Source organism: Ambystoma mexicanum, chromosome 4q, assembly GCF_040938575.1.
Source record: "Ambystoma mexicanum isolate Mex_15411 chromosome 4q, UKY_AmexF1_1, whole genome shotgun sequence".
In the NCBI taxonomy this organism is placed as follows: Eukaryota; Metazoa; Chordata; class Amphibia; order Caudata; family Ambystomatidae; genus Ambystoma; species Ambystoma mexicanum.
Genome location: NC_090928.1, coordinates 372,890,288 through 372,962,376, shown reverse-complemented (window position 1 = coordinate 372,962,376; position 72,089 = coordinate 372,890,288).

The following is a 72,089-nucleotide window of genomic DNA, read 5'->3' as shown; positions in this document are numbered from 1 at the left end:
CACCTCCATCTTCCACTGGTCTCGGTTCTTCCTGCACACCTAACTTTGGACTGTAACCTTTGATACAACAACTAAACAAGGGGGCCTATAATACTGCCCTATCTATAACATATGTAACCGCAACAGTAATACATTTGTTGCTCTTTCTGTTTTGCTATATGTAAGTATCTAATATGTATCAAACCAAACTGAAACAATACATGCACCTTTTGCTGTGGAAACCTCGGTCTGTTCCCACGATAGTTTGCGCTAATAGTTTTTTCTCAACCTGAACCTTTTTGCCTGGCTGGGTTGCTGTACGTGCATTCCAAATAACCTCCTTTAGTCAATACTCTATTAACTAACCCTGCTGCCTCTGACCTTCTACAACCATCATCTTTGGATACCCGTGACACACATGACATAACCCTCCCCCTCGTTGGCCATACTCTTCAGGGGTTCCCGTTATAAAGCAACACCCTCCATCTCCTGCTAAATCAACCGAGCACTCCTAATAGTTCTCTGGGTCTGGTGGGGGTGTGGTCAAAGTCCCCAGGGGTTCTAGAGCCCGTTCTAATTTCACCATCCTTGGACATAAAACCCTGTCCCATCTACTAGTCTGGGTGTATTTGTGTTTTGTGATGGGAGGAGCTCTACCTGCTGCTATTGACACCATCATCACATCGCTTTTTGTTAGCATGTTTGTGCAGCACCTCAGGATCATCTGACACAAACAAAAAAGAATTAACAGAAAAACCACAGTGGGAACCAGCATTTTTACAGATATTTCTACAACAACAGATTCTATGAGAAAATTGAATCAAACCAAAGGTCAGCATTCAAACCCACTTCTTTCTCCATTGCAATCCTCAAATTGTTCAAGGCCCCTATTGCATGGGACAAGGACCCATTATCCACATCATCTGGGGGGATATATATACGTGCAGCAAGACATACCAATCGTCTTGCACATACCCCTTTCCATAGCTGTGAGAAAATCCATTTGTTCTGGGGGGGTCATAAGCCTGATTGCCCGTAACTCAGTATTTATCGAATTAAGACCCTGCTCTGTCTGGTTTTCCATCTGAAGCATCTCCCACCTAGTGATCTGCAGCCACTTAGTGTTTGCTGCAGTCTGGATACCTGACACCAGAAGGGAGGTAAAAATAAGTCTCCATTTTGGTAAAAAATCATATTGATCCGGGATCACCCTTAGTTTATTGGATCAGTCTTTGGACAGGTAATTTGATCACTTCTGCTGACAAAGTTTTAGTGAGCAACGGGCATGCTTGTTGGAAGAGGTCTTAGTTGGTTTTGGGGGTGGCACATTTATAACTGACAGATGGGAGTTAGGAATTACCAAAACTGTAGAGTTCATAGTGGTCAGTGAGCATACTCCCCTCCGTGATTGTGGGAAGTATAGATATGGGTATTGCCCACACACCCAGTACACATCCGTCAATGCTACCGTACCTTTGGTCAGGTCTGGGATGAAAAGTGTTTTATTACGATGACTGTTTGTTCCTACTGGCATAGTGCCATTTCCTCAAAGGCAAAAGGAATACTCTGCTGGCCTCTGTACTTTTGCTGGTGTTTCACTTAACTCGATCCGTGTCAATTTTGGCACATAATGTACCCATGCCCTTTCACAGTGCTGTTTCATATGTGCTACTAGATCTTCTGAAAACTCCAGTGAGCTCCCTGCTGCAAAGCTCACTACTCCGGCCACCCATGTTGTGTTGGAAAACAACACACCTTCCATCTTCAGCAATGGTCTGATTTTACAACAGGGATGTTCTTCTTGGCACATTCTTCATCATCTTTGTCCATTATTACCACTTGGACAGTGTGCCCTTGGAAAAGACTTTGTACTCTGGACAGGGCCAAGTGTACCGAACACTGGGCTATAAGAGGCCTGATTTCTTGAGGTGTAAACAATTTGGGTGCACCAGTTGCATGAGGTATCTGAGAGCATACATAGCAGCTCTCATTTGACCTCTCCCTCCCCACTTCGTGCATGTGTTTATATCACGTGTTATCCAATTTGAGATGGTGAACATTGGCCACAGTGTCGAAAATGTTTCCTTTATATTAATTGTACACTCTCTTCCTTAGTTTCCCTCCTGGCTTGTGTTAGCCCCACAGATATATCTATTTCATTCCCATATCCCCCGTCTATATGCCCCAACCATATAAAATAACCACACAAAAACACTGTACCTACTCCAAAAAGAAAACAAGATATACAGCATAACATAGATATATATATATATATATATATATATATTTCAAAAAACAAACAGCTTCTACAGAAACTATTCAGGCGAGCAGCACTCCACGAACAAGAAAGTGTTTCAATGATTAAAATCATCACGGGAATCCAACAGCAACACACTGCATCTTCGGTTGTGTGAAATATAACAGCCTTTATTTTACAAATGCAGCAAATAAAAAGTGTTCTCCCAATGCAATATATGCTTTGCCAGACGGCAGCCTGACGCGTTTCACCACTAACCAGTGGCTTGTTCACAGTCACTCATCACCCATCGAGTGTTTGTTTATATAGCAATCACTCCCCCCACAGTGAAGGACATAAAAAAGGTGACTTAAAGTCTTAAAAATAATGGCAATTAGCCATCTTGGCTTGGGCTGCTGGTTCGCATTACTGAATGGTATAAACACATGTATAGATGTTAAACATAACTTTATAGCCATCATAAAACACATGCAAATACAATTGGTATTTTAAATATGAGTATTCTTAAAAACCAATTTATAGTATATGACATAAACCACAATTATAAGGGCAATGCGGAAACATTAAAACTTCCATGTAAGTAACATGGTGTTATTTTTTCTATTAGATGCATAAAGGCAGAGGTAATAATATAAATCTGCCTTAAGTATTCACAAAGCCGAGAAGTGAATACTTACACATCTTGCCATGTTACGAAGTACCTAGAAGCGAGATACCTATCTTCGCTGAGTATGTAGCATTCAATGAAGATAAAGTGCATAGTGCTTTTGTATCAACAATACATTCCTATGATATAATGAATTCATATGGAATAATATAGAATGTTCTTGTCGTATTTATAAAATGCATGATGCAAACTGTAAGCATCCCTCTAAAATATTCCAATATAATAAAGGAATTTTTTTCTTTTTTGTTGTATAATACGACACAGCAAGAACGACATCTGCTTCTAACGATGACTACTGTTAACTCCTTTGCCAAATGATGGTCCCATGTGTTTTTATCTAAATGATGTAATGTTGTCTGTCACATAAGGTGCATGTAGGCAGGGGTAAAAGAATAAATCTTTCAAAAATATTAGCAGACCCAACAAGTAACTGCTTATGCATATTGCCATTGTTGTAAAATGCCTGAAAGCGAGATTAGTTTCTTCGCTAAGTAGGTAGCATAGGGACAATATAAGGTGCATAGTGCTACTGTGCAAACAATGCATTCCTATGACAAATAGCGTTGGGACGATATAAAGTGCATAGTGCTTTTGTACAAATAATGTATTCCTATGACACAATAAATACATATAGAGGGATATAGAGAACATTAATGCCCTATTATAAAGTGCATAGTGTAAGCTGTAAACATCTCTCTGCAAATACTTTAGTGCAAGCCAGAAGAATAGTTTTTCTTATGTGATGCCTCACAATCAAAACAAATATATTCCAACAGCTACTGAGCAATGATTTCAAATGACTCCCTAGCCAAATAGTGTTACCTTGTTTTTTACTGTATATGCATATCGGGTAATATCAGATAATACATGCACAAATCTACCAAAACCAGGCCTCTCTATGGGCATGCCTGAGCCAAGTGTATTACACAGATGGTTGTGTATCAAAATAAAAGTCACCATAAAAAGTGAAAGAAAAGAAAAGTGATAAGTCAAGAAGGAATAAAAAAATTATGAAACAATGCGCAATCAATCAAGCAAATACAATAATAGAAAAATAACAGAAAAACAACAAAAGTAGCAAACAAGGGGGGGATCCTATAGATATATCGATAATCTGAAATATTATTGTGTATAATATGATCTCTATGTCCCCAAAAATGTATAAAGCTCTTCATCGATGTTATGTCCCAGTGGTGTTTTGCTCTCGAAGTCTAAGATACATTTAGTCTCTTCTTGGCGGAGTATTTTTTCATAGTCACCACCCCTAGGGCCTGGGATAACCCTATGAATGCCGAAGAACACAAGATAAGCTGGATCGGCGTTGTGCATTTCCGAAAAATGTTTAGCCATGGGATAAGAGCAGTCCTTGTTAATAATAGCTCTCACATGTTGCAAAATGCGCACTTTCAGCTTGCATTTTGTGCTTCCGATGTACCATTTTGAGCAAGGACATATCAAGGCATATACCACCAGTTCTGATTCGCATGTGATTCTGCTATTGATGTAAACCAGATGTTTTAATATAGGATGCTCATAGCTTTTGCAGTTTTTTGCATATTTGCAGATCTTACATCTGGTACATTTGAAAAAGCCAGTTCCTGTAAGGGAAAGCCAATTGGTATTGGTGTCATTCTTTTCTGTGGTCATATAGCTTTGCACCAATAAATCTTTAATGGAGGCACTTTTACGAAAGGTAATATCGGGATGGCCATGCAGCATGTCTCCAATGTCTTTATCAGCTTTTAACACTTTCCAATACTTGTTGACTATTCTTCTAATAATACTCGAATGGCTTCCAAATGTCAGAATTAACCTGGTAGTATTTTGCTCCTCCTCTTTTGCTCTGTCCGTTTTAGATGTAGTTAACATAGTATATCTTTTCTTTTCACGGACCTTCAAATACGCCCTTTCGATAATCCTTTTGGGGTATATATATATATATTTATATTAAACAATGCTTGTAGTGTTGAGCCTGCAGAGGGAGAGATAAAACAGACAACCACGCAAGAAATACAAACTCTTCATCATAGTAGGGGATTGATCAAATGCAATATCATAAGGAGCCGTGATGAAAGGTATACGTTAATATCAGTCAGTAAGTTGATAATTTTCGTGAGAAGGTGGAGTTGTGCTGGGTGCTTTCCGAACATCAGAGAAGTGGATGCAATACCACAACTCCTCCCACCGAACAGCAAATGGCTGATGAAACATTTGATTATTGAGGCGGTAGATGAAATTCCTGACATAAACCTGTCACCCTGATACAGCTGTGGCAGTGGTAGGTTCAGTTCATCTGTCGATAATGCTTCAGCTGTGTCTTTTCTTCTATGACTAATCTAGTGAAACAAAACCTTTATACATCTGGTTAACTCCCACAAATACACCTGAAGCTCCTCCCCCAAAACTCCTGCTGCAGTGTGAGAATCTGATGCTGCGCGTGTAGGAGTAGGAGGCATGTGCATTCTTCTCCTCATCACTATCTCATGCAGGGTCAAGTGGTGGTCTTTACTGGGCTGCATTCCCAGGCTAAACAAAGCCACAGGGAGACACTGCACCCAGTTCCTCCCTAAAGTTATGCATATCTTAGACAATTTGTTCTTTAAAAGTCCATTCATTTTCTCCACAACTCCATTTGCCTTTGGGTGATGCATTTAGCACAGTTTGTGCTTTATCCCCAAGGGACAATATTTAATTAAAAAGCTCATTAAAACAATGAGTTTCAATATTAGATTTTAGGACCTTACATACCCCTAACTAGGAAATACCTTTCATGCTGTAAATGTGTCTGCAGATTTTGCATCAGGTTGTGCACAGGGTCCAGCTTCAACCCAATAGGAGAGTGGACATACTACAACAATAATGTAATGGTAATTACTACACCTGTTAATCATGTCCACATAGATATGAAGCTACCAGAATGGCCCCATGGGATGGGGCAATGTGCCATGCAACATCCTGAGCATCTGGCCAGTGTTGTAAAGATGACATGTTGTGCAATTTGCCACAAATGTGTTGTTGAATTCCTGCAGGTTGGGGAAAAACCTGTCCTTTTGAATATCCGCAGGAATGTGCTGTTTGAAATCATGTGCTGGGTAGTGCATCTGTGCAAAAGCAACCATTAGCAATTCCCATGGAATTTACTACTTTACCTGTAACATTTTGTCTCCAGCTCGAATCAGTCGGTGACTGTGTGAACTCTGAAAACCCCTTCTTTTCCATCTGGACAACCCTGAATGTATGATGGTGGTCATGTACACAGCGTCTGAGTAAATGGTCCCCAAACACCCTTGGGATGCCCCCAATGCTTAATTATTTCAATCAGTCTTGCTGCCTGAGCCGAACAGTGTGTTGGTAATCTTTTTTGAACAACAACCTCATATTCCCCATCTACAAAGCGCAGTACTGCTGCACCTATATGTCTCTGGCCAGTCTCATGATCAATTATTGATGACCCATCAATGAAAAAGCACTTTGTCTTGCTCCTTGCTCAAGTGTGTATTCCCTTGCTCATATTAAATTGTCTTCAGGGCCTTCATAAGTGACACAATCATGCACGTTCTCACCTTCCTCTACTGGTACTGTGTGGCATCGAACAATGTGAATGGACAGGCTTGACAAAATCCCTTCATATGCAGAAGGCCCTTAGGTCAAAGTGGATTTAGATCTCTCGAGAATTGTGAAAACGGTGTGCTTTACATATATATTGTTACTGATACCCATTGTAATCGTCGTAGATTTTAAATGGCAAAGGCTGCAGCGGCCAGTGACTGTTCACCAGGGAATTGATGCTGCATTACAGAATCTATTATGCCACTGTAATATGCAAAGGTGATGTGTCCTAGGCATGCTTGCTGGGACAACACAGCAGTCATTACTTTCCCATTGGAGTGTGAGGACAAATAGAATTCCTTTGTGTAATTGTAATCAGGGGTTGCCAGTACTGGTGTTTTGCTCAAGGCATTTTTGAGCTCTTGGAAACATGTTATCATTTTGCTCGTCCATGTAAATAACCCTTTCCCTCTCTGTGCTTCTTTGGGTCCCTGCAGTTGAGGTTTTGTGGAAGTATAATAGTCAAAATCCATGCTCTACAACAGTTGCACAAACCCAAGAACTGCCGCATTTCTTTCACTGCAGTGTGCTGTGGTGTGTTCTGCACTGTGGCTGCTCTTTCTGGTGTAATTATTTTCCCTTCAGATGACATGATTCGTCCCAAGATCTCTACCTCTTGTCTGTCAATAATGCATTTTGTCCTTATCTACTTTGTATCCTTTGTCCGTGAGTAATGTTTTTAGTGAAACTGAATCTGCTCTACATACTTCTTCTGTTGTGCTGTACACTAAAAGGTCATCTACAGACTAAATGTCCATACTATGTACAAGTATATTGCCGAAATCCATGCAAATACTATGTTAAAAATACTGGGGGACTTGGAGTCCCCCTGAGGAAGTCTAGTTTGTAGGAACCTTCGTCCGCATTAGGTAAATGTGGTAAGATAGTAAGAATCAGGGTGAAATGGGATAAAGAAGAACACATTTTTCAAATCAATGACAGTGAAATGTGTGGCTTCAGTTGGTATATTGCAAATAATTGTGGCAGGGTTTTGGTCAACTGGGAACTCAGCTTCAATCATTGTTATTCAATGGGCACAAGTCCTGTATCATCCTCAAACTTTACCCTTTGCTTTTTTGACAGGGTATATTGCTCTGTTACATGGGGACTCTGAGTGCACTATAATTACTTGCTGTTACAATACCACAATTGTCTTATGTATTCCGTCATCTGCCCCCCTTGGCAATGGACACTGTTACACTCAGTAATACTGTGCCTTGCTTCATCTTGATGACTACTGCTCCTATGCTCTTCAAGAGCCCTACATCGTGGGTGTTCTCCATTCGTAAAGTGCTTGGGACCTGCAACAAGTCCTCCTTTAAATGCGCAGGCATACATTTAGCAATTAGTATAGGAAAAAGGACATTCCTATGCTGAATCATTATTTGACATAGGATACAAACCTCCAATATCATCTCACCATCGTTATCAGCATCCTCAAACAACTGCCCATCTGACACTGCACTCAGTGGTTGAGCCGGGCCAATACACAAAATGGTACGCCACTCATCTCCCTCTTTGTCAGTCCGAATCAAAACGACCTTATATTATGCAATCAGAATCACCTCCAAATCTAGCTAATAATGGTACCTGAAGCATTATATTGGGGCACTTATGGCCCAAACAAAAATTCTGAGGGCACTCTCCATGGTTTTTCCCTGATGTCTGGCACCCAACTTAAAACAGAGTCGCTCCATACATAAACAAATGTGGGTGTAAAGGCACATTTCTCTAGTGGCTCCATCACTGTACAATGATTGCGTTATTGCCAGGACCCTAGCATAACAAATTCCTGGTGTAGAGCACACCACCCCTTCTTCCAAGAATGAGATTGTCGTGTTCAGCTTGCTCACCAGGTCCCTGCCTAACAAGTTCACTGGTGTTGAAGTTGAAAACAGTAACAGTGCTAGCACCTCTTGGTTACCTACCTCAATGGGTATGTCCTCTGTAACTTCAACTACATTTATTGCCCCCAGAGAATCCTTACATGTCCATTAACTTCCCTGATAAGGGCAAGCACCCTTCCTTTGTGGATGGTTTTATTGCACCTGATTCAACCATAAAAACAAATGATTTGTTTACTTATCTTCAAACCTACTAGGGGTTCCTCTTCCAGGTCAGAAGTGACTGATAGGACTGGGCATGCCAAGGCTCTCTCTGGGATGGCCTAATCTGGAAGGTGTTCGACACTGGGAAGATGAAGGAATACATGCCTACCACATTTGCCCCTGTATATGGTGTCACTGTATGATATGATGTGTCATTTATAATGCACCTGTACACAAGAGTTTCTGTACCATGCAAAAAAGCATTTATGCTCCATACTTGTGGCGCTGGCAGTCAGGGCTGCTGCTCTGCATACACTGGTGTGCTATTAGTCGCTGGAAGTTGCCTTTGTAGTGGTACTGGAACCTGATATTGATATTGGGGTGTTGACCCTGCTGGCACTTGGGGGCATCAACCCATACTGCTGTGGATATGGCCCCGGGCCACCAGTCCACTGGGCTATGTGGAGGGTTTGTGCACAGATGCTTGCCTACTCCGACATTCTCCCACAAAGTGGCCCATTCTCCCCCATGACCAACGGTCCTGGACCACACAATATCTGTCCCATTCCTCAAAATCCTCCTCTTCCTCCACAGAATCCTCCTCTGCCTCATTGGTACCCTCAGTTATCTGGATAGCATTCATACTCTCTGTGCACTTTGGCACCAATTTTGGTTCCACTGGTGCCATTCGTGGTTTCACCTGCCCTACACGAGGGCCCGTACTCACTACTTCTTCAATGCTCGACTTCGGAAATGTCTTCTGTACTAACTTTGATTAAGCCTTCTGTGCATTGTCCAGAAACCACTTCCTTCTCCTTCTCCTGCCTTCGCCTACGGTGCTGCACTATAATTGCCTGATTTGCTGCCCATCCCTTAGCCTCAGTCCCCACCACCTTATGCAAATCTTTCTGCAATTCCTTTGGGAGACCCATTTTATCATGTGATAACATATTCCTATAGTCTTATCACATGGTTTCCCTGTCTCAGCCCTCCGCATCACTTGAATCTGTAGTATATATTGTGTTGTTTCTTTGTCCTCTTTCATTGTCCACGCCATTATCGAATGTAAGTAAGGTGTATCGGGATATGCTGTTCTTAAGGCAACCTATACTTTACCCCAACAATCGTTAAAATGCACCCCATCATGGGTGTTATCACCCATTTGTATACCTAGATAACCTGCTCTTTTCCAAATATTGTTGGCATAGTCTCCTAATAATGCAGCAAACACACATTTTGTGTCTCCTATCGATAGTGTAATACTAGCAGTCTGTTTTTCAAGTGCATACATCAATTTGCCTGCTCCTTTGCAAGCAACAGCAGTGCCTTCATCAAATGATTATTATCCACGTGTGGACAAGGCACATTCTTTGCTCTGCCGGGACCTTTATCTAACAATGGAAACGGTGTCCTCACCTGCTTAGCCATTGCCGTTTCCCCCCTTATTTCCCCTTCACCACTGCCATGTGACGTGGTTACGCTCTCAATCTTGAACCCCACAAACTCTCTTCTCTTGGCGTCACTCTAGGTGGTAAATCATCTCCCTGCTCATTATCTGTGCCCCATTCCTCAACTGCTGCTGCTCGTACATCAACGTCTGATCTGATTGACTCATAATCTAAGCTACCCGCTTGTGGGAATCCCTCTCCATACCTGTCATCGTTGCATCCCTCATGCTACTTTTCAGCATGCACATTCCTAATCATAGTGCTCGCAATCCTAAATAAAATGTCACCATGCTCCATTCATTGGTTCATATTAGCACTCTTTGACTGTCCTCCCTTTCTTGCTTTACATGTGCAAACACTGCCTCTGTCCTTCGCAACACTGTTTCTAAGTCTCTTCATGCCATGTTATGATATGATAATTTATTCATATCGCGCTTGTACACACGTGTTTCAGAGCGCGACAAGGCAGGGGAGTGGAACAGGAGGGAACAAAACAACCATACTAGGCCCAGTGCCATTAAGAACATGCAAGTGTATGGGAAAGGGAAAGGGGAAAAGTGCATGGAAGGGAGAGAGTGGAAAGTGCGGAGCAGAGAAGAACATATAAATAATAATAAATAAAAATAAATAGATAGTAGAGGCAATAAACAGTGGTAGTGCAGTCAGAAAGTGCTGTCTCTAAGGCAACAGACTGGGTAAGTCTGACAAGTGCAGAAAAAAAGAAGAAAATGGGGGTGTGGGGAACTGTATGCGTACAGATACAGTCCACCAGTGCAAGGGTAGCCAGGAGGCAGTGCAGGAGGGTGGCAGGGTGAGCAGGTACCTGGGCCCAGGGCACAGAGGGTGGCCAGGTGCACGGTGCCAAGAGAGCAGTTCATCAGGGGAGAGGGAGAGCAAAAGCGGAAGCAAAGAGGAAGGTCTTGAGGAGCTTCCGGAAATGGAGATGGTTCTCCTCAAGTTTTAGAGTGGCAGGGAGGCTGTTTCAGAGGAAGGCCCCAGACGAAGACGGAGATCTACCCCCAACTCGTTTCTTTGAAAAACAACGACACTGAGGGAGTTAGAAGTAGATGAGTGAAGAGCTCAAGAGGGGAGGTTTTTGCGGAGGGATAGCTGAAGATATTTTGTACCCAGGCCCCAGAAAGCCTTGTGGACAATGCAGAAGGTTTTGAATTTAATCCTAGCGTCCACCGGGAGCCAGTGGAGAGATTTCAGAGCTGGAGAGATACGATCCCAGAGCTTGAGGCCAAGGACAAGTCTTGCAGTCCTGTTCTGGAATAGTTGCAGAGGGCGGAGAATAGAGGCAAGTAGATTTAGAAAGAGGCTGTTACAATAGTCCAGCCTAGAGACAATCATTTTCTCCTTTTCCATCACTAATGGGATATGGGCTGTGATGAATCCCAAGGTATCGTCGCTGATTCAGATGGGGAACAGCTTCCCATGATTCCAGGCTGGTGAGAACACAACACAGTAGTCTGCCTGGGGGTGGTGCTCAGTGGGAGGATCTCCTGGGGAGGGTTGACCCCTTTGGGATTGGTGAATATCTTGGGAGAATGCCGCATCCCTTTAACAACCCACTTTCCCTCAAGGCCCCTCCAATTCCCCATTACCTTTTACTTCCATGTGCTATGTAGCCTATCCCAAGTGAGAATAACTGGGACGAGACCAAAAGAAATGATGATCACTCGCCAGAACCAACACATATGCTCTAGTCTTCCAGTCACTCCTATTGGCCAGCTGCCATTTAAAGCCAAGGAGGTAAGAGAACAATGGCATCTTCAGCTTCGCTCCAGTGTGGAACGAGAACACAGTGAGATCCGAGCAGACCCAGAGAGCAGAATGGCAGACAGTGTCCTGAATGAAATTGTGCTTGTCGGAGATCTGTGATGCAGAAAGCCGACTGAAGGCGAGGAGAGGTACCCGTCAGTAACCGAACCTGCTGGTGCCTCAGAAACCCTCTGGAAAACTGCAGAGAAAGGACACAGAAGACCGGAGATAGTCCTGTGAATCCAGGAACCGTGGCAAAGCTTCTGTCAGATCTGCGAACAGCCAGAAGGTGATGGTCAAGACCCTACAGGTACCAGGTGGCTAATCACAGGGCTGGGGTGACCCAGAAAAGTACAAGGGGCGAGAAGCGAAGCAGAGAGGCAATATTGAGTGGGGCAGAACAATACAGTGAAAAGTGTCTGGGACCCAATGAGGAAGGCATACCCCAAACAGTCACAAAAGGGGATGCAAACTTTATAAATATCAATGTCTGTCACAGACCTTGGTGGGAGAGTAAACCAAGGCTGTGGAACAAAGGAAGATCAGGCCAAGAGGCCATTGTGCATAATCTAGTGAAGGGGGTCTGGATCCCATACAAGGAAAGTATACCACTACCAGTCACAATGGGGAATACGGACTTTGCAGGTGTGAGTGGCAGACATAGACTTTGGCAAGATAGTAAACCAAGGCTGTGCAACGACAAGAGAATAGATAAAGAGAACATTGTGAACAAACACATGAAGGGGGTCTGGGAAACAGGTTGGGGAAGTACACCCCAAGTTTTAAGAAAAAGCTAATCAGATCTTATATGTACAAGGGACACCCAAAGACCTTTGCAGGAGAGTAAATCAAGACTCTGGGTGGAAGTGAATAAAGTGTAAGAGAATTGTGAATCCAGGAACTTTAGGTACCCTACTTGGCAGGAGAGTGCACCAAAAGGAGGGGTCCTGAAATAGGGTCTAAGAAAAAATAGCCAAGCTCTCCTTCCTTGATGTAAAATCTGGGAGATAGGTCAATCAAATAAATATCAAGATTTGCTTCAATTGTTAAAGACACAAATTCAAAGTTGAATAAAGCTAGAAAGACTCTGGGGAAAGACAAACAATCCATAGAGTCTTGTGGAACTGTCGGTTTACTTTTCTACACCCTTTTGGAACTTCTGTTTCGAACTACAGAGATGTGAGCGGCAGGTCAACAGCCAAGATACACTTCCCCTTTTCACTTTATATCGTGTTTAGCTTGTGAGGGACAGATTAGAATGTAGACACAGGACGGTGAACTTAACTTTGGACATTCTTACATTGACAGTTTCATTAGCTAGTTTTGTTGAGGCAGAAAACCCCCTCGTAGAGGTAAGGCTAGTTAGGATTTCCTCCAACCCCCCCATTTCTGTTGTTAATAAAAGTCTTTGCCAATCACCATGCTGCCTTTGTGCCCGTCTCTTACTCATGTACCCTCACAGTGCAGTATCTGCTGCTGGGGACTGTGAGGCATTTTCATAAATGGCAGGGGCTGTCTCTCACGGGGCTGTCTGAGGCACATACTCAGGATAATTGGAACCAGCAGCTGCTTGCATAGGAAAACACCCCTGTGGGTGTGGCAGTGCTCTGGGAGCTGTGGGTGTATCACAGGATGTGTGGGATACATTAGGTGCGGGAGTGACACAGGGTGCTTGTATTCTAATTTTTCCCCATTTAGGGACCTCTGGTATATCTTCCAAATCCTCAACCATTCTCCAAAGCTCCAAAAAACGTTTCTGTTCCTCAGCTTCCTCCCCTTGTATTTCACAACTAAATATGTATACATGTGTCGCAGAGCATCTTTGTTATTTGTTCCTTCTTCCACTTACGGCTTGTACATCCATCCTCTTATATCAGCGATGCACTTTGTATGATATTTCATAATATTCTACCGGTACAGTGTGATGGCTGTACGCATGTATTTGATGGAACTCATGGTTACATCAAATCTGCACTTATAATGACCCTTGGTTTCCTAGACACTGATCCAGTGGTGCTGATCTACCCGCTCCCTCCCAACACTGCCCAAACCTCCCGTTTCCCCCTCCCCATTCTCTTCACCTTGCACACCTCTATTCACACAACTCAAATACTTCCAAACCACACCACAATAACTCCAAAAACATGTTAAATCACACATCAGTATTACGACAGTTATATACAAAATGGTTTAAACCCTTCCACCGTCTCCTCTTTGAGACAAGGGAATTTACCTCCTTACGCCCCCTTATGCCGGGCAAAGGGATCCCAGGCATGCCAGATGGGTCTCCATGGGATTGGGCATGTGTCAAGTTTGTTGTCTCTGAGGCACAGCAGTGGGGGAACTATGAAGAAGAAGCGTCTACCCCATGCAAAGTGCAGGAACTGTCATGGAGACCCAGGACCTCATCTAAGTGTTCAACATTTGGCATCCTCTCCCTTTCTTCGGCTTCAGGCTCTATCCCAGCAAGTATCAGCACCTAGCATGCACAACAGGAAGCAAAGGGGAGGGGCTGCAGGTCACTCTGGACTAGTGGCCGCCTCTTCCGCTCCCATATAAAGATCACAGCGGGAAGAGAATGGTGGATGTCACACAGGATGACCGGAAACTGTTAAAGTAACAAGGATATGAAGAAATATAAAGACACATGGTTGGGAGGGATACTACTTGCATTTAATTCTAAACCTCCTTTCACAGTACTAGTGAAGGAGATTTCCCAATTCCAATACAATGCACTTGTGCAAGCTGCAAGCATTAGAAGAAAGAACATAGGAAGCTCACCATTCTATAATGCCATGTTCCCTATTTCTAGTGCAGACCATTTGAAATGTAAAAGAAAGCATTTTGTACATGACAGCAGGTGGTAGTGGTACAGCACATGTTATCCATATAAAAATTGCATAGGTGTCAAGGAGGAAACATGAGCTTTAGGGCAACATGAGTGTGCCCGGGGAGTGTGGATTGATTGCAGTTCAGGCACGTTTAGTGGGCCACCAAATTTATAAAGCAACATCCTCTACCTCTGAGAAGAGTTGCACTAGGAAACTGATGATTTGAACTCGATGTGCAGACGAGGGACCGCTATTCTTGTCCACACACAAGCTGGACCAGAATGACCAAGCTGACATTTAAAAAGAGCTGTAGATGTCCGCGAATCGATGATCATGAAGACCGAGTCTATCAAAAAGGGCCTGTGATAAATTAGGATGACCAGAAATTATACCAGCCATGTGTGTCCATGTGCTATGATACATTCGATTGTGGGGATTAATCGCTGAACCTGTCAGGAGAAACAGATGATGAGGAATCATCCTCACAATACATTGATACTTCTAGCAGGTATAGCAACCATACCTGGGATCTGCAAATAGATTTAAGATGGCCCCCAGTGCTGTCTGTTTGCATGCTTGGTGTAGGTCTCTGGGTTTGATGGAAAATGGAGGAAAAAGTATAACTCATGAGATTGGAGCAATTATAGAGAAAGACTTCTATGGCCTCTGCCCCGGGGTTGTCTGGTCTCCAGGAGAAGCATCTGGGAATCTAGTTCTATAGGTGAGAGGTAAACATTTATACATCAAAAGAACATCACGTGTGAAGGAGGGATGAAAATAGATTTCTTTGAATACATTTTGCAGTCCTTTGCGGCTTTGATTTCCTGTAATTGGCGATTTCTTACTGTGCAGTAGTGAATGATTTTTTTGTTACCTGGATGCTGCACCTGTTGGAGTGTATACTGCGGCTGCTGCAATATTAAACAAACAATTCTTTTTAACTATACACTTCCTTGGAGTGCGCTTCCGGTATTCCTTTTCTGAACTTTTAAATCATACAAAGATACATCTTTGATTGGTTATGCACATCTTTGTTTTTTATTTCCTTTCAAACATAAACTTTCTTCTTCAAATAACCATATCCCTTTTGTCTCTCAACACGTGTGCTAGCACGGACTGAGAAGGATTGAAGGCAATCGTACCGGGATAAATAAGAAAACTCTCCTGATGAACCACGTGCGTTAAACGTGGAGAAAAACGTGTTGAGAGACAAAAGGGATATGGTTATTTGAAGAAGAAAGTTTATGTTTGAATGGAAATAAAAAAACAAAGATGTGCATTACCAATCAAAGATGTATCTTTGTATGATTTAAAAGTTCAGAAAAGGAATACCGGAAGCGCACTCCAAGGAAGTGTACAGTTAAAAAGAATAGATTTCTTTGACCCTTCCAAACACCTGTGTCCAGAAGAGTACACGAGTTCCAAAGTGCTATAATGTTGAATATGCCCGGGAGATACTCTGCCAAACTAGGGTGTTCCTATCAAGGGAAAATTGCATCAAAACTTGAGTAGCCAATTCGGCAAGCTGTTTTTGCTTTGTTCCACCTACATGACCTATTTAACGCATTGGCTCCAATGGTGTCCATCTTGAGCAGTACACAAAAAATCACCATTTGTTTGGCAAAGTTCAGAAACTTTAAAAAAGTTTCAAGCAATATATGCAGAGCTAGGATTCTGCTCAATAGTATTTCCCTCTTATTGACATGGGACACAAAGTCTTTTTTAATTATTTTTTTTCCCCACTTTTTATTTTTACATATTCCATTCGCACAAGATCCTCCAGTTAGAAATTCTTTGGAACAATCCCATCTTGCTTGGCCAACCTGAGGATGGAGTCATCGGATTCTCCCATCCTAGGAATTGCTCCACAGATGGCATAGGGTTTTGTCTGTCCATTGAATCTACCCGTGACTTTGTCAACCTCTGCAATGTTCATCTGGATAGATGCATGGTCCTTGGCACCAATGATTCAGTTGCTCGCAGAGCATTTACGAGGGACGTACAGATCCACGAATTCGCCAGCGTCGTTCTGCATGGTCTAATTGTATTGCAATGATTTTCCAGGTACAATCAGTAGAAAAGTAGACATGTCTGCAAAATAAATGATGATCAAAGAAGGTTCAGATTAGCAGTTGTGACATATTCCAATGCAGTATCATTTAAGGCAATAAAGTGCAAATGTTCAAATAGAATATTTTTAAACAACGTTCATCCGTTTTCTAATTAATACTGATATTATAGAGTACTCCAGTTTTATTTTTTAAATGCATGGTACTATTTTCTCTGTTAAACATGTATCTTTCACTCTGACATTCACAGAAGAACTCATTCTTGCACAGAGACACACAAGGTAGGACACACTTCTCCCAGTCTCTAGTTATAAATTCCTGAGCCACCACATTCCATTGGTTATAAATTAACAATTGATACCCTGCTTAGCAACATCTGCACCAAACACGATGTTTCCTGGCTTCAATGAAACCCCATAACGAAGCATGTTATTAGACTCTTTGAAGATATCTCATGAAGTCCACTGCCCAACCTTGCTGGAAGATGGTACGGTCACAAGGGGATGCCAGGCACTGCCAGACGCCATGTGTTGTTGGGCAGGGGGCAGCGTGTGGAGGATTCCCTGGATACCCCTTCATGCTGCTGAAAGGAGGCAGGGGCTAGACACATTGCCACTTTAAGGAACTCGAGTAGTTGCCTTCCCACACAGCAGGCTGCACTAGAACACGTGACTCCCACTGTGCAGGTTCAGCAATTCAATATATACCGGCAGAGCAAAAGAGAGGGATCTGAAATGGAATGGGAAACTTGGGAGGCAGGCACCCAGTCATCACACCAGGTCTGCACTCTGATACAGTTAACAGATAGGTTAAAGGCACTTCCCCTGGCGGCAGGGCCACGGCATGATCACAGGAGAGAATAACCCAATGGGAGGGTCTAGCCAGCCCAAGTCCCACATCAGAACTGGAACCCTATCCTCATGGGTGGAGTCTACCAGTCAGTCCTTAGACCCACAAACTAAGGTGGAGGAGGGAAAAAGGAAATCCAAGATGGCAGGTGCGGAGCCCCCCTAAGGCCCCCCGCCCCAGGCATCAGTGAACTACAAATGCCACACTCCCCACCCTAAGCCTGCACACCCAAGTACCCTTCCACATCTTCCAGATAGAGGGTGGAAGATGGAGGCAAAGCCCTATGAAAGGAAAGATCAGGGACAGAAAACTGTGGGAGTAAGGAAGCAGCTGGTGAGCAGACCAGCAGTGCTTGAGAAGTACATGAAAAAGAACCTGGATCAGGAGACAGGAGGCTGGAAGGGAGACACAAGAGGCAGGATGAAGTAACGTATATTCAGCGATCACTCAGGTATCCATTAGGTAGTCTTCAGGTAAGTACTTTCTTTTCTCTGTGCCAGAGTCATATTTTATTTCAAGTAGTTCAGAGGATTCACCCACCACCCAGGTAGTGCAGTTCCAACCAGCCCTCCTAGAATCCTGGTTACAGCAACACACCACTCTGACATGACACTCAATCATGACACCATCACCAACACACACAAAGCCAAGACAAAGGGAAATCAAACCAGATATCACATCTCCCGTTTCCAACAAAGAATACACATCAAAGACAAGATACCAAACATCCCTTCCTCAGCAAACAGCCTCACACATTATTATGGCCCCCACATCTCCTGCTTACCGTGGCTGCCGTCATCTGCGCCTAGGCTGGTGGCGCTATCCATTGTGGCATCTGTGCACCGCCCCCACCCAGGGCCTCATTGTCTGTCATCAGCAGCGATCCCCGCTGGGACACCAACATCGTTGGATAGGGGCCACCATGTTCATGATGGTGTGCATGTGCAGGGGACCACCATCCTGGATTCCCACATGCGCAGAGAGCCCGTCCTGATGCGTTGCTGATAGCAATGGGGAACGGGAGGCTGAGCATGTTCAATATTGGTGCCTTGAAATGCTCCGACAATGCCAGACATCATCGTTGCAATACTCTTTAGTATCATGAGGAGATGCTCCATGTCTGGCAGTTCCTTGCCTTCCTGTTCTTCTGTGTCCTTGTCAATCTAAGGCCTGCTCCTCAGTCCTTCCCCCTGTCTTGTTCATCTAGCCATTTTGGGTCCTTAATCTTACCAGCTACCTTGACCCAACTCTATTCTTCTTATCACTCCCTACCTGGCCTTCTGCCCTTCTCCCTGTCATAGCCAGTTGGCCTATTGCCACCCCTTCCATCTCAGGGGTCCGTTTCCATTGCCTGCGTGGTGGAGTGTCTGCTCTGGCGATGGCAGAGATCACGTGGTGCTGAGAGGAAACACTTCCTGACAATCCCATTGTATCTGACCAGACGTGTCTAGAAGAGGGCACTTCCACACTGCCCATCTACCAGACCAGGAAAGCACCCCAGGGACATCATGGATGACATCAGAAGTGTCTGCACCCGGTACCCACGTAACCGAGCGTGACAAGGCTCTGCTTGACATACACAAGGAATAGAACATTATAGAGAGATACACACATCCACTCACAACATTCGGTAATTCACTAGTTTGAAAATACAACCTCTCAGAAAACCACCAGCCACCATCTCTCTCACAATCGCCATTGATGCACAAATGCTGAGTAACACTTTGAAACAACTGGACTAAAAACATAAGCACTCTCATGTGCACCAATAAGATCAAGGGCACTAACCCTGCAATGTAGTTTCCAATCCAACACCAACGCTCTTCTACTGACAACACTTGAAACTACAAAGCAACGTCAGACACCATCCATCTCCAAGTACGACCAATGCATAGTCCCAGTTCAAGAGTAGCGGAAGGAAGCAAGTGACCACAAAAGTAAGAACAAGAGAAACAACCCTACTTTGCAGTTCCCATTCCAGTATAGCACGCCCCAAAAACACTTGCACAGAGCAAAGCATCCTACCATGCATACAGGTGTGGAAAGAAGAAGGCCACGCAGCTGTATGAAGAAGTTAAGCAATTGCCAATGCACTGCCAATTGCAAGTGCTTCCAAAAACAGGAGGCACACTGTTAGGCACCTCAGAAATCCACGGACCCCCCTCTTGCTATGAACGGTAACTTCCGCGTAGATATTACCACCTAACTAAACAGACAAAGAAAACGAAGAAACACAACAAGGACGGTAGTCACACATTGCGTCAAGTCTCATCATATTTGTGTCATTATGAAATTGAGGATATCTGTACATCCTCCACATTTATGCTTTACCTGTTGGTGAGACTAACCTCTCAGTGAGGATACCTTTCCTTCCTCAAGACTCCTGTCCCCCAATCTGGATACTAAACGGGTGTATCCTTAAATATAACCATATTATATGACGTAATCTTAGCTGGCTCTATGTGAAAATGACCCCAGTAAAATGTGATCATGTGAAAATGTTGTCAGCAAAAGGTCCTTTTCAAAAATGTACTCGTTCAGTGCATGCAGTGTAAAGTGTGAAAATCATGCCAGTAAGGAGATCACCAAAAAGGCAATTTTTAGATGCACAAAAGTACAACGCTGTAACCCTAACAATGACACACACACACACATTTAAAGAAACCTCCACAATCACCCTAAATCCACTCCTAAACCTTACCCTAACTCTAATTGCAACCCGTATTCTCTCCTGGTCCCTTACTGAACACTAATCTTTCAGTCCACCAAAGCTTTCTATTTGCATTTGTCTCCAAACAAGACACCAACATCAATAGAAAGTGAAGAGTAAACCTAACTCTAACCCCATCACCAGCCCGCCAGAAATTACAAAGCCCTTGCCCCAACCGAAACCCTTTCTCTAATCCTAACCTTAGATTTGTCGTAAGTGCAACTCTAACACCCTTACACTTAATCTGTCCTAACCAAACCCCAATGTCACCAGCCCCCCACAACCCTTACGCTAATTCTAAACAAAATCATTAGTCTAAAACGTAACCCCTATCCTTACCCTTACACATGCAGTATCAAAGCTTCTTCACTTTTTATAAAGAGTTTCTAACCCCAAATTGCAGTGTCCTAATTAGTGTGTTGTGCTTAACTAAGTTAGAGTTGAAAATGTGAGCCTCTAGAATATATAGCAAGAAAGAATCTGCTTAAGAATCTTTGCTTCTGGGGTTTTTTGGGATGTGTTTCCTGTTCAGACGGAGGCTATGAATGGCAGTATGAAAAACTGAAGAAAGACGATATTAAGATGTATGTCAGCGACTGAGAGGCTTCTAATAATTGTTCCTTTTAATAATCAGTTCCGATATCTGAACACATTCCAGCGTGTTTACATTTCCTTAATGTTTTTTGCACTTTCTTCTCTTTATGTTTTTTCCCCTAAGTGGTCATTACGACTCCCCAGTGACACCAAAGGGTGCTGTGGGGATGCAAGGCAAGCATGCAATATAATTATAGTGGAAATGCAAATACATTTTAATAGATGTTATAATAAAATAAAATGTATTAAGACACAGTTTTAAACAATGTATTGGTCTAGCTAATAGAGCTGGGTTAATCAGGCGAGGCTGGGGCCGAAACAAGTGGCTCGGGCTTGACTCTAGTTACAAGCCAACGCCTGGCTGTGACACAGACGGAGCACCATCTATTTGTGATAAAAAAAAAAAGTGTTTGTGCAATAAAATGTATCTTGTCTGGCCTTGTCAAAGCAAAAGCCAGAATGTATTTCGCTGAGCTATCGTAGTAGCCGTGATTTTGCTTGCATTATTTGTCTTTCTATCAATTGTAACAGCCAAGGGATCAACGGAAAACTTGAATCAAACTTAAAGTTCTCTATTAATTCATTTGTATCCGCAAATGGAGTACTATTGACTGAAGTGACACTGGTGTGGATGGAAAAAACAAAATAAGATTGTGGCAGTCAACTTGGTCTTTACCTTTGTTTTTGTCAATTGTTATCTGTCCTTCTGTCTCTTCTTTACTTAAAGTCCCAGGAGGTTTAAACAATCAATTACAGTCGCTTGCATTATATAGTGCCCTGAAGATGTTATTGTCTAAGAAGTAATTATTTAATTGTGGCATAATGTGAATGAAAGGCATAAAAGCCTTGATTAAGGCTTTTATGTCTTTAATTTATTCCATGCCACATTTCAAATAATTTGTATTGCTGAGAGCAGGGGCGGAACGCAACTTGCATTTACTCCGCCTTCGTTCCTATCTGCCATACAAATGCTCCAGCATTTGCACCGGCATGGATCTTCAGCCAACGCAAATGCTAGATATCAATATGGGGTCTGCTGGCTTTATGCACCAGCATAAAGCAGACAGACCACAAAGGGATCCATTGTAACTGAACGCTGCCTGTCAGTAAAATTAATTGCTGCCTGACACGCAAGCATGTTGGGAAGCATTTAATTGTAATTGTGAATGCTGCTTACCATGCACAGATGGTAAGCAGCATTCGCAATTAAGAGTAAATGCTGCCTGGCGCTTTTCACAGTGGAGAGCAAAAGTGCAGGGCAAAAGGTGCTGTGTACCCCACCATTTGCCTGGCACATTTGGACTGACCATGCAAATGATGAAAAGCTGGCAGCAGGTACCTGGCTATGCCTGAGTGCAAACATACCGGGTCCATGCCATCAAATTACAACATTATATTTTTCTTAGCTCTGTGTCTTTCTTGGCTTGGTGTAGAGATTACCTGGTTGCACCCTCTGCTACCACTCACCACCCCCCAGTGCTTTTAGGTTGATTGACAGGGGTCAGGCAAAGCATGGAAAGGTGCACCCCAGGGTACTCAGAACGTCCCACCTGTTTAGGTTCAAATATGCCCCCTCTTAACTTTGGGCTATCTCCTCCAAGCAAGCTCTTCACCCAGGCAGGTTTTTAAGGGTTCCGCTTTCTTTGCCTTCTTTCTGAGCCTTGCTCCAATTCTTTTTTCGTTGGTCCTTTATTCCATTTTCTGGTGATCTGATGACTTCCTACTCTCTATCTCTCACTTTTCCCACTTGTTCCATGCCCTCTTTTCCCTTGAATTGTTTGTTCTCCTCCTTCCCTTCCTCTCTCTTTTCATGTCTCTCCTTATCTTGCTCTCTCCCCCCTCGCTTCAGTACCTTCTCCTTTCTCTATCCACTCCTTCCCCTATCTTTCTCTCTCTCTTTCTCTGATATCAACCCCGTTCTCAGCTTCGACATCTGTCCTCTCACTCCAACATCTACCACTTAAAATCCATGCTCTGTCTATCGCTCCTTTAATATGCTGGTAATTGTCCTGGATTGAGTGGGATTCATGGCAGCTTTGTGCGGGAGAGGAGCGGGCCCTGTGATGGTTGTGGAGCAGATTCACATTTTATTTCCCCATGTATGTTGAATGGTGCAACTGCTCATTAAGCGGTTCTGAACACTGCATAATAGCTGGCTGTCCCGTTGGCTATTAGGTGGCACTGAAAGCACTACCTTTGACCATTGGCATTAAAATAAGAGCTTTAACATAAGAGCTTGAAATAGGGGCTTTGAATGTAGGTTTGTAATGCTTTTCAATGCAGATGACATATGAGGATGGATTTATGTAGTTTGGCTATGTGTCCCACCCATTTAATGCCCATTGCTAAGTGAAATCTATAGGATTTTCCTCCCATTCCCGCCCATTTTCTCTCCAACCACGCCTCTTTTTGCACTCTTTGGCTGTATTTGTACTGTCATGAATTTTGTCAGCCATTTTTACTTCCAAATTGTTGTCTGCCATCTGTTAATGTTATTTAAATGTTATTTGACTCGATTGATGCTTTAGCATACATTTACTGCAGCTTTCAAGTTATGTTACTAATTTTACAGTATTTTATATTAGAGATAGACAAGGTACTGTAATAGTTTCGTTTTTGGTTTAAAATGGCTCTGAAAATGTACATCTAGTGACTTGTGGGGGCTTGGTTTAGTGTTTTTGATGTATGGAGCATCTGATTGGCTGTGCAGTTAGTGATGTGATTGAATGTGCCATGTGTGTTTGTTTGTATAAGTAAGCCATTTTGTTTCTGGATGCAAGTATTTTTGTACATTTGAAGACTGCTGAAAGCTATGTGATTTGTTTGCATTTGTTAATTTGTGTGTCAGCGGCTTTAATGTGTTTTAATGTGTTTTAATAACGTTCGAAATATGATCTGGCGGCAGATTAATGTTATTAACCCGTCGCTGGCACTTATTTGCAATGTTAGTCAAACAAATGTAATGTCGTCGGTGGCTTGCTTTCCCGATGCCGCCGCCAATATTAACTTTGTTTTACTAACGTTGCAAATATGTGTTGGCGGCGGATTAATGTTGTTAACCCGCTGCGGGCACATGTTTGCAGTGTTAGTGAAAGCTTGGCTGCCAATGCTTGTTTAAATTACAACACAGTTATGGGGGATGGGCACAGCATGTCAGGATAAGGGCTGGTCAAGGCTAGAGAGGCATTTAAGGCCTGGGAAAATGCCCCATTCTTTAGGGTTCCAACCTAGCTGCTCACTGTTGCAATAATAACATTTTGCTTTCAGCACAGTGAGATCTCATTAATGGTTGCACCTTTATCAAAGCGAAACCTTTTCTTCCTTCAATTGCAGCGCACTAGTGATGACGACTACCTGAGCGGCCAAGTGGTAATGAAAATGACTAATATTCAGACTGAACCCTGGCACGAGGGTCTTGAATAAAGTACAAAGTTGAGGGGCCTCAGGCACACACTGACATGAATGACAGTGTGTGCCTCTATTCCACGCGTATACCCTTTGCTTTCCATTGATGGTGCTGTGTCTCTAGTACTGTGTCCACAGAAATTACACCGGAAACAACTTCATGTATGTAGTGACTATTTAACAGCAAAAAGTGCACACTGCTGTGGCCAGCGCAAGTCTTCAATTTATAAATCAGTCTGTGACCAGCCAATGGATTCATTTTTGAAGCGCACTGACTTGTGGTCTATTCGGTGCAATGCACATGCTTTCTGATAGTCGGCTGGGTCCTCCTTCTCTGACCCCCTAGTCCTGCCCCTACTATGGCCCATGCATGAGTGGGCCAGACAATCGGAGTGCAGTGATGTGACATAGGACAGGCACAAGCACTGCACTGTTTGTTCTTCTGACGTCAATCACATATGATTGTGCAGGTCCAGAGGGGCAGCAAACCCCTGCATTGGTTTTCTATGTCTTCAGTGTACAGTAACCAACCTGGACTCAGACAGAGGCCCATCCCACCTGCTACCTGACCACGTGATCATTTTCCACTTTCCTTCCCCTGACTCATCTGCTCGAGTGAGGAATCCCAGCCTGTGTAGGCACCAGCATCCTTAGTCTCTCTTGCCCTCATGCCATGGCTGCTAACTACCCTGCTCCAGCTAGCCCATGTTGCTATGAGGCCCAGGCTGCCTGGCCTTGGGTTTTCATTCTGGCCTTAGCATCAAATGACTGCTGCTCGTGCCAGCACATAGCAGAACTCCAGCTGTCACTGCAGCACATAATTAAAGCAGTGATTAGATGTTCAAATTCCTTGCTTTTAAAATAGTTTTCTATGACAGTTTACAGACATTAATTGACAATTAACCGTTGATGGTAGAATGTTTAATTTGTGCACTTGAACAAGAATCTGCATGTTGCTTATTTTAAGGCACAAAATGAAAACGCTTTTCGATGCATTTTTTCATATATGTCAACGATCCTCTACTATTTCTTCATCTCGATGGCAACTCAGATGAGATTGCTTCCCACTTCAACACCTACGTTATTGCCATCACTCATTGTCAAAATCTCTTAAACCTTGGTTACTTTAAGGTACAGATCTTGGTTTTCACATCAGCCATCTATCACTGCTCTCTACCTTGTGGATAACTTCTATAGGCCCTTATCCATCTTCCACGACCACAGTATATAATCTTTGTGCTAAACTGGATGCAACCTCGAGTTTTCAACTCACAAATTGTTTCTGTTGCTCAATTAATCATGTTTTACCATCTTAACCTTCTACGCCGAGTTCTAAACGTATTTAACCAGCACAGGTCATGCTTGTGAACAGTCTCGCTTCAGCTCGTTCTTGAGTTTTGCAGATTCACTATAAATCTAGGTGTGCCCTCGTATCTGGTCCTCCCTAAACCAAACTTTAACAGGTTTTCAAACTCAAAAGCCAAACATCTTCTGAAATTGAAGCTGAGACACACACTATATCTTCCTCACCCTTCACTGTGTCCTGATCGGAGAAGTGCATAAAGCACAATGACCTGGATTAAGAGAGTGGCACAATTAGTTGGGATACTTCTGCCAAACTCTTATTTTTACTCCCACCTGTTTGGCGGTAAATCCACCAGATTATAAGTGATGGTGTTATTTCTTACTATGGGGTCAGTAGTACTAGGGGTACCCTTTCTTTCAATGTTCAATTCTGACAGGTTCCCCCATTTTCGGTCTGGGTTGTGCCTCCCAATCATGGCCTTATCCTCAGGAGAGGAGTTGTTCTCCATGAGGTCGTCCCGCATGTTACCACCCATAGCGGGACGATTGGTTAGCAGCCTCATCTCCCTAGCCCCATGGAGAGGGCATCTGCCCTGGGTAGAAGTGATGCCATCTGAAGCATCGTCACAGCTGTCACTTTCTCTCTCCTTGCCCTGTCACTCTCTGTGTACCCTTCCTCCTTGCGCCCTAACTCTACCTCTCACCCTTGCACCTTTGAAGATATCCCCCTTACACCTACACCTTAATTCCATCTTATCCAACTCACCTTTGCTGGAAACCCTTATATTTAATCTCACCATTCCTTTTTCTCTTAGCCTCCCATGCCTGCATCCGTTCTCGCATCCCTCCTTAAACCTATGAACTCTTCTCCTTGCACCCTGGTGCTTATTACTGCAGAATTCAAAGAACATCCAGTAATGCTTGTTTAATCAGATGGCTCTTCCCACTTGGCTGCCTCCGGTCTCCAGTGACCTGACTACAACTGCATGTGATTCTTTGTCTGCTTTGTAAAATCACCAACTTCCAAGGTTAGGTGAAGGCTGGATTCTCGAGCGCTGCTTATGTACTAGATTAGTGATGGCTGCTGACCCTGTCTGATGATAACAATGACCTGCACAGTTCTACTGTCACGGCCTGTGAGCAGCAACCATTACATTCCCTGAGTCCTTTCTTCTGGAATACTGATAAACTAACTTGGCCCCCAATCCTCACCCTCCAGTCTCCATTCACATTACTCCAGGCACACAACACCATTAGGTTAATTGAGCTTCAGCCCCTTCCCTCTAAAATTCTGGGCCAGCGCGCACAGGCCCTTGCCCGCCTTCACAGCTCCCATGACAAGGAGAATATACTAGTGATTTACAGCATCCAGTATATTTTTCTGCAATTTGCAGTTAATGTGTACATTTTTAAATGAAACTCACATACAGCTCTAGTTGCCTACCAAATGTGTGCCTTCGTCCAAGACAAAGGGTGCCACAAAATAAATCTCATTTTTAAATGTATGTTTATATAATTGATGCCTGCCATTTGGCATGCCGAATAGGGTTTGATTTTTCTGTAAATGTGAGTTTTGGAAATGTCTGCCAAACTATGACTACAGTAGATGCCTCTATCACACAATTACATTTGTTGTGTGCCTCTAAGTCCAGAAAATACTGAGGTATAAAACGGAGAAGATTTTTCAGAGATGCATTACTTTGCATTTTGTTAATTGTAGTCTTAAATTCAGGATGTAGAACATATACCTGCAACCATACTCCTTTTGCTTATCATGCTTATTATCATATAAGGATATATGTTCAGATTGGTTTACTCTGTGATTTGTGTACTTTACAAGGAATCTCTATCAGATAGCATTATTGTAATTCTTGAAAACGAAATTATTTTTTTTTTATTTTTTTTTTATTTACTTGTTTTTAATCGGAAATGAATTAACGATTTTTACAAGAACCCTTCTTCTTCTACAGATGCGCCGAGGCGCTTTTGACAGTCATTTTTCTGATTTTGACGCTTCTGAGTTAATGTTTACTTTCCGCCTTCTCTATCCGGAATTTCGCTGTTTTTTGATTATTCCTTAGATTTGGCTTGCGGTGGGCGATTTCACTGTTTCGGCCATCTCTGCTATTTTCATATGGGCCTGTGTGTTGGAAATCTTTTCGAAGGCAAGGTCTATCAATTTTACTGCCGCTATGGTCCATCTCGTTGATTCTCCTGATATTAGCCTGTTCCAGACCGCCTCTTCATCTAGCGTCGTCGCCCCTTGCAGACATGATTGTATATATCTGTCTCTAATTATGCTGGTTTTTGGGCATCTTAGGACTAGATGTCGCAATGTTTCCACTTCTTCTTTATTTTTGCATAGGCGGCAACTTTTATCCATTTTTGATGATCTAATGGCTAGGATTTGATGTGTCATCAGCAGGTTTAGTCTTGCCTTCAAGAATGTGCTCCTCATCTTTTTGTTCGGGAACTTTTTGCAGTAGTTCAGTGGCTCTTTCACCCTGTTGAACGTCGGTGGAAGGTGGGTGAGTAGCTTATTTGCTCTCGCTGTGTCTACAGTGTGGATCCAATCCATGAGTTCGATTTTTATCTTTACTCGGTCTGGGTTTTTTTTTAGATCTTCTTCTGTGCATGATATTTCGTTTAGTGTTTCTTGTATTGTTGTTGCCCAATTGTTGAGCGCTTTACAAGTGCCCGTTTTCAATTCTTCGCGCATATTGGCAATGAATTGGCGATTCATTGCCAATTCATTGCCATTATGATTTTTCTATAAAGTCTCAGCTTGCTTTGCTTGACTGATGTAGCTAACGAGACCAGGCCCAACTCCCTTCTAATTGCGGGCATGGAGGTTGATTTCGGTAGGCCTAGTACTGCCTTCCACACCTGTCCTTCCAATTTTTGCCATATTGGGTTCGGTAAGTTGAGCGCGGCTTCCATACCATAGATGATAGACGGCACAACCTTTGCCTTGTAAAATTTTATTGCCGGAATAATGGAAAATTTCCCAAATTTTTTGTCCACCAGTCTCATTTGTGCCGTAAGTCTTTTGACTTTGTCCCATAACTGATCTTGTATTGCGTTGTCACCTGCTGATCCGTCTAAGGTTACCCCTAGGTATTTGATTTTGTCAACTACTTCCAGTTTGGCGTTTTCCAAGTGCCAGGTTGTCTGCTTTGTATTTTTGTTTGCGGTTTTTTCGAAGACCATCACTTTAGTTTTTGTTGTGTTAATTTCCAGATGGTTTGTTGACATATAATTTGCCAGGTTGTTTAGTTTTCGTTGTAGCCCAATTGGTGTTTGGTCAATAATGATGGCGTCGTCTGCGTACCATAATCGTGGTATGATTTCCTTTCCTATTTTTGGTGGGAAAGCTCTTATTTTTTTTTCTTCGATCTGGTAGTCCCCCAAGAAAGCGATAAACAGGGCTGGAGCTAGTGGGCAGCCCTGCTTTACACCTCTCTGGATTTCGATCTCTTCCGACAAGGTGCCTTGCTTATTCAGTTTTACTCTGATTTTAGTGTTTTCATGAAGCGCTTTTATTGGTGCCAGGACCGATGTTGGGCATTCCCACTTGCTCAGTTTCAGCCATAATTTTTCACGATCAATTTTATCAAAGGCTTTTGATAAGTCTACGAATGCCAGGTAGATTTTTGGGGCACCTTCTTTTACTTTCGCTTTCAAGATCTGAAGGATCAGTATGTTTATTGCCGTGCCTCCCTTCTTCTGGAATCCTGTCTGAAAGATATCGAAGCAGGGTGCAGTCTTTGCCCATGTCCCAAAGTGGATTAACAACTGGGTTGCGTAAATTTTGCCCACAATGTCTAACAGTGCTATGGGCCTGTAGCTTTCTGGGTCTTCTCTGTCGCCTTTTTTATACACTGGCACAATTATGGCATTTAGCCAAGTGTCCGGCACCATTTTTGTCTGGGCGCAATGTGAGAAAATTTTGCTGATTAGCACTGCCCATGCCTTCGCGGATTGCTTTAGGTCGATATTAGACAACCCGTCCGGTCCGGGGGCCCTTGATGTTTTTAAGTTTTTGATGATTTTTTCAATGTCTGTAATGTTAGCCACGTTCACCCAAGTGGCTGTCGTGTCTAGTAATCCTTTGGTTGTTTGCGTTTTTGGTCGCTCAAATTGTGCCATTAGGTATGATTTCCAGTTTGACTCAGGGACTTGGTTTATCAGTTCTGGAGGCTTCGATCTATTTGTTTCTTTGATTATTCTCCAGAAATCGCTTGTTTTCTTTGAACCAAGACTTTTCAACATTTTTTCCGCATCTTGTTGGTACATCCATAGTCTATGTTGCTTTAGCCAATGGTTATATTTCTTAGCCTCCATCTGCCAGTTTTCCCAGTCTTCCTGCTGTTGTCTTTTTGTTGCAATTTTCCTTAACCTCCTCACCACTTTTCTTCTTTCCACCACCAGTTTGTCATATGTGTGTAATGTGTTTGATGTTTTCTTCTGTTGACTCCTCGCTGGTTTTTTGTATGGTATTAGCAACGGTATGTAGTTCGGTCGAGTTTGTGGAGCTTTTTCCTGAGCCTCATCAGAGAGTCTATAACTTGCTGTTATCGTTTTTACCTCTTCTTCTGTTAGACAGACTCTAGATTGTTGGTTGTTTATTTCGAGATTGTATTTATACACGTGATTTTCAGTTTGTGATCCTGTCCATTTGCATATTAGCAGATTGTGATCACTGTATGTGGTTCTTTGAACTTTGTATTCTTCAATTCTGGGTATAAATTCTGTTGACACAAAGATGTAATCTAGGGTAGCTTTTGCATTCAAACTCTCCCAAGTTGGAATGTTCTTTTGTTTCGGAAATAGAGCTGCGATGTTATGAAGATTTCTTGGTTTAATCAGGGTCTCCCATGCAACACCCCTCTCGCGGGTTGAGTCTTGACACTTTCCCAACTTTGTTTCTTTGTTCCCCTCTCTGCAATCGGCGTTTAAGTCGCCACATATGATGATGTCCGCGTTCGTGTGCTCTATTTTGATTTCATCTATCACCTCTGCCATTTTTGCGCAGTACGTTTTGTTTGTCATCTTTTGGGGGTTCCAATACGTGTTTATTATGATGATTTGGTTGCCAATCCTCTTGCTAATTGATTTTCCTTCGTTGCTCCATGAAGTCAGTATTACTAACATCTCATATGATTCGTGTAATTTTTTCGGTGTTGCCAGGCCTACTCCCATTTTCGTTGCTGTCAGCAGGCCTGAGGATGGTCGGCCTAACAATCCCTTGCTTGCAGGTGCTATTTCCACTACATAGCCGTCTAGGCCGGGTTTTTCTTGTAGCCAAGTTTCTTGTAGGCATATGATGTCTAGTGCGCCTAAGTCCACGTCGCCCGGTCTGGTTAAATGCGTGTATCCTCTTGTGTTCCATGACCCCAGGATGAAACATTTCTTGGTTTCTTTTTGGTCACCCCTTCTTTGTTCATCCCACGTAGGTGCTGGTGACTGTGTTAATTGCTAATTTTCTGTTTTACCCATTAAGGCTGCTTTTAGCCATGCTAGCGGGCCCGTGTTCGGTGACGTGTCTTTTGTTTGTCTCGGAGGTGATTTCTTTGCTCTCTCATTTCCACTGTGGCGGCCAGTTCTCTCTGGGCTAAAATAGCTCTGAACGCGCCTTGGTTCCACTCTCCTGTGTAGGTTCTGATATTCTGCTCCCGTGTCCTGGTGCTCCTTCCTTGATTGCGTGTTTTGTTTTTCTTCCTTATGGGATCTTCGGTACTCTTTTCTCTCTTCCGTTGGTCCATACTTCACTTGCCAATCGATACCTCTTTCTTCTCTCTGTTTTCCTAGTCTATTAGATCGATACCGCTCTTCTGTCCGTGAAGTGAACTGGTACGATCTTCTTTCTTTTTCATCGTACTTAGTGTCTTTCTTTTCTTTTTGTATTTCTCTTTTAATTTCTGTCAGCCCAAACCCATTTTGGAGCATTTCAGTAGCTGCGTTTGCTTCCGTTTCTTGCCGGATTGGTTCTTTCACGTGAATGTATGCCTTGGCGATCTTTCCTCTATGGTAAGGCTCTACTAACGTGATAGCTTCTGTTTTTATCATTTTCAGCGCGTTCATTTTGCTCATTAATTTCAAGATCGTCTTCCTATTTAGGATCATGTATCCACTTTTTATATCTAATTGCTCAAGTTTGAATATACGTTCCTGTCTTTCCGGTTTCGACGTACCAGTTCTTCTGTTTTTCTCTGGGCTTTTTATCTCCTGTTTTCCGTGCTTTGATGACCACTCACTTATTCTTTGATCTTTCGAGGGCTTTCGTTCTTCTTCTCTGTTCTTTTTTTGTATTTCTGTTACTCTTCCCTTTTGGATCTCACTTGCCTCTCTGCTTCTTTTTGGTGTTTGGGGTTTCATATTTTGCTCATTTCTATTTCTTTCTCCGGTTCTTTTCGCTTTTGTATTTGCTGATCTGTGTTCACCTTCATCACTGAGTTGTCAGAGGCGGTCTCCCAATGCTGAGACAAATTCATCAGGTTTGTGTCGGTCATAAAATCTTCGACCGACAGGGGGGGACTTCTCGTTTTGTCTCTTTTCCTTTCTTTCTGGCTTTTTTCGAAACTTTCCTCTCTGATTTCCTCTTCCTTTTTTTTTCCTTTTAGTTTTTCTGCTTCCTGCTGCTCCGCCTTCTCTGTCGTCAGGTCTTTGTCAGTCCTGTCAGTTTTCTTTAGTTTCAATATCACTGGGACTTTATTCTGGGGATGATTATGGAGTCCTGATTTAATTGGGTATGTTTGCGGGGGTTTAGGTCTTTTCTCCATCACTACCTTTATCTCATTGTCTCCTTTATGTCTCTCTGTTAATGCTGCATTTTGACTTTCCCGCTCCGATTTTTTGGTTTTCTTGTTCTCCTCCTCTGTCCCTCTTTTTAGACACTCAATTTGTTTCTTTAAGTCCTCCAGCTCTTTTTCCCACCCCTTCTTGTAGGTGTCAGTTCTTTCTTCTACAGCTGTGATGTATCCTTCTATATGCGTGATTTTTGTGGACATTGAAGCCAGAATTGATGTGTTGTCTTGTATTCCTTCTTTTATTGTTTCGTATAGTTTGCAGTATGGCGCCAATGCTATCGTTATTGCAGACATGATTGTTAGTAGATCTGGTTTTTTGCTTGGGGACTCCTTTTGTGTCGGCGTGCCTAATTCACTTATTCTTCTATTTTTCGGCGATTTTGGAGTGCTGGCTATTTTCCCTGGCATAGCCATTATTTCTGTGAATAGGCTATCGCTTAACCTGGGTCTGTGTGCTTTTTCCTCCAACCTTATGCACTTAGGTTTTTCTTTCTGTGTTTCTCTTTGTTGGGTCTCTCCATGCAGTTCTCTTACTTTCTCCGGGGTACGAAGTAACTGGTCTGAATTCGGGTGTGCTTTTGCCCCGTCTGGGCCGTCCACGTTTTGTCGTTGGTCTTTAGGTTGGGACACCCTCTCCCGGGCCAGGGCCTGTCGTTGGTTGTCATCTTCAGGTCTTGAGGTATTTCCCCCTCCTTCAGGCTGCTCCTCCTGATGTTCTTTTAAAGCGCTTTGCTTCCGTCTTTCCTCTCTTTCTTCTATTTGTCGCCGGATTGCTTTCGCCGCGTTCCTTTTTTCTTGCAAGAGCTGCTGCAGGCCTATAGCTGGCGATCCTTCTGGTCCCGGTGCGACCCCGGGGGTCTGCTGACTATCTCCTCCTGAATTTATCTCAACCGCTTCCAGCAGTTCTGCGTCCGATAGATCGTTTTCCGATTCTAATTTTCGTTTCTGCTGGTTAAAGAAAAATGCTTTCAATGTTCCTGACAAGGATACTGGCGGTGGTCCTTTTTGCGTTCCCTCATTTTTTTTTTTTGTTTTTTGCGTTTTTTTTTTTGATTTTCTAATGCCGTTTTCTAGCTGTCCACAGCCTCTTTCTTTATTATTCTTTGTTGTTTTCATTTCGTTTTTCTTTTCTTGATTTTTTCTTTGCGTTGTTGGTTTATTGGTAGGTATCCTTTTTTTCTGTTTTACTTCTAACGCTTTTTTTTCTTGTTCTATTTCAGAATCTGAGTCTGACGTCCCCGTTTCACTTTCGTTCCAACTTTCCCCCGTGCTACTTGCTTTCCCCTCGTTGCTGATGAATTTGCTACTTGCCACTTGCGTCCGATTTTCTTCCCTTTGTTTTATCTCTTCTTCTATTTCGTTCTCACTTATGCCTAGTTCCTCTTCAGTATCAGCAAACTCTGGTTCCCTGTGTACATTTGCTTGTACGACTGTTTTGGGAACCTTCTCTTTTGGCCAGTCTAGCCTTCTTCCTTCTTCGTATTCTTGTGGTAAACTGTCCACCTCCACTCTTTCCCTTTCTTGCGTGGCGGTCAGCTTGTTAGCCTGGCTCTTTGCCAGTTCCGCTAACTGTGTCCCTTTGGTGTTTTCATTTGGGCTGTCTATTTGGTCTCTAACTTTCTCACGGCGCTTCTCTAGACCACTCCTCGCCGTGTTCTCCATCCGCGTGGGGCTCCTCCTCCTAGCCCGCACCGAGTCAGGTGAGGCAGGCAGGGCTGGATGTCCTGCTCCGCGGTTTGTTGTCTTTTCCGATGATTTCTTTTCCCTTCGTTCCCTCCGGTCCTCGGCGTCACAGCGCTCCTGCTGAGGGTCCGTCAGCGGCTGCCCTCCGACTGCCGTTTCCGGAAACCCACTCGCCTTCGGTGCGGTGTGCAGGGCGCTGGCCACCTCAGATCCCGGTAGGTCTTGTTTCCTTTCGCCACTTAGATTTATTTCTGGGCCTTGTGGTTCTGTTGTTACTGGTTCTGTTGTTACTTGTGCGTCCTTCTCCTTTGGTTCATGGACGCACAAAGTAGACGTCGTGCCCACCTCTCTGAGCTCGTTATTCGGACTGTTGAGACGAGACCTCGGCGTATATAGCTCTTTTTTCCCTTCGTGGGTGGTTTCTTCGTTGAAAAGCGTCTTTAATTTCAGCCGAGTGGCTGGCGATTTCACACTCCTTAGACGCCGTTTATTGTTGTCAGTGTCCGAAACCACTCCCACCTCGTCCGGTTTTTCGTTTTTACTATTTTTTCGTCCTTGCTGTAACGATGGTCTCTCATATTTCTGGGCCTCCATATTACGTTTACCTCTGCCTCTGCCCTCGCGGGCTCCCGCGGACTCCAGCAGACTCAACTCTCCTCACCAACTCCGCTCACCGCTCCGCTCTGGTGCAGGGTTTTTAAGCCCTCCCACACGCTGTAGTAGACAGTGGAGAGAGACTCCAGCAGACTCAACTCTCCTCACCAACTCACCAAGTTAGTAATATTGAGCCAGTGTTTTCTCCCCTTCCGCGGGTCTCGCCAGTGCGCTCTCTTGTGTGCCTCTAAGTCCAGAAAATACTGAGGTATAAAACGGAGAAGATTTTTCAGAGATGCATTACTTTGCATTTTGTTAATTGTAGTCTTAAATTCAGGATGTAGAACATATACCTGCAACCATACTCCTTTTGCTTATCATGCTTATTATCATATAAGGATATATGTTCAGATTGGTTTACTCTGTGATTTGTGTACTTTACAAGGAATCTCTATCAGATAGCATTATTGTAATTCTTGAAAACTAAATTATTTTACCAACTAGATCTTTGAATGGATGTGGTAAAATGTTTAAATTGCAGAGTGTGTTAAAACCCCAGCGTCAGTGCTTAACATATTGTGTGTGTTCCTGGTCAAATCATTTAATCACACTGAAAACATTGAAAGTCCCTACAAGTGATTTAGTGCACACACTGTATGCTAGTCAATAAAAACCTCACTCATAGTTTAATATAATTGGTTTTGCTTCATATATACAAATAATATTCAGCATTCATTAACACCACACCATGTAGTTATTTTTATCTTGGCGTACACGTGGCAACACAACCTGAAAACCCTGATCCTCTTCTGACTGATTTTTGGGTGAGGGTGGGAGAATGGATAATTTAGAGGTAATGGTGGCTATTGTTGTAATACTTTGCCCGGCAGATCCCCCAACGCCCCTCAATGGCACCTGCAGGGTACCTGGTTAACTTTGTAAACATAAATGAGGTTGCATGTATTCACTTTTTTCCATGAACGTTATTTTATGTATTTTTCTTAGTTTTTCCAAACCTCTACAAAATCAGGTAGATGTTTGAATCAAGATCTTTACAGATATTGAAAATTATTAGATACAATAATTAACACAACCTAAGAATAACCTTTACATACAAATACATATTTACATACAAATACATCCAAACAGACAGAATAAATAATTACATTAGAATGATATTTGAATACGGCATTCCAGGCTAAGATGGTAATACCAGAGAAAATGAATCCCTAAATTTGATTGAATATCCTGGGACACTTCCCAAGAAGAACAAGAAACATTGATTAAAATAATCAGCAAAAACAACTGCCAGATTCAGAGGCACTGATTTACTGTGCATAATGTCCCACCATACATGCTCCAAACGTACCCGGTTTGAAGTAGAGACACATTTAATAAATAAACAATCCTCTGTGGTCTAAGAACAGGGCTATATAAAAGCAAATGTGGAAGCGTTTCTTTTGTATCAGCAGCGTTACAGAATCGACTTGCATACCCCTCCTTATGGCTAACATTTCCTTAGTAGACAATTAAATGCATTCAACCTGAAGCGGATGAAGGTGTTTCGCATCTTCTTCCATGGGAATCATTTTGGATAGGGCTCAATAGTACCTAAAGCTTTTTGAGAAGAAATGACCTGTGAATATAAATACGAGCTAAGGATGGCATCATTAGTACGGGCCCAATCGTTACTTTGGATCAGATTGTTTACTTTAAGTGGATTGTGCAGAAGGGTTTCCAAACAAGTTCCTAGTTTAGCCAATAGGCATAAACATTCAGAATAACGATTGAGCATGAACCGCTCCTGCGTAACACCCTCTCTCACACCTTTACCAAGTAACGAGGATAGACTCTTTTCTGAGCTAACGTACATTTTTCTGAATAGAGACAGTCTCTTGCACTCTACCAGACTTGGTAAAGACTTTAGTCCCAGTTCATAAAAGATTGCCGAAAATATCACAACTTTAGGGATAAAATATAGAACTGAGTGCCAAATAGATTCATATTCGTTTAGTTTCAACATACACCAACAGGAAAACAATCCAAAACATAGCATAATCTTGGGATAACCTTTGCTAGATAGAATTTGAAGACTGGCAAAATGGAAAATGTACTATATTTAACGTCAAGCTTTATAATTTGTGCAATTGACTTAAGCGCTTTTTCTTTCAGATGATTCCTAAAGGAACACTTCTTAGGAAATGAAATAATTGAAAACCTGAAATAGGCAATGCCCGGCTTCACTGACACTTCACAAGCATGTGAATCTAATCAGGCTTATCCTCTTCCCCAGCCTCAAAATAACCGTCTTGTGTGGATTGACACGCAAATGGTTTTCATTTATGTATTGATTAAAGCCAACAATGAGTCTATGCAGTACAGTGGGTGTGTGATCAATCAATATGAAATAAACTGCATAAGCTGGTCAAAATATTTTTAACCCCCTTATTTTGGCCGGCACAAATGAGGCTTTAGATAGAATATTGCCAATGTCTGAAACATAAAGATAAATAAGCAGGGCGCTACAATACATCCTTGACACAGGCCATTACAGGTAGGGAAAGATTTGGTCAGTAGCCCATCGTTATTCAGCCTAACCTGTATTTTTTAACCCTCATGGAGATGTATCAGTATTGTCAATAAACCATGGGGGAGGACTAGTTTTTCCAATTTGGACCATACAATATTCCTGTCTACTAGATCAAATGCCATTGATAAGTTTATTGCGGCCACGTAAATTGCGGGGGCTAGATTCTTTCAGGCTAAATGTTGTAAAGAAGTCAACAGGAGACCGCCGCAATCCGTACCCATATTTTTCCTGAAGCCCATCTGCTGGGTGGATAGAATATTATTACACACAGACCATTCTTCAATATGCTTGAGCACCACAGAGGAAAATATTTTAGAGTCCACGTCTAACAGAGCAATAGGACGATAGTTCAGCGGGGATAACTTATCTCCCTTCTTATAAATGGGAATGACATATGACGTTGTCCACAATATTGGGAGAGACCTAGAGATCACAATAACATTGAACACTATCCATAAAACATTTGATCATAGGTTGATATCATTTTTGAGTGTAACGTTAGTGAGCTGGTTAGGACCAGCGACCCTAAAAGACCTAGCCTTAATAATCAACCTCACAATATCATCAATAGAGAATTTTAGGGGCCAAACAGATCACTAGTGGTTACTCCCTCCTGCCCATACAAATGAAGAGACACGGTTAGTTTGGACTGTTCTTTGATTTGTCTCCAGGCCATTTATTAATAACCAAAAGTTGTGGGAGTTGCCATCTCTCATAGTAGTCATCAAGGCCTCCTCATGCTTTTGATACATAAAAGCCTGTTTCAATTTGAGAACATATTTTTAACTCTTTTTCACTTTCATTACTGCCCTCTGCTTGGAGTCACTAATACAGGGCATCTTAATTAAAGATTAATTCAGCCTGCGGGTCATTTTATTTCCTGTTTTGCACCAAGTGGTCAAACCTATGAGTATGATAGTGGTCATTATGTGGCCTCGGAGGGCCATTTGCTAATTTTCAAATCGCTGATTGCAAATAGGGAACAAACATACTATGTGTGAAAGATGTACATTTAGATGCCAAATGAAGGTTAACAAAATCCTTCAACAAAAAAAATGATGTTTTGCTTTGTTATCATCATGCCAGGCTAAGTGAGGGCGTTTGGTGTTGACAGTCAAAGGCATACGGTGAATTTGCCTAACATTTTCTATTTCGTTCGAACTTAATGACATACATAACATTGCATGATCACTGAAACCGGTAGGCACTACATTGAAGTTAGTAACAAGATCCAGCAGCCTCTTAGAAACAAAATATTGTCAATTGTAGAGCAAGAATTCCCACTGGTCCAAGTTGGGGTATTTACAAAATGTTCTTTATAGAGATCATTCACAAGGTACAGTCCGCAAATCGCAAGTGTCTCATACCAGATTTTTACCTTGAAACCTTTTCCTCTTAGATGCAGGTACCGTAACATAAGGATCCAGAGGAACATGGGGTGAATCCGCCAGGACACCAGAGGTGGAATATTGTAAATGATCAAGATCCAAAAAAATGGGAAGATTGCACTCAGCATTGAAATCCCCAATGATTATCACCTGACCACCAGGGGTCATAACAAACCACTCTTCCAAGATGAGATTTAGATCTTTCATAGTATTGGTCAGATTCTCCCGAGGGTTCCAACAGATGTTTATTAATAAGATATGTTGAGTGGGTAACATAGGTTTCATCTCAATAGTCACTGATAAAATGCCCTTGATCACATTTCGGTGTTCAATCACCCTAAACCCCAACCATTCCATGATGAATCTAACATGGTCATACCTACATGGGTGGATGAAGCCTACTAGTTTGATGTTTTTCAATGTTATAAGTCTCAGGGCAGGGATCTTATTTAGGAGGGCCAACACTCGCAACCTGTTTCGGAGTCAGGACCATGATAACCAAACATGTAGTGTAGTAATAAGCTAGGCTCATCAGGAAACAACGGATCTCTCCATTGTACGTCATTTACACTGCTGTTCGGATTTGTTATACAAGCCTCAGTAATGGCAGGCACACGGACAGGAAGAGAAGAGTCCCTTAGAGTGGATGGTAGTGTATGACCACACTGAGGAAAATCCTCTGTGGAAACTTGGTACCTCTCTGCCAAGAGATCACATACCTCTTCAATGACGGCCCTCTTAACCGACCCTGTTGGTGTCTTCGGAGGATCTAAGCTGGTTTGGGGGGCCTGGGAGCCCAGACAAGGTTACTTTATCGCAGATGACCAAGTTGGCCCATTACTCGTCTACTTATCTGGAGCAATCCGGGGTCCCTCCCGTTCAATCATGATCCTCTCCTCCAAAGATCTACCCATATTTTTAGAGGCCCTGCTAATCCCCCATTCTATGGGGATGTCATTGACAATCAATCCTTTCAGGGCAACCTGCTCCAAGATCTTCTTCACAGTGTCTGTTATTTGCTCCTCTGGTAGAAGAGGGAGTTGAGCCCCTTTGCCTGCTACTGCATTACTCCTCATTTTACCATGTGAGGGCACTCCTGAACCAAGGGGTTCAGACCTGAATTATGGGAATTAGTTAATGGGATGTTACAACTCATAAAGACTGATTTATTATTTGTTATTTTTCCTGGATGCAGGTGTTGAGTTTTTTTTAAAAAAGATCGTAGAAATTGACTTCATCCCACTATTTGGAGTCACACCCCTCCACCTTAATGCCGCTCATCATCCATTTATGTTTCATTACATTCACTAGTCTGTCCTCGAGGTCAAGCGGAGGGTCCACTCGACTCATCTCAAGTACAGCCACCTCTTCACCCGGGTTCCTCCCTAGGACCTATGCCGCACATGGAGAAATCATCTACTGATCATAAGGGAGGTCAGGCAAAACCCCCTCCCCATTGGAAATAGAATCATCATACTCCTCCAGATGAGGACTCCCCATTTAATCAGCCCATGCCACAGAGCACAAATATTTACAGGATGATTTCTTGGAAACCTTCAGAAAATCTGACGGAATAGTTTTGTTTTTATTTGTATTTCTTCCTTTTTTTCGATTTATTAGGGGATGATTACATTTTTCTATTGGGCAAGTCCTTACCCCCTTCCCTGTAGGAGAGTCCATCCAGCTCTAATTGGCGAGCAGCCAGGCGGGCCTGTATACTCCCAATACCCTCTGCCACCTGTGTATGGGCAGTCTGCTGAGAGACTACATCACAAATCATAAATGAGTTATCCATGATAGAGGTCGGGTGACTGCCAGCAACAGTAATGAGTGGAGGAGCGCCCTGTTCCGGGCTCCCAAATGACTTATCAGTGCGGCCAACTGTGTTGATAAATCACGCAAATAATGTGTATGTTCTTCAACTAAGCACATCTTAAATTAGTCATTGAATGATGGATTCCAGGATCCAGCCCCCTGATTGATGACATCTGGGCTAATGACAGGCTAGTATCACATCCACCTTCCTCTGCCTGCGGATGCTCCGACAAAGTCAACAAGGTTATTTCACCTGTTGCAAAAATGGGGGGGGTTCAAGAATGAAACATTAGAAGGTTCAGTCGAGGCGAGCAAACGATCAAAGTCCTCCTGCCCCAGAATTTGATTATGGACTTCTTGCCGCAAGGAGACACACTCATCAGAATCCAATAATAATGGGGAGCTCACCATAACCTGCCATTTAGGGTAACTTTGATGCAGCACCACTGAACCATGAGCCTCCACCCTCCCCTGCTCAGGGTAATTATCATCGGAGAGGGTGGTAGCGGCAATGCAAGAGCACTAGACAAACTGTCCCTTCTGTTTGTAAAAAACAATGGGGCGGATATGATATCCTGCTTATTTACGACTACCCGCTCTTTTTTTCTAATTTTGCTAATTTAATCGAGAAATCCTCAAATATCATTAAAAATTCTGTGAGTAAGGCAGCACCCACACAATTCCTGCAGCCCCACCACCGGTAACAGACAGTATGAGAGTAATTACAATAAGAAATGTCATCTTCGCAAAACAGCAAACAGCAGGTTGCGTGCGCCCTGGCACTTTTACGGCACTTTCCTGAGTGAGGGGGCCAGGGCTAGAGAGGCAGTCCCAAAGACCGTATATCCTCTGGAAAGTCAGCAAATGAATTCCATATAATAATCTTCGAGATGTATGGCAGCGAACTTGAGCCCCGATGCACCTCCTCAAGTGGGTTATTCTACACACAACGCAAGTCGTAAGAGGCAGCATCAGGACTTCTAACCAGCAAACAGCACTTGCGGTGCACTCCAGGATGTGACCGCCCTGGCACTTTTATGGTGGTTTCCTGAGTGAGGGGTCGGGGCTAGAAAGGCAGTCCAAAAGTCTGTATTTCTTCTTCTCAAGCAGGTTATTCCACACACAAGGCAGGTCGTAAGATGCAGGAGCAAGGCTTCCGACCAGCAAACAGCACTCGCAGTGCACTCCCATAAACATATCTTTTTCCAACGTTTATGCCTTGTTATACTATATTTTGAAATGCTAGGTTAAGACATAGACTGTTCGATTACAATATTACAGCGCACAATGTCAGGGTCCACAATTTGTAGTCAGTTACCCAGCGCCTCCCAACTAGCTGCCTTGTGACACCTCAAAGACACTCCAATCTTAGTTCCACTCAGGCGTACATGAATTTATTATAAAATACATCTGGAAATGCACCATGAACTAGCAACTTACAATGCTCAGCACACATCACATTGAAATTGCACCTTTACAATGCTGGCAGGTATCAGTACAAATGTGCATGTTGCCTTTTAATCTTATAATGTTTTGGGCAATGTCCCGGTTCCTGTGTGTTTTAAAATGCATCATTCAATGCCAATTAACACTATTTCCACAGAGGATAGGGATAATATTTCTGACAAACTTGTTTCCACACGTACTGTACCCACACACCCTCTTTCCACTCCTGCCAATACTTGGCGCCTTGCTGCCGGAAGTTGATCGATACTCTGTCAACCATTTTTTAGACCTTTTCCTTCTCATCACCAGCCTTCTGTCTCCAACATCCTCTGGTAATACCATTCTTTCTTAGGTAGAGTGGTGTTTGCCATTGTAAGTGATTTCAGTTCGGCACACACCCGAGTCAAAGCCCAGCATGTAGTGCACAACTGAAACCCTTATTTATTTTTGTCTATAAATTCAATATTCTGAACGATATACCACTCATATCACACCCTTCTCCTGGAACCCCCCGGTCACACTGAACCAGGAATCAGGCTAGTTTGCAAAGGTAAATATGTATTTATGTATTTTAAATTTATTCACAATATGTTGCCTTTTAATCTTATAATGTTTTGGGCAATGTCCCGGTTCCTGTGTGTTTTAAAATGCATCATTCAATGCCAATTAACACTATTTCCACAGAGGATAGGGATAATATTTCTGACAAACTTGTTTCCACACGTACTGTACCCACACACCCTCTTTCCACTCCTGCCAATACTTGGCGCCTTGCTGCCGGAAGTTGATCGATACTCTGTCAACCATTTTTTAGACCTTTTCCTTCTCATCACCAGCCTTCTGTCTCCAACATCCTCTGGTAATACCATTCTTTCTTAGGTAGAGTGGTGTTTGCCATTGTAAGTGATTTCAGTTCGGCACACACCCGAGTCAAAGCCCAGCATGTAGTGCACAACTGAAACCCTTATTTATTTTTGTCTATAAATTCAATATTCTGAACGATATACCACTCATATCACACCCTTCTCCTGGAACCCCCCGGTCACACTGAACCAGGAATCAGGCTAGTTTGCAAAGGTAAATATGTATTTATGTATTTTAAATTTAATCACAATATGTTTTAATAGATAAACAACAATCACCAATGGGGTGACTGAACACAGAATTAATACACTATGAATCAAAAACATATGCAGCGCAGAAAATAATACTTTTGTGTTGGTTTGGACACATGGCACTATGGTTAGAGGTTCCCCCTGCAACACCCCTCAACCCCCAATAGGCAATGTAAAGAGATGGGGGGAGGAGAGAGCAGGTATTCAGGAATAGCAGAAATCAAACAAACTATCAGTCCCACTTTCCCCCTTCAGACACTAGAGAAAAACGGAATTGACTTTTCAGCTGTCAGCTTGGCTTTTAAAATTGTCTTTAATATTGACTGGGCAAAAACACCAAATATGGTCAAAGATACTTAAATTGTTGTAAATTCCTATGGGAGCCGCTTTGAACAGTTGCACACAATCACAAGCAATGATTTAGTCCAAAGAAAACATTTGAAATCTTAAAGTCCAAGTCGGAGACAAATGAAAGCTATTTTACACGTGTAAACATTTCTCAGAATTGTCATTTGCGGCAAACTTTTCCTTGCGTGATGCGGTTTTGGGTACTATGGATGGCTACAGATGCTAGGTACAAGTAGGAGATGAAATTTCGTTTCTATCATAAAAACTGAGGGAGTTATAGAAGTTTTAGTAAAGTTCGTTTTTGTAAAATAGGCGCGAGACTGGAAAACAGAAATGCACTTTGAAAATGAAAAATTGGTTTGCTTACACTAGAGGATGACTATGAAAAAGCGAATAACACAGAGGGATCTTACAGTCATGTGATCAGTGTAACCCACCTACTGTGGAAACTCTACTTCTTCAGATGAGAAAAGGGTCAGCGCAAAGATAGTTCTAACAATACTGGTTCTGAATGAAAGATAGGATGGGTTTGAAATAGGGATAAAACAATGCAAATATACTATGAGCCACAGTTCTTCCTATTAATACTCACAGGATAAGTTTTTAAATGGGACCGTCAGGTCTAGTCATTGGATTAGGTGTGGTCTAGGAAAGACAGCACATCAGGCACAGTACTGGATCAGCTAGGCCGTTCGCCGGATTTGCACAGGATCTGCCCTCCTAGTCTGAGGGTATTTGAATCAGCTGGATAGCGAGTTCCTCAGGCAAGCCTAGTGGTGGCAAGCCAGAGAATTTCAGGATACTGGTTCAAAAGGCCTTCTCACACACACAGCGCTTCAATGGGTGGAGAGAATACATTTGAGGATTTGGGCCTTTCTGAAATTAATATTTCTCTATTGCTGGAAAGAGTTTTGGCATCTGGATCTGGAAGAATATTAAAGCTGGATGTAGAATGCTGGATCAGAGTGCTTCGCCGGAATCAGGAAAGTGAGTGGATCTGTGAGTCCGTATGTGTTGTCAGCTGTCTCTATTTATGCTTTAAAATAACATCACAAAGTGGGTGTATGGGCCAGTTTAGCTAAGCTTGCCCCTGTGAGCTGGGATAGGATCAAAAATTGATTCTCTTTATTTTTAAGGATGACAGTATTGTGCTAACTTTAACACCAATTCCCACTGACACTAGTGAAGTTCCCCAGGTACATTTCAAAATCAATTATTGTTAAAATGTTTAGTTAGTTATAATGGTTGACTTTCTCTTTATAAAAAAATACATGTTTGTTCAATGATAAAAGTGTATCTTTTTCAATATAGTTACCTTTTCTTTTGCGTTTGCATCACTTGATGTGGAAATTTGACATAATTTATCAAGATGTCATCTTTGTTATCAAACAAGTTAACATTTCATTGTCTAATTAGTATCTCATGTTTATTGTATGTGTTATGTACAAGGAGTCTCCTACTGAAGCGGCCGAGATGTAAAAGACACATGGATCACAGATATACAAAAAATAGTTAGGATTCTTTACAACTTTTTGTGAATGTTCTGTTACAGATGGCGGATGAACAAGGCAGATCAAGAGTGACTGTAGCAAAACACACTCGGAAAACCAGGGTAAATACAATTCAGGCTTTTAAAAAAAATTCAAAGTTGTTATATGGACATTTGTTTGTTGGTATTAGATTGTAAGGTTGATATTCATATGTTTTGTAAGTGTGAAATAAACAATGTTTTTTTTAAATGTATTTGAGGCCTAGAAAGAAGAAGAGCAGGAAGATTCAGACCACACAACTAACAAATGATGTTGATTGCCAAATCAATGTCACTTGGAAGCAACTAATGTTAGAGGCTGTAAATGCTCGTCCCAAGGTTCAGAATCGGGATGCCGATGTGCAGTGGCTGGAATTGAACTGAATGTCACCAGCGACCCCTGGAAAGTAATGATGGGTCATTGTTATAGCATTCAACGTCCACCAGAACTGACAAACAGCGGAAGATGCTTCATCATTACTTCCCGATACTTTCACCCAATCCACGCCTTCAGAACTATTTCTGTAAAAGAAAGACAAAATGTTCCCTGCTTCCCCAATACATTCGTAAAAACTTGAAATATCACAGATTGAGATCACTGAGGCATTTTGAAATTCATCAACGACAATGGGCATGAACTTGAATTCACCATGGGCCAAAGGCACGCAAAAGACAAGCTCGGCTGAGCTTGTCTGTGCTACGGACAGACTAGGCCTGGTGACTGGTGCCAGGCTTAATAGCAAGGATAGATTGGACCTGGCTCCTTCTGACAACTTGCTCGCTGTTAACTGGATAGACATTTTGGGTATCTGTCCTACTCGTAGGAAGGAAGTGGGATCATCTTTCAGAGTGAATTTATCCAATGCACCTTATATACAATACAATCACGCTGCCCATGCAATGACTTTCAACGATGTATTGGATAAAGAAATCCCCTGATTCTTTGTGCCTTATCAAGACGTGGCTTACAGAAGTCTCTGCGCCTGTGTTGGTGCAGGCACTTTCTGGGGAATATAAAATAATTCACCTGGATCGGATGTCTTCCCTTCCAGGAGGAGGTGTTCCAATTGTTTTTAAATCTAGATTTAAAAAATGACATGATCCCAGAAGGCGTCGCTCTCGGAGGGAGACGGTCTGTCCTGGCGGGGCGCAGCATGCCCCGGTGAAGCCGCTTTCACTCGCTTCCCTTGGCCTGCTGACCTGGCCTCAGACTAATCTGTCCTGCCCAATTTGCTATTAGTCGCGATGCATGGCCTCATGGCCCTTTGTCTTTGGAATTTAACACTTTATTTAAAATGAGGTGAATTGCTTTATTTCCCCAGACAACTACCTATTATTACCTATGCAGCCTTGTGCTGCTTATGCAATTTACCTGCAACTACCTACTATGGCCTGCGCAGCCTTGTGCTGATAATGCAATTTACCTGTAACTAACTTTCATAAGCACTTTCTGTAACTGGCACTTAGATGCCTGAGGGCTGTGTGTGCTGAAATAAATGCAAAATAAAATAAATAAGTAGATTCCAACTATCTCATATTTATTTTGTTAGTGCATGAGGTAGATATGAACGTCTTATTTGTCTGTCTGGTTGTGTCAGCTGCATGCTCTCTGCATTTTCTGATTGTATACAGACCACCTGGCTCCAATGCAGGGGTTTCAAACCCTTTACTGGATCTGGTAGCAGAGCTTCAGGTGAAGTACTGTCACCTGGTTGTTCTAGGAGATTTTAATATCAGGTTCAATCTCCCACATGCCCCTATTGTGACCAAATTATGTGAGGCTTCAATTGACTTGGGTGGTGGTACCTCTATTCGCCTGGGCGGTATCTTGGCAGTAATACTGCTGGGATACCGCCCAAATCATGATGAGGCCCTTAGTGTCTTTCATGCTGAGGCTTCCTGCACCTTCTTAAAAAAAACAAAATTTTCAGCTATGCAGTGGAATTGGCGCTCGGCTGATCGGTACACCCTTATGTCCATTGTTGAAGAAGAGTGTACAACTAGTACAAAGGTTAATCTAGTCTCTCTGACAGAGATTTTCAGCCTTGCTGCTGATGTTGTTGCACCCTCCAAGCTTATTCAATTTTGCTGGCGCCGATTAGAACGTAGGTTTTCAGAGGGACTTAAAGCAGTTCGTCATAGTGTGAGACAGGCCGAATGCAAATGGCACCGGACTTATCGGATGGCTGAAAAGGCAGTGTACCATCAGCTTACTGAAGATTATCATGTAGTCATCTTTGAAGCCAAAAAAGCTTTTATTACTCATAAAATTGAGAATGTTTTGAATAAACCTAGAGAACTGTTCTTGGTAGCAAAATAACCGGGCCTCATTACGAGTCCGGCGGTAACCGAGGTGGTAAAACCACCTGATTACCGCCGGACTCGTATTACCATTCCGCCTCCGTGATTCCCGGAATTACCGGGGCATTACAACCCCAGTGTCCCAGGAATTCTGGAGGCGGAATGGTGTAAATCCCCATTCCCATTGAGTCCTGTGGGACTCAATGGGAATGGGGATCATGGAAACACCGGCACCATCTCGTGATGGTGCCGGTGTTTCCTCGTCTGCCTGCAGGCGGGCGGTGGTAAACCCGCGAGGTCAGACCTGGCGGGAACGCCACCTCCCGCCTGCAGGACTCTGGATCGGGCGGTCCGGCATTAACAGTGGCGGCGGGTTTACCGCCACTGTTATTTCCGGACCGCCCGACCTGTAATGAGGCCCACTGTCTTCAACTGCTAATCGTTCCACTACGCAATTGAGTTGTTTTATGGGCCCAATTTTTCATCACTAAAATTTAAAACATTCATACTAATATCCATGTGGCGTATCAGACTGAAACCAATGTAGACTATGTCGAGGCAAAACTGGCCACCTCACATATTTGGTCAGATTTTAATATGTTCACTAATGAAATGGTGAGCAAGGCTGTCACGCAGCTTAAATCACCCGCACCTCTGACCCTGTTCCACTAGATGTCCTCAACGACATCATGCCGGGCATGATCACCTGGGTGGCTCAAGCAGTTAATCGCTTGTGCCATTCTGGTCTTGTCCAACTAAACCTAAACAGGCCACTGCTATCCCACTCTTAAGAAGCCATCACTGGATCCGTCTGTCTTTGCCAAGTACCAAACTGTTTCTCTCCTGCCTTTTATCATGAAACTTCTGGAAGCCCTGGTTATCTCCTCCTCTTTTTATTTCTTGTAATCCTCTGGGTTACTTGACCTCTTTCAGTCAGGATTCCGTCCGGGTCATGGCACAGAGAGTGTCCTTGTGATGGTTGTTGACAACATGGCCAGGTTGGTGGATGGTGGGGGAGGGGGAGCTCAGATATTGTTAGATCTTTCGCCGGCCTTTAACACTGTTGGCCACTCCATCCTGCTGTCCCGCCCGGCCCTGGTAGGTCTCTGCAGGCATGTCCTGTCATGGTTTACCTCCTTCTTGACTGATGTGGATCAATCTCTCTCTCTCCTCCTCACCCTCTGACTTGCAGTATTCCGCAGGGCTCCCCTGTCCCCTCTGCTTTTTAACATCTATATTCAGCCTCTTGTCTGTCTTGTCTGCTCCTTCGGCCTCCGGTTCTACTCATATGCTGATGACACCTGGTTAGATTAGATCTTGGCCATGCTGAGGTGTCTTTGTGCTTGTGCCTGGTGGCCGTGGGGGAGGGTGAATGAACAACAACTGACTGAAGCTGAATGGAGACAAGACTGAGGTCTTGGTTAGGTTCCCCTTCTAACCAACTCTTTGGACACCATCTTTTTGGCCCTCTGAACTTGGAGATTTTCCTATACCTGTGATGGTGGTTAGTAATTTAGGGGTTGCAATGTCTTCAACTCTTTCTATGGCCTCCCAGGTTTATGGTCTGCAGGGTTGGTCACATCCATTTGAGGATATTGTGTGAGGTTTTACCATTTCTACCTAGTCCCCTGCATCCTTTAGTCATGGCCTCATTAGTCCTTAGCAGAATAGAATACTGAAATGCCTTGTTCTGGGCCCAGCCTGCTGGTCTCATTAATTGACTGCAGAAGCTGCAGAATTTAGCAGCCCAAGAGGCCACCAATTTACCTAATGGAGCTCATATTACCCCTGTCCTACGGTCCCTTCACTTGCTCCCAGTGCCCAGGCGAGTGGAGTTGAAAGCTTTCTGCCTTGTCCATCAGGCATACTATCAGCAGGGGGCAGACTATCTTTGTGATTAATTTGTTCCTTATGTTCCTGCCCATTCTGTCCGTTCGAGTTGTGGTTCCTAGGTTGCGTATTGCAAGGGGGTGGGGGGGCGGGTGAAGCATTCTCAATTGCGCTGGGTAAGCTGTGGAATGCACTAACTCTTACCCCTAGACGCACCCAGAATCACCTGGAATGTAGACTTCTTTTGAAAACTGTGCTCTTCTAGGTCAAATTGCTGGCTAGCTTTCTGTGCGTTTCAGTGCCAAGATGCTTCCTGGTCTACGAGCACTTTATAAAATAACATAATGATGTGGAGTGCAGAGGACTTTCCACTACCATAGCATCTCAAAAACTATATCGCAGGACAATTGGCTAGTAAGGAAACCAAAATAAATTGTTTTTGACAGCTGCCTGATACAGATTGTACAAATTATTAAATACCACTATGGGATTCGAGAGAGGATTTGTGGTTAACCATTGTGGGAGTTTACTCGACAAATAAAGGTACCAACCTGAAGATCAAAGGCAGCTGTGTGCACAACCAATACACATTGTCATGGTCCGTGCAACCAATTCTTGGAAAAGTACCTGCTGTAAATGTAGTTTGTTCTTGTGCTCTGTTGCTCAGGGGTTCAACGTTTAGTAAGATATCAAGTTTCTGTACAATTGTAAGACTTGAGTTAATTGCTAAAACTGCACACTACCAATATCAGAGACAATACATTTCCGCCACTATTCAACAGGCTTGGAATCTCAAACAGACAATCATGGACAATGCTCTTGCAGCCAAAAAGGGTGAGGCATGCTGGTGAGGGACAGTGTGACAGTCCGGGATTTTAGACAATGTACTGCACGTACCATGGCCACAGGCCCCAGAACACAGAAACCACACCATCTAGATCTAGTGATGGGGGAATGGGTCACTTGACTCACTTATGTCCCTTTGGGACCCATAAACACAGGGGCCCTGGCTGGGCTCAGTCCTGGCGCAAGGCTCATATAGAGATGTGAGCAGGAACACTTTATTTCAGTGCAGGAGTGCTTTTATTTTATTTCAGTGCAGGAGTGCTTTTATTTTACAAAAACTTTCCAGGAGCTGAAAGCCTTTATTCCAGAGAACATCCTCATGTGATATGATATGATATGATAAGGCATTTGTAACGCGCCTATACACAAGTGTTTCAAGGCGCGACGAGGCAGGGGGGGGGGAACAAGGGGAGACAGACAACGATCTTACTAGGCCAGGTGTCATTCAGATCGCGCAAGTGCAAGGGTAGAGGGGAAGGGAAAAGTGCATGGGGGAAAGGGAGAGGGGAAAGTGCAGTACAGGGTTATAAGCATACAGCATACAGGATAAATAACAAGGGCCAGCTGGTGGCAAGTGCGAGGTAAGTGCAGACAAGTGCTGGGAAGGGGGGCTGTATGGATACAGACACAGTCCCGTAGTGCAGGGGTTGCCGTGGAGGCAGTGCAGGGGAGAGTGGCTGGGCCGAGAACGGTGAATGGCCCAGTTGCAGATTCAGTGCAGTTTCAGTAGTATTAGCAGGGGAGAGGGGGAGAGAAAGCGGAGGCAAAGAGGAAGGTTTTGAGGTGCTTCCGGAACCGGAGGTGGTTCTCCTAAAGTTTCAGGGAGGTAGGAAGGCTGTTCCAGAGGGAGTCCCCTGCAGTGGAAAGAGATCTGCCCCCAACTCGTTGTTTGGAGAAGCGGCTGACCCTGAGGGAGTTGGAGGCGGATGAGCGAAGAGCTCGAGAAGGAAGATATTTAGGAAGAGAGAGTTGAAGGTATTTTGGCCCAAGGCCCCAGACGGCCTTGTGGACAATGCAGAGGGTTTTGAACTTGATCCTCGCAGTCACTGGGAGCCAGTGTAGTGATTTCAGTCTTGGAGAGATACGGTCCCTGGGCTTGAGGCCAAAGACAAGTCTTGCAGTCCTGTTCTGGATGAGTTGCAAAGGGCGGAGAGTAGAGGCGGGCAGATTAAGATAGAGGCTGTTACAGTAGTCCAGCTTAGAGAGAACCAGGGCTCTAGAGACAGTGAGCTTCTGGGGGAAGGAGAGGAAAGGAAGGATACCTCTGAGGAGGTGTAGCTGGTAGTGTGACTTCTTAGATACGTCGGATATGTGAGGAGAGAAGGAGAGTGTGGAGTCGAAGATGACCCCAAGGTTTTTTGCCTTGCAGGTAGGAGTAGGAAGAGGGCCCAGAGAGGCCGGCCAGAGAGCAGCAGGGAAGGAGGGAGTGGGAGTGCCGATGAGTAGAATCTCAGTCTTACTGGCATTAAGGCAGAGGTTGTTGGCGGCACACCATTCCTGGATAGCAGAAAGACAGTCAGAGATGAGGGAAGGAGAAGAGGAGGCCGAGGGTAGCCTGAAAATGAGTTGGGTATCATCCGCATAGCACTGAAAGTAGGGGCAGAGAGCGGCGATGTGGTGGGCGAGAAGTGCCAGATACTGGTTGAACAGCCAGGGAGAGAGGTTAGATCCCTGGGGGACACCACAGGTAGAGAAGAAGATGTCAGAGAGGAAAGACCCCAGTTGGACCTGGGAGGGTCGATTTGAGAGGAATGAGGTCAGCCACGCCAGAGCCTGACCAGTGATACCGAGGTTATCACGGAGACGGTTGAGCAGGATGGTATGGTTGACAGTATCAAAGGCAGAAGAGAGATCAAGCAAAATGAGAACACATGGAATGTTAGAGTCAAGGTTCGAGAGCAGGTCCTCACGGATGTTCAGGAGAGCAGTTTCCGTGCTTCTGGCAGCTCTGAAGCCAGACTGATGGTCATGAAGACTACCAACACATTCAGCATGGAGATTAAGCTGGGAGATGGCCAGTTTCTCCAGGAGCTTGCCCAGGAAGGGAGTGATAGAGATTGGGCGATAGTTAGCTGGGCAGGAAGGGTCGGAAGAGGGTTTCTTAAGAATGGGGTGCACAAGAGAGTGCTTGAGAGGGGATGGGAAGACTCCAGAGGCGAAGGAGTGATTGCAGAAGTCAGCAAGGGCAGGAGCCAAGGAGTCAATGTGGTCCTTGATAGTTTTGGAGGAACAGGGGTGGACCTGTTTTGATGAGACTTTCATAGATCGGACTTGTCTTGAAACCTCGTCAGCAGAAAAAAGGGGAAAGGAAGAGAAGGAGAGAGGAGGGGTGGCTGCAGAAGAGCCAGAGGAAGGGCAGGGAATAGAGGGGGGGGAGGTTATAGGGAGGTTATAGGAGCCACACCCGATGCTGACTCATCGGGTGTGGCTCCCTAGGCCTGGTCTTCATGTGCTGACTCATCGGGTGGAGCATGGTGTGGCAGGGAGGCTGAACCTGGTGGGCGTGGCTTCAGAAGCCCAGTTATGTAAGCTGCTCCATACTTAAGGCCGGTGCTTCGCGTTACTGTTCATTCGCGTGCAACGTGACGCTCACCGCCACTTGGACCAGTTTACTTTCCTTTGAAACCATGCGTTCTCCCGTATACTCACCTCCAGGAAACCGGTGCTTTATCGCTTCATCTGCAGACTCATCTCCTGACATCCAGTGATCTTGATCCCGATGCCGCAGCACCACAGTCCGCATCCATGAACTCGGACCCCATGAAGAAGAAGAAAGACAAGGTTAGAACATCCGTCCAAGGGCTGCGCCGCATTTGAACCCTGCTCGCCCCCCTAATTAACAATTTACCAGATACTGTACCATTGCAGCTTCGTTCCTCATTCCCTCCGGATGCTGCCTCGAGGTCTGCAGCTTCTGCCAGGCCGGCAACATCACCTGCAAGGGAAGAAAGCAAAAGAGCAAACATCAAAAGTGGAACGAACAGCAATAACGAGACAACAAACTTTACAATACAACAAAACAGACAAGGAAAGACAAAGGCAAACAGGAACACTTAGCTGAAGTATAGTGGCTTAGTCACAGCAGGACTGGACTACCACGTGCAAGGGACCAGTGAAGGAACTTGGTCCAGATCATATAAGCACCCCTGCCAGAAGCAGCAGGACGGAGTTTTCACCAAAACTAATCAAGAGGTGAGCTTTCCAGGGACAGCGCATCCCACAGGTAACACGGTTTGGGAGAAGGTGTCTGGAAGGGGATCAGGAGCACAAGCTGGCATACTCATGCCCCCTATTCTCCATGCAGGAGCAGTCCCTAGCAGCATCACCTATTACCACCAGTCACCACATAAGCGCAAAAGGCGAAGTCGGACCCGAGCGACCTCACCCCCGGGAGGGCTGCAACCGTGCCCCAACGCCTCTGCAGAGACCAGGTGAGTGTAGCAGTTCTGTTGTGATGCAAGTGTCAGAATGTACATCAATGGAGAAATATGGCTTAATTAAATCCATTGAACTTCTGCAATCAAGGGGATTGCAAAATAATTGATAGCCACTGACAGGAACGTGGGAATAGCAAAGGTCATGCGAGAGCAGTTCCCGCACATAAAGCATCCATTTTATGTATGGCATGTCACCAAATCAATACAAATAAATACAAAAGTCACAACTGCGCGTAAGAAAAGGGGTCAGAAGTCTTGTTCAATCCTCCATCATAGTTTAATCAAACACTATCAGGTTGATAACGAACATTTTCATGAGTGTGTACATGGACCTTTGAGTGAAGATCATGATCATAAGAAAAATGTGTTGGTGTATGGCTCCCCTCCTCACATAACCCTACAAAAGATTGTATGCGACAAAATGCTTACCAGAGATGTGAACAGCCTAACTAATTTCTGCCACACTGGTGATTTGGGGGTTTTCCATAATATATGCCTAAAGAACAGGCCTGAAAGGTTGCATTTCAAAATAGATTGTATGGAGGCCAGAAAAAGGCTCACTGTACTTGCTCTCAATGATTATGTTGGTAGGGACCAAGATAGAAAAGGAGGTGCTTTTGGTTTACTTTATTACACAATGGCATTTAAAAAAAGAAAAAAACAGTGGGTGGCTAAGACAATATTAGAGCAGATGCAATTTGACTTTGTGAAAGATCTGATATTGACTGTGCTGGCCATGCAAAAGCCTAGACTGACAACAGATTATGCTTTTTAAAATGTCTACCTATTCAAATTTTATCCTATACAAAATAAAAAACTTGAAATAATTTTAGCTGTTCACATTTTTTTAAAATATAACAATTGGTTTTAAATGTATTTTAAATGTATAATTGGGTACAATAAATGTGAGCAGGTTTTTCTTATTAAATGTGTATTTGTGAAAATGTTTGCAAATTGTTTTACAAATGTGAAAGGAAATAAAATGGTTTCCGTACTTATTGGTCGCAATCATTACAAAGTATATTGATTGTAAAAATGAAGCATACATTTGGGTGTTATTTCATTTCTAAATTTTATTTGTTTATTTTCAATTGTGAAAAACAAGAAAAGACACATAGTTGCCAAGGACAGCATTGACACATGGGCATCATTACAGTCACACAGGTGACAGAAGTGACTTAACATTTTTCTATGTTTTTCAAAATGGATTGTTAAACGGGAAATCATATTGTGCCTCCTTTCATATTTTGGCCTAAACCTAGTCGCTCTGCGAAGAAAACTGCATTGCAAAGTTCTGATTTTAGATCAACTTCTCCGCCATTTTAGGATCATCCGCCATTTTGATTTCTGTTCATATGTGAGTCTGTGTTTTAAAATGGTGGACTGTGTTTTCAACTTCTAACCGAGCCTTCCTGACCTTTTGAATCTAGTTAATGGTTAGACTGTCCGAGGGCTGAATGTTTAGACTAGGTAATGAGACCTTGTCCCAAGCATGACTTGTGGTCTAAGGATTGTCTGCACTAACAAGCCTCATCCTTGAATACACATTGAGGACAATGTAATGCAAATGTCTAGCGTGGACACTGGCAGAACTACATTGTGAGGGGATATGTGCTAAGGCTTATTACTAAATACAGGAATAGACTTTGCCATTGTAACTTATTGGAGATGCAAACCTATGTAATCCATGTGCATATTATTGTATGAGCCATAAGTGAACACACCACAAACTCTAGACCACAGATTATTAACCTGTAGAGGGGCTGGACAATATTACTGAATTTGCATAAAAAGCCGAATGTTCAGATGTCCAGCACTCTCACTCCTCACTCTGAAGGGCTGGTACTCATTGTGATGTATTGAGAGCCAGATAGCTATCTGTATTTTCTGTTTCTTTGTAACTGTACACTAGAATAAAAGATCTGGGAATCTTTATAGCCCGTGTTTGGTGTATTTCCTTTTGTGGTACTCATCCTCAATATTTCCTTGCTTTTACAGATGGCGCCCGAATAGGGACCCTCAAGATTGATGCCATCTCGTTGAAGTGTTGACGCGGCTATCGGACCGGGATCGGACAGTGAAAAAGGGGGCCCCTTTCTTGGATGAGACGCAATACCTCAACAGTACTGCACGACCCGATCCCTGGACGGTCAGCCCGCGGTCCGAAACGGCATCTTGACGAGGGTCCATATATCGAGGCTGGCAGTTTTGCCGAAATCACCAACCACAAGGGTCTTTTGTTGTCCTTAGTTATCCGATCGGACCTCCTTTAGTCCTCTGATCAGGTGAGTCGTGACCCGATTCTTAAGTATCCTGATCATTTGTTTTGGCGCATTGTTCTCGCGACTACAATTATTGACCAGGTAACACCAGGAATCTGATATGCCCGAGAAATTGTCTGCCTGCTTCAGGGCATTATTCCGCAGTGACAGACAATCTTTGGAATTTAGCCATCCGGCGCCACAGGGGGGGGTCGCCGGCATGTACTATGTACTGTAAGCATTGCATTGGTAGTATAGTGTTTAATGATATTTGGCACAGACAAACTAGACATGCTTCCGAATTTCAGTGGCCAAACAATGGTAGCTTTGAAATTCCTCGTATAGAATATTTAGAGTCTATATTGTTAAAGAAAAAGGCTAGGCCGGCAGCATTTGATGTATTACAAAATTGGAAAAAAATAAGCTATGCAGCAATTTAAAAGTAGAGAGAAACATGCGCGCCGTCACATGTCTAACGCAGAAATAGCGTAGTTGTATGATCAAAATAAACAGTCTGAGTCAGTTAGAAATATGGATAGGGCTTTTCAACTTGGTATTCAGAAAATGTATCCGTCTAAAGATGTTCATGTGTCTGATGAAATAATTGACAAACTTCTAAATGAACGAAGGCCTGGTGCCACTGCGCCCCCTCCGTATGTACCTATTCCTGCTGCTTTACCTCTTCCTGCTGTCGTTCTTTCTTCTGTAGTAATTCCTGCTCCTCCTATCGTTCCTCCTATTGCTCTTCTTCCTCCGGTTATTGTTCCTCCTCCTCTCGTTGCTGCTCCACTTGCACTTCCGCCTTTGCCCACTGTTACGGGTCTGGTAGATCTGCCTTCTGCACCAGTGATAGCACCTTTGTTACCGATTGTACAAGATTTGTCTACTCTTCCTCTTCCAAGTGGTTCTGTCCCGCTTGTAGTTGATAAGGGAGCGGAATCAAAGATTGTGACTCGCAATACTGTGTCTAAAGAGAGAAAGCGCGATTTGACTGCATGTGCTAGACAGTGCATGGAGAAGAGTGAACAATCTGATATCTTTGCCACACTCTCTAATCTAGAAAGTTTTCCTGAGAAAATGTTTTTATCGAAGGGCTGGGAATTCATTTATGTGTAATGTGGAACAGACTGGATGACGTAGGTCTCCCACAAGGGTTAAGGGATCTGAATGTTTTAGCATATTCAAGAGATACTGCGGAGAAAGTATATGAGCACGTTAAGAGGGTTTTTGAGTATAGAAGGGAGTTAGAAAAGATACGGAATGAAGAAATTGATGGTGATAGTTTGAACGCTATTTTTATACAGAAACGGTTCCTTCCTCTTTGTAAGTCGAAGAGTGAGGAAACACGAATTTGCACAAAAGATGCGATTAGATGGACTTCAGACATGTCAATATCTCCCGTAGAAGTATATGACACGTATAGTCAGTATACGCCAGAAATGCAGAGGAAAGTGTTACAGGTTATGGTAGAATACATGCAGTTTGAATGCATAAAAATAAAGATTTGTTGTCCCGCAGAATTATTGAATATCTATAAGAGAGCTTTTTCGTCTGGCACTCCTTCAGCTGCTTTAGCGCTCGATTTAGCTCTGTTGCTCAGTAAGCGTTCAGAGTTTCCTATCTCTCAGTTGCCTATGAGAGAGGTTTCTCCGACATTTGTCCCAAAAGTCGAGGTTCCAGCTAATGCCGGAGCAGGAACTGTTGCTTATGACATTCCTGCTCATCATGTATCACAGTTTGTTCACGTCCCATTCTCAAGACAGGAAGTGAACACCATCAAACAATCCATTCCTGATATTAGAAAGGATCCGACAGGGTTCTATAAAGAGATAGAATCTGTTTTGCAGTCGATATAGATTTGTTATTTCCCATGCTCCTACCCATTATTTTGTGGAAATAGATTAGGACTGTGGATGATGTACCAGGGTTAGGGGACACATGGGATAATATGGTTAGACAAAATAAAGATAGACCAGCTGGCGAGAGACCGCCACAGGTAATACTGACTTTGCCTGATAGAATAGTTACCAAACTAAAAGTCATAATTCCTGAGACAAGGATTATTTAGGACAAACTTACTGCTTGTGTCCAAGGGAAGTCTAAGGGTGTTACCAAATTCTTTAATCGGTTTGAACAAGTGTTTTCAGATTTGCAGTGGACAAGATTTGAGCACAGAGTCTGGAAAACGACTATTTGTAGACAAATTTGTGCGTGGATTGTTGCCTGACATCCAGTCGCAAATTATGACTTCTGAGAGCGCTTGGCAAGCTAAGTCTCAGTCTGAAGTATTGCATATGGCTCAGTACTATGAAAACCGAGTCAATAATGAAAAAGAGAGAATTGAAAAGAGAAAGGGAGACCTGAAAACTAAAGTTCTATTACAACAGATTGTTAGAGGCCCTAGAGGGGGTAATTCACAATTTAGGGGACAGTATGCTCCACAGGGTAATGTGCCGTCGGGTCCTGTACACGCGAACCAATGTGCTTATTGAAGACAAGAGGGTCATTGGCAAGCACAATGCCCGATCCTCCAGCAGAGGTGGAATAACACATTTGGTATCATGGGCAGACAATCCAGAGGCCGCCCTGGGGCAGGGGGTCCTGGTAGAAGTCAGTTTTCTCAGAATTTACAACCTTTTTCACAGGATAATCAGTCTCCGAGTATGGATAATAGAAAACATTTTGATCATCCTTCACTGCATATCTCTCTGAAGACTTTCCTTTTGATGACATCTTGTTTCGATAAGATTGCCCGAAGCAGGGTTTGGAACTGATGCCTATTTCCGTTAATCAGAAAGGGCCCTATGTTGAAATGATAGTGGGAAATAGGAAACATCTATTCTTGATATATACAGGAGCGCCGAAGTGTTCCATTGACCATTCACGGGTTCCAAACATTCCACTGTCAGGGCAAACTAATGTTTCTCTAGGGTTTTCTGGTACGCCAGTGGTTAGTCCGGTTTCTTCACTGGTACCGATTACACTGGGTCCATTCACGGATCACTGTCTGTTTCTTTTGACAATGAACTGTGGAGAGAATTTGTTGGGGTTGAATCTGTTGAAAGAATTAAATGCGGTAATTCATTGTTCTTCGGTTAGAGTGCGTTTGACGATTTCACCACAGCAACTTTCTGCCTCACAGTTCCTGACTAGACCTTTGCCGCCGGAATTTAGTGATGTTCCGGAGTGTTTATGGGCGATTGATGATAATGATGTTGGTGTTCTACAAATTGAGCCTGTTAAAATCATTTTGAAACACGGAGTAAAATTGCCATGTATTGCTCAGTATAAGATTTCGGTTGATGGTGAGCAAGCTTTGAAGTGTATAGGCTCTGATTTTGTACACCTTCGGGTAATTGAGGAAATTGCAGGTAGTTTGTGCAATAGTCATATTTTGCCTGTGTATAAGAAAGGCGATAATGCAATTCCTTTTTGTTTTATCGTTGACTTACGCGCTATCAATAAGATTGTTGCTCCACAATTTCCTATTGTGCCTGATGTGATGCCGATACTAACCATGATTCCAGCTTCTGCTACTCACTTTAGTGTTGTAGACCTTAAGAACGCTTTCTTTAGCATTCCTATACACAAGGATAGCAGATACCTGTTCACGTTCACCCTAGGGGGATGCTCGTTTACATTCACCCATGCGTCACAAGGTTACACAGAAAGTCAGAGCATTTATAGTAGGGCTTTGAAAGAGCAGCTTGATACACTCGAGTTGCCTACCACTTGTACATTGCTTCAGTATGTAGATAATCTTCTCTTAGCTGCTGACTCAGAAAGTGCCTGTAAGGAGGCCACCGTGTTGTTGCTTATTCACCTGGCAAAACATGGACACAAAGCTTCTCTTAAAAAGTTTCAATATTGTCGACAGGAGGTCACCTATTTAGACTATCTCCTGTCAAAGGAGGGAAGAAGGTTGACACCTGAACGGATTAAAATAATTTCTAGCATGTCTGTCCCAAATACACAGAAGGAAGTCAGTGGATCCCCAATTTTTCGCTAGTGATTAAACTAATGTTGGCTCTGACAAAGAAGGGCATTTCTTTGCCATTGCCGTGGAACTTGGAACACCAGAAATCGTTTGATCTGCTCAAGACTGCACTGTGTTCAGCACTGGTTTTGGGCACACCAAATTATGAAAAGGCCTTCGAGTTTTATGTGCATGAACGTGATGGATGTTCTTTGGCTGTATTAACGTAGGAACATGGAGGGAAGAATAGGCCGTGCAGCTACTTTTTGTCCGCCCTTGATCCTGTTACATGTGCTTTGCCAAGATGTTTGAGAGCTGTCTCTGCTTTTGCTGCGTCTGTAAAACAGAGGGAGGGTGTGGTCCTAGGCCATGATTTAACCTTGTTGGTACCTCACTCTGTAGATGTTCTATTAAACAGAACACAAATACAACACCTTACCTCTGCACGATTAACGAGATACGAATTGATCTTGTTTGCACCGCATGTCAAAATTAAAAGGTGTTGTGTATTGAATCCGGCCAAACTATTACCTCTCCCGCAAGATACTGTTTGCAGTGACGAAACATCACATGACTGCCTTTACTCCACAGAACAAGAAACTAAAGGCAGTATTGATTTGAAAAAGACACCTCTGAACGATCCACAAGGGGAGCTGTTTTGTGATGGCTCCTGTTTCAAACTTCCAGATGGTACATCCACGGCTGCTTATGCCATCACCACATTAAGCATGATTGTGGAAACCAAGAGAATCACGCATAACTCCATGCAGGCCGCAGAGATTATTGCATTAACTCGAGCTTGTGAACTTTCCGAAGGGCTTAGAGTAAACATATATACTGATAGTCAGTATGCTATTGGGGTAGTTCAAAACTTCGGTAGACTTTGGGCAGAACAAGGTTTCTTGACCTCACATGGAACAAAGATCCAATATGGCTTCTTGATAATGCGGTTACTTTCAGCGCTTGCACTCCCCACTCAGTTAGCGATCATGAAATGCGCAGCGCATCAGAAAAGGGAACGCTTTCACTGACCAGATAGCCAAACAAACTGCCACTGATCTCTATTCAGAAATGTACATTGCGATGGAAGCCACAAATGTTTGTACCATAGACGAGGGTATTGAATCTGTAAAGAGTATCCAAGCCGATGCCACGTTAGAAGAAACTAAGCAATGGGCTGAGGGTTTGGCGAGGTTGGATGTGTTGGGTGGATAAGTTAGAGGGGAAATGGATGCTGCCAGACGCGTACATTACCATGATGGTCGCAATGGCTCATGGGCCCACCCACATCTGTTCAAGGAAGGTTTCCAAAATGTTAGAAAACATCTGAGTGAACAATAAAATCTCGACAACAGCCGAACGTTTTGTCCAAAGTTGCATGATCTGTCTACAGCACAATATGGGAAAGGGTACATCGACACCAAGGGGTAGTTTTGGTCCACCTTCTGTCCCCTTTGAAGTCATCCACTTTGATTTCATTGAAATGGAGCATTGCAATTATTTTAAGTACGTCTTAGTTGTTATTTGCCCCTTTAGCAAATGTGTTAAAGCTTTTCCTGTGAAAGACGCTACAGCAATGACAATGGCGAAGACCATGCTTAAGGAATATTTTCCTAGGTTTAGTTTGCCAAGGGTCATCTGGTCAGACAATGGTCCACATTTTATCGCTGCTGTAATTCTGGAGATATACGCGGGATTACAGATCGATAAACGGTTACATTCGGCCAGACATGCTCAGAGCGCTTGATTGATAGAGACACAATGGAATTTTGAAGAAAAATCTCGCTAAGACGTGTGCCGTCACCAAATTGAAATGGCCGGACGCCTTACTGACCGTGTTACTGTTGATGAGAACAACCCCACAGACTAGGACTGGGCTCTCCCCTTTTGAAGTGGTATGGGTAGGCCAGCTAACATTTGGAACTTGCCTAAGCCTAAGGGACTGAGTGATATCGAGCATGTACTTCTTTCTGAATAGTGCAAGCAATTGACTAAAAATCTGTATTTGATTCATCAACAGGTGCGAGAGGCCCTCCCAGTCAAATACGAGAGGCCAGGTCACAGTATACGACCTGGTAGATGGGTGCTTTTAAAAGCATTTGAAAGAGCATCCTGTCTCGCACCGCGTTGGAGGGGCCCTCACCAGGTCCTCCTGGCCACAAAGACTGCCGTACAAGTGACTGGACGAAAGCACTGGATCCACGCGTCGCATGTTAAGAGGATTCCCTTCCTTTTGCCACATTATAAAGAAGATAAGGATAACCTTACCTGCTCTGCTCCCAATGATCACTCAGCATTGAGCAGCATTGAGAGTGCTTCAGAGACAATCCCTGAGCCTGTGGGGCCTGGGGAAACAGCCTCTTTATATCCACACTCTCCGACAGATCCTTTTTCACCATTGTTATGTTCTGTTGCAAATTCACCACTTCCATCAGGAAGCAACGACACGTTGTTCGCAGATCACACCGTACCAGGAGTCACAAGGCACAATCTGTGTCCATGGAGCTAGACTTACTGCACGGTTCTGCTGTGCCAGGGGAAAAACAACTGCAGGGCTTGTCTTTTAACCCTGTCTTTTGCATTCTCATAAAACCAGGTGGCCGGGGATAGGGAAAGACTAAGAAAACGCGCCATCAGGAGATCGCCAGCAAATGAACTCCGGAGTTTTTCGTTTTGAAGAAACAATGCCTGCTATCGCTCTTACTCGTACGGAACAAAGAAGTGACTGTGTGGCCAATCAAAACAATGGACAATCAAATACCTGGTCTTGCAAGACATATCGCTTTTTTGTGATTTTGTTAACTGTTTGTATAATATTAATTGCCTTAGGATTTTGGTATTTAGAAGAAGTACATCCGCTCGAAACATTCTTGCCTACTGAGAATGTACCAACTGTTCCTACACCTTTTGTGCATCTGCACACTCAGAGACTCTCAACACAGACAGAGTTACCACAATAATACACTTCTGCTTATTATGAATGCAACACATGCCATGAACAGGTCTAATTGCTGGGTCTGCTCCCATTTACTGCAACATGGAGGCAAGGGGTTGGGCTGGTATATTCATCCTTGCCTCTGACTACTGCATGTTATGCTTCTTTAAAGGCACTATTCTTTGGCCGATGGAATGATAGCATCTCGGGGAACTTTGATGGAACAAATTTGAACAAATTTGAAAAACGAGTTCTAACGCCCCTGGGATGCTCACTTTTTGCAAATAGGAGCAAGCTTAATGTTGCTTCTATTAGGTCTTCTGATAGACTGTCCTGACCTTTTCAATCTCTGATCTCTTTCAAAATGGCTCCTATAGGCAATAGGGATGCCACGCCACCTTCCTACACTGTTAACCACAGCCCCGATTCAGTTTCTTTCTGCATACAGAGGAATGGTACTCAGTCAATGGGCGATTTCAAGGGTTGCATCAATGTTGCGAACTTGACCAGAGAGGACAGACCTTTGTATGTAGGCGAACCTGTCTACTTCGTTTGCGGTAATGAAGCTTTCCCATGGCTACCTAGGGATTGGCAGGGAACCTGTTATTTAGGAATTCTTTTACCAGGCGCATTCATAGCAAGCACCATAGAAATCTCTAAAGCTCGTCCAAGGCGGGATGAGAATGGCGATACTTCATCACAAGTTCTGGGTGACGTAGCAAAATCTTTTGTACCTTTTTGGGGACAAATATTAAACTCTGAGGATATCAGAAGACTAGCGAGAGTACTGGAGAGGACCATCAACCGGACCACTGACATACTCTATAATATGACTCTAGAACAGAAAGCAAAAAGTTAGTGGCACTACAGAACCGGATGGCATTAGACGTCATCCTGGCTGAGCGCGGTGGAGTATGTAAATTAGTGGGGTCCTCTTGTTGCGTTTTCGTACCGGATTCCTCCCCAACCATCTTTAAGGCTATACAAAATCTGCATGTCCTTAGTTCAGAAGTGCACGTTCCAGAGGGAAATTGGGATCTTAGCGCTTGGTTCTGGATCTTCTTACGATCTTGGGGATGTAAGCTACTTTCAGTCTTATTGATTATTCTGGGTATTCTGTTGTTCCGCTTTTGCTGTATACAAGGTCTTCCTGTCATATGTTCAGTGTTAGGAGGATGTTGTGAACAGACTATGGGAACATTAGGACAAAAGGTATGTGCACCAGAAAAAATAACAATGAATTTGTGTTGAAAGAAGTTTCTATCACAGACCTCATGGCGATCGATATCTCTGATGATTGTGATTCAGGTTGTATGGACATTGAGACGTGGAGTTAATCGTAAAGTGACTAATAGTAGTTTAGCGCTTGGCTTCGGCCAAAAGCAGGGTTTGTTAAATGAGAAATCATATTGTGCCTCCTTTAAATATATATTGGCCTAAGCCTAGTCGCACTGCGAAGCAAACCATGTTGCAAAGTTCCGGTTTTAGATCGACTTCGCCGCCATTTTAGGATCATCCGTCATTTTGATTTCTGTTCATATGTGAGTCTGTGTTCTAAAATAGTGGACTGTGTTTCCAACTTGTAACCGAGCCTTCCCAACATTTTGAATCTAGTTAATGGTCAGACTGTCCGAGGGCCGAATGTTTAGACTAGGTAATGTGACCTTGTCCCAACATGACTTGTGGTCTAAGGATTGTCTGCACTAACAAGCCTCATCCTTGAATACACATTGAGGACAATGTAATGCAAATGTCGAGCGTGGACACTGGCAGAACTACATTGTGAGGGGATATGTGCTAAGGCTTACTGCTAAATCCAGGTATACTCTGCCATTGTAACTTGTTGGAGATGCAAACCTATGTAATCCATGTGCATATTATTGTATGAGCCATAAGTGAACACGCCACAAACTCTGGACCACAGATTATTAACCTGTAGAGGGGCTGGACAATATTACTGAATTTGTATAAAAAGCCGAATGTCCAGATGTACAGCACTCTCACTCCTCACTCTGAAGGGCTGGTACTCATTGTGATGTATTTAGAGCCAGATAGCTATCTGTATTTTCTGTTTCTTTTTAACTGTACAGTAGAATAAAATATCTATGAATCTTTATAGCCCGTGTTTGGTGTATTTCCTTTTGTGGTTCTCAGCCTCGATATTTCCTTGCTTTTGCAGCATGTCTAAAAAGCCAAAGATGATGTGTTTCCCACCTTGAAATAATTACATCAATATGTAAATCCTATATCACATACACAAACCACATACACAAGGGAGAACTTTAAATGTTTTGCCTGGGGGGCTAGTAGCATACTCTGGAAGATGGTGCAGTGGCATAACATGGAAAATCCTCCCCTACCTCCACAAGCACTACATTCAATAAGAGACTACACCACACTCACATTTTGAAATATATGTGAGATAGGACAAGGAAAGACCAGACAAGAAGCATTAGTTGTGGTTTTGCTAGTAATTGTAGGTCAGGGGCTGCACTTGTGCAATGGATAGCAAAGTGTCTGAGGATACTTGACTTTTATCATGCAACAAACATGCACTAGATTGTAAAGTATGCTGCAGATTGCAGTTCATGGACGCTGAGGTAACTGCGAGTAGAGTAGACAAAGCCTTCAACCCACAGTACTTTGAGATCATACCAATGGTACATAAGGCGCATGCACCATAACATAACATAACAAATGTCCTTTGATACTTATTTTTATTTTCATTTTCAAGGGAGGTGGATATTGTGAATGTGTACGTGTGTGTGTGTGTGTGTGTGTGTGTGTGTGTGTGTGTGTTTTGTGTGTATACTTTTTGTCAGGCTGTGGTGATGTGTTGGAGTGTAATTGTGAATGGCTAAGGTTGGTCTGTTCATGTGATTAGGTATTTTATTATTTCTATTGATGATGATAAGAATATATGTCTTTTCTTGGTCACATAAGAATGTTCTGGATGAGACATTAAATATAATACTCAGAATTTGGTGGTAATGTTTAAATTATTTGAATTGGGAAAAGTAATGAGTTTTTTCTGTCTGAAAACTTCTGTATTTCTTTAGATAACATTGACTGTATTACATGGAAATCCTTGGAGTTGTAATGTAGGATTACCTCCCCGCTTTGAATCTGCTTATTTTTTATTGCATCTACCAATAGGAGGAATAAAAGTTGAAATCTCACAGAATTAGTTCTGCTGGAACATAACATGAGTATATTAAAACAGTGTTCTATAAGGTTAATAAAGTAACATGGATGTGGTTATATTGGATTATGTGTTTAATGAAGTAACCATTGAATTAGAAAATAAAATAGAAAGCATTGACAAAGCTATCTTAATGAATGACAAACAGAACCAACTAAAAGATGTTTGGACTGTGACCTCATTGGTAAGTCGGTGCAGTTATTAAATTATGAGGATTGAAAGAGAACAATAGTATATGTGACACAGTGGTGCCAGTATTACGAACAAGGTTTGACACTGGGTGCCATAGCCGTAAGTCTAGGGTAAATCCTCTTCTTCATCCCAATTAGCCATTGTGTATTCCGATGTGTGGTGGTTGACTAGGTAGACCAGCAACATTGCTAAAACTGAGACCAATCTATCACTACATCTTCTCTGTAGCATTGCTAAAACATTGAGGAATTGAAGCACTATAAACTGACTAGGCCTCCACTTTTCTTCAATGCCTCTGACAACAACCATTTCCTCTTGTCTATACATAATAATCTCCATTTATATGTATCTATCTCTCTATGTCCATCTCTCTCTTTTTTTCCCATCGTTATGCAACTCTCTATGTGGCTCCTTGCTGGCCTGTCTTTGCATGTCTCTATATGAACAGTTCCATCAAGCTCCATCATTCGCTCTGTCTACATCTCTAGTAATCTTTCCAAATATATATGAATCTGTCCATCTAGCTACATCCATCTCTGGATCTTTATGTATCCATAGTTCTCCTCTATCAATCTCTCTATCTATATTCATCTCTATGGCCACACACATATATCGATATTCATTTACTTTTTTGCTTCTCAATGTATATATCCATTTTTAATTTTTTCCATGACCATATATGTCTATATCCAGCAGCCTCAATGCATCTCTCAAATCTACCTACTTTTCTATGTATACATATATCTATCTATGTACATCTCCACCTATGCGTTCATCTCTGTTTATCCATATTTCTCTAAGCATGTTAGTCTATATATCTCTTTATATCAATCTACATATCCATCTCTATCTATATACCTTAATGCATAGCAAAGTATGCATGTCTCTATGTCTCTCTATCCATCTCTCCCTGCAAATGTAACTGTATGTATCTCTTTTCATATTAATCAATCTATCCGTTGATCACCCCCTATCCAGCTACATTTATTTATTTCCCTGTATGCATCACTCTATATCTCGCTATCCAGTTCTCTGTTTACATCTATCTCTATGCATATCTCTCTGTCTACATATGTATTTATCCTTCTCTCTCTATGCCTCTATCCATAGCTCTCTGCCGCCCCAAGACTTGTCGTCCCAACCCTCTTTCTGTATGTCTGTTTGTCTCACTGTATGTATGAAGTAATGTGTATTCACCATATGTAATGCATAGTCTGCTATAATATTCAAAGTGCAGCCTCAAATGTCCCAATGATGACATTGTATGGTTGGTAGAATCACCATATGTAGGGTAAAGCCCAAAAAGAGCCAGAGCACAAACCCCATACCTGACATCCTACACCCACCAATCAGAGCAGAAGCCCCATACCTGGAATCCTGCCCCTCCACCACCCAGTGCAAAGTACCATACCTGACATCATGCTCCATCACCTAGAGGCTACAGTGCATGTCCCATGCCTTGCATCCTGCCCCCGCCTTCAAGAGCACAAGCCCCATGCATGGAATCCTGCCCCTGTCACCAATTCTGCAAACCCCTCACATGGGGCCCTGCCCACCGCCTGCCCCAACAGCCAGAGCAGAAACCAAGTACTGGTCACCTGTAGATCCTGAGGCATCAACACGTAAGTGCATTTCCCTTCTGTTATATGCTGGCTTTCTCCATATAGCCTAGGCCCACACCTGCCACCTGTGGGGGATGGGGAGACGAGGGAGGCACAACATTTTGTATATGAATCGGTTGCCCTCCATGCCCCTACCCTAGAGTCTAGTACCTGGTTTTTGCAATTTTACACCAGGATAACTCTATATTTTGAACCGTTACTATTTTATTGAAATAACAGTAAACATTGTATTGAATTCTCGTTGTTAGTATTGGACACTCTTTTAATTGGGTTAAAACAAGTTATTCATTTTACCCAAATAAGTTTGACTGGAAAAACCAGTAATAATCTCTTTGCAATGTAAAAGTGGAAAACCAGCAATAACACAACACTCTCCCGTGTGTGCATGTAGTCTTGTTTGATTCATTAATAATACTTTAACATGGTTTGATTAAGAATGTGTATATTAACAGTAATGCTTGAAGCGAATATGTTCTGGTGAAGAGCACAGATATGATTTTATATGTAGAGGTCACAATTGAAATAGGAGCATACTATTTTTCATTTTTGGTGGAAAGGCTAAACTAAAAGCAAAGAGGACCTTGGAAGTGTGATCACTGAAAGAAGAGGCTCTTTGTAAGTTGACCCTGAATAACTCATAATTAAAATTCTGAGAATAAAATATAGTAAGTAAGCTCAATGAAAGGATAAGGTGGAGCTGAAAGAAACGGAATGGACAAAATTCATGTTTCTATTCGAATGATCTGCATTTTAAATTGCAAGAATGGAAAGTCAGCAATTCATGTAAGTAATATTTTTGGTATTATTATAATATTTATGTAAATGTGTGCTAAACGAGAAACAATGTGATACATTTATCTCCAAGTTGACACAAAGACAGCCTTTTTAGTTCATTTACATATAATGTAAATAGGTTTTATTTAAATGTAGTTAATGTTGTTATTTATTTTGACAATGGATACTAAAACATATTTTTCCATTCTTAAATCTACATAGTTACGTCTAAAAATGTGTGATGTCATGACAACCATCTGCCCATTCATGGGTTCTTCAACCAGAAATGGAGCATCACCATCACAAACAGAACAATGATATCCATTTTCTGAGATGATCGTGCCACCCCAGTATGCCCATCTGTGGTGCCCGTCATCTGGATGAACATGCCAGCATTTATTCAGTGAAGACATGCGGATAGCAACGTTTTGTTGCCAATGTGCAACTAAACTGTTTTTCTCCCAAACGGAACACCATGTGCTTCGATTGAAAATAGATGATAGAACTGAATGGAATTCTTTTTTACTCCACCGAACTTTCACTTGCACAATTCAAGTACTGGGATTAAAACTTTGATTAATGGAATCAGAAAGATTGCATGGAACGTGACCGTCAACCTAAACATGATTACTATGGCTTGAAGTAAACAAATTGTTCGTCCATTGATTATGTGCGACAAAGGTTTTAATGTCTCTGTTGGATGTATTCAACGGTTTCCGTTGCATAAATAAATCTAACGACTTTGTACATTCCCGACTATGAGTGTTTATTGAAAAGTGTACTTTTTTTCTTCTTTTTGTGAAAAGCAAGTTAACTTTTACTGTGTGCGTAGATCTGTGTGAGCGTGTGTGTGCATCTTCTCCCTTTTGCATTAGGTAATGTTGCATTAGGTAATGTGATGGCGTAATTGATGACAGCGGATGTTTGGCTACTCTGTGCATCAATGCCACTAGAAGAGGCATGGCATATCGGTTTGACATGTAGATGTCAGCTTGAGGGGCGGGTGTGTTGTGATGTACAGCTGCCAAGGTACTTGAATTTAGGGTGATTGGTCAACGGATCAGATTATCACAAGATGGTGGTGTACAACTCATGAGATTCGCATGTCTAAATGTCAGAAAATAGAGGGTAAGATGCATTGGAAAAACAATTCTGATCGAAATATGCTCAAAAACACATGATCCATTGGGCTAATAAAATTCCTGCGAGAACTTCCCCTTTAAGGTCAAAGCTTTTTGCTCTCGCCCCCACATAAGACCTCTCTCTTTCTTTTTTTCTGTCTTTGATGTCTTTTCCTTGGAGACAAGCAACACACTTTTGCATGTACATGTACTTTGTAAGGGTTATGACTTAACATAACCCTTTAATGCCTCTAGGTGGCAGACACATCAATGCCCATTCACCAAATTTTGCAAAATGGCCCACTTCTTTTAATATCCACCACTGAGCAGGCCAGCCTGCATACAGATCAGATGGCCAACTTACATCATGGTATCATGACAATTCATTGCGCTTTTTAAGTCATTTTAAATGTTATTCTTTTGTGTGATTCAGATATATTTGTGTGCTACAAGATAAAATACAGTAGTCAAGTAAAGAATAATATGAATGCTTCGTTTTTCTGATACAATGTAGGATTCGTGTATTCTTTCTTTGATATCAAGATACATCCTAAGTGTGCAGGTACTTTTTAACAATTGCTTTGTTTGTGCCTAGAGGCAAAATGGTTACCAGGTTGGTCGCTGTACACTGATGTTCCCGAGCCAAGGCAATACTTTCTATGTGCATCTGTGGTCTGTGTTTCTCCACACAGTCTATGCAACAGATTCAAGCATACACCTTGACCTACTGTGCACGGTTTTTTGTGTCCGGATCCGCTCACTATGTCGATTTTTGGCACAGTTGAGACCGGGGCTATGTGAGTGGGTAGAGCAGAACACACCCAGAATGAAGGGCAGAGAGGGCCCTGGGGTGGAGGCAAAGTGAACACTGTCAATATATTAAATCGCTCAACCAGACAGGTATTCTCATTCAGCAACAAATCACGGATAATTTAAAAAAAAGTATTTCTGCATCCTTAAAATCAAGAAACCCATACTACAAACATCACTGGTCACACTAACGTATCTTTAGCTAAGATTCTCTACAGATGAGTACTGTCTGTTTTGTCTATGTGCCTGGGGAGACAAGATTTTTCTAGCTCACTTAGCCAGCGATATTCCATATGCTGTTTCGCCATAGCAGTCAAGTGTGTTGGTTTGCAGTAGGTTGGTTGGTGCATGTTGGTGTAAGGTGATTTTGGATCCAGTAAAGGTCGGGGTTGCTTTGGCATTGGCAGAGACTTTACTGCTGCATGGGCTCTGAGATGACCAGTACAGTGACAGTGACGATTAATTGTGGTGGCGGTAGAGGGATAGGGAGCTAAGGCAAATCCTTATCATCCCTGGTAGGACTCTACTTACTGTGATCACGGTGTATGCATAGTCCTCACCCTGATGACTATGATGAGGGACCTTATTTTCACTGGAGAGTACTTTTGTACGGAGGGAGATGGATTCTTCACTGCCCACCTTTGTCCACTCTTCTCATGGCTCAGTGTGCGGGAGCTCTCAACACAAGGTAAACAATGTTAACAGGGAGGAGGAGGGCTGTTTAAGTGGGTGAAACTGACTTGCATTGAAGTGTGGATAGTTTAGTGAGCACAATAATCTCACTTTACAAACTCTTGGAACAATACAAATCTGCTCCTTGTTAGTTGGAGCTCTGCTCACTGAACCTGGGTTTGGATAATTGGACCTGGACTTTTTGGCTGCCATGTTTACAGGGTGAATGTTATGTTAGGAACTTTAGAGGATCCCGCTCCCTCAATGGGAAACACCCTGTACGCATTCACACCTAACTTTGTAGGGCCTGCTGTCTTTCATGGGGGCTGGGGCAGAATTCTCACCCTGGAGACATAGGCAAATTCAGGCATCAGGCTTACTAGTGAGCAGAGGTCTCAGAGTATCACAGGAATAACATACCAGAAAGATGGAATATACAGGGTGGGCCGCACATTCTCGTAATGCTATTATAAGTGTCTCTTATTTAATGTTGGTGCTAACATTAATGGGCTACCAACGCATATGCCCCAAAAAAGCAATGTAAAAAATGATGTAACAAAGAACATACCTGCCATGGTAACAAAGTTACAATGTTCGTTTGACTGCAAATGTCTACATATCATTTTCACAGGTAAATTAATGTATTACTTATGATTAAGACATCATCTACATAGGCCAGGTTTCCCCTTTCGCCCAAATCGGGCATGGCCTTATGCAGGAAGATGTTCAATTAATTGCCGGAGTTTATGTATTCAAAGGGGGTTCGGGTCCAGCTGTATTGCTGCCCCACAAAGGTAAAGGCAAGCTTGTACTGGTCTTCCCTACTCACAGGTACTGTCCAGTAACCGTTGGTTAGGTCAATGGCGGTATACATATTTGACCCTTGAATCTGGGCTAGTCCCTGATCGATGTAGGGAAGGGTCCATCTTGACTTGTGGACCCAGTTATTTAACTCCCTTAGGTCTGCACAAAGTCTCCATTGGCCATTGGGTTTGTGTATACCCAGTGCCGGGTTGTTGAAGGTACTGTGCATTGGACAAATTATCCCATGGGATTCTAAGTTTGTAATAATCTCTGTGAGTGACTCCATGGACGCAAGAGGTAACCGGTATTGCTTCTTAAATACTGGAGCCATCTCAGGGTGAGTGGGTATGGTGGTTGAATGTATTTCTATGCGTCCAAAATCATATGAATCCACGGCAAAGATATCCTGAAAATCCAGAAAAACCTGTTTCAGCTTCTGTTTTTGCTCCTCTGTC